The sequence below is a fragment of the Myotis brandtii genome, unplaced genomic scaffold, assembly GCF_000412655.1.
Source record: "Myotis brandtii unplaced genomic scaffold, ASM41265v1 scaffold1037, whole genome shotgun sequence".
Classification (NCBI taxonomy): Eukaryota; Metazoa; Chordata; class Mammalia; order Chiroptera; family Vespertilionidae; genus Myotis; species Myotis brandtii.
In genome coordinates this window covers 249,083-318,755 of record NW_005353483.1, presented here as the reverse complement: position 1 = coordinate 318,755, position 69,673 = coordinate 249,083, and the positions used below count along the sequence as shown (strand labels likewise).

Here is a 69,673-nt window from a genome sequence, read left to right as displayed (position 1 = left end):
AAAAAAAAAAAAAAAAAAAAAAAAAAAAAGATTTTAAGGAGACAAATTCTGTGATTTTTATTTTTTTGAGAGGGGGACTATAATTATCTAGTTCTAGTAGAACTTCAGAATAACTTACCTATTTGACTTTTTGTTTCATCAGCTGTGTAATGTGAGAACTCAGATGAACATAGACTATGTAACTCTTTCTAGCTTTCATATTGAATGGGATAGATTCATGAGCTCCAGAGAGAGAGAGAGAGAGAGAGAGAGAGAGAGAAAGAGAGAACAAACGTATACATCTTGGATTTGATCCTGAATTATTCCTTGGGTATAAATAAGATGACAAAAGGCACATTAACGTTTCCAGGTCACTAGGGTTTTCATTACAATGCTGGACTATAAATAGTTCCCTAGTGGTGGAGTGAAAACGATGTACCATTTCCCCCCATCATTGCCCTCACCCCCCACCCCACTTCCCGAACTGCAGGGTTAGCATATCAGAGAATGACATTGACTTGCAATTGTCTGGCTCATTGTGTGCTGGTATTGTTTATAAGGTCAAATTTTGGATCAACATTTTTTGATGAAAACAATTACCAAGGGTGTCTATGTGAGCATTTTATTTCTTAGGGAAAATTATTTTATATGGAGTTTTACTTAGTGCAACACATAAAAATTCTTAGCACAGAATATCCAGCACAGTGTAAGAATTTATTCCCCTCGAGTTTAAATGTCATGGTGTTTGGTAGAAAATAGGAAATAGATCATTTTGCAAATGATCTTGCCAGAGCTTCTCTGTTATGGTCTCATATATAATGGTGCCATCTACATAGAAAAGGATAATCGAGCGATTTCCAGATGAATACAAACAGCAGAGCCAGCACAAAAGATAACTCAGAAAACCTTTATTTTGTTCAATTACTTTTTAGAGTAAGATTATCTGCCCAAAGGATATAGAAAATTATCTCTCCTCTTTCCAACTGATTTTGTTGGAACTATTCTGTGAGATTTACTGAGCAGACCACGTTGGAATGAAGTAGATTTGTTAGAATAATAAAATCTGCCACATGGCTGATCTTATCAAATTTTTACTAGACTGTAAGCTGCTTGAGGGCACAAACTGTATTGTATTTATATTTGAATTTCTCTGGTGTCTTGAAGGTGGTAGCCATCCTCCAAATAGTTGTTGAATTTATTTAAATTCAGATTATTATCTAAATCATTTCTGGGCTTCCTAAGAATCAGACAATGTTTGAAAAACATATTTCTCAATGATGTTATTTTTTTTAATACACATAGCTTAGTTTCCCATGGGGACCCATGTTTGTTGTAGAAACATTGGGCATATATTTGTGATAGGAAATGAGGGATTGTGACAGGGAAAGCCGAAGCAAAAATTGCGTAACATTTGGTAAATATGAGTAAAATGAACGCAGAACTGTCTGACCTACCAGAATTAATAGAGTTTTTGAAAACTGTTTTCATGGCTATCATACATTATACAGTTTGTCTTACTTTTATCTTTTGACAGTTTTATTATTTAGTAAGCCTAAAACTCAGGTAATGAGACATTGTGTATGTGTGTGTGTGTGTGTGTGTAAACAAGAGATAAATGAAATTTCACCCCAATGAGTCCTGCTTAGAATAAGGATAATGGCTATTAATTGAAAGCTTAATATGTGTCAGACAATCTTTAAATGCAACAACATAGTTAACGTATACAACAATCGTATAAATTAACTGTTATTTCTATTTTTATAACATTAATAAGCTGATGTGCAGAAATGTTTAATAACTAGCTCAAGCTCACATAATAAGTGGCAGAGCTGAGAGTCAAACCCCAAAGTCTTTGATTAGTAAATTGGTATTCTTTCCACGTATGGGGTCTGACATCAGAGACACTTACGCATAGTGATTCTTAACAGTGTCAAAACATCTTTTTCTTTTGGGACATCGCTTGTTTGTAATTATTACCTGTAGAGCCTTTCTTTGAGCCTTAAGGACAGATGAAGGCTTTGTTCAGAGCAAGCAAATAGTCGAATCTCAGCTTCCAGTACTGGCGACATTTCCTGGGAAGTCAGTAACTGGACAAAAGGGAGTCATTTTGAATAAAAGAAAAAAAGTGAAGTGAGAGGGCACTTAATGCGTTGCCTTTTAAACATGCAACTAACTAAGCAATTTGGATTCTGAGTAGAAAGAAACAAATGAAAATGCTGTCTCACTTTTCCACCTGTGTTGAGTTCACATTCTAGAATCTTTACCGAAGGCAGTAAGAACAAGCACTGTGGGAGAGCTGCGGGTGGGAGGGGTTGAGAAGGACCCTGTGTTTTCTCAGTTGGCACGGGCACCAAGGTGGTATTTTGACTGCGGTGGAGAATGGTGACATCTGGGAAGCATTAGCTAGTTTCTAGTTAACCTTTTTCTCTATGCGCACAGGAAAATTATAAGATCAAATGTTAAAACTAAAACATAATTTACCTACCTGACTTTTTGTTTCCAGTGCTGTTACACTCAAAGCAGGCAAAAGAGCAGACGAGGAAATCTGGGTCCACAGAGATGGACATGTAAACGCCTATCTTGCTTTGTTGGATGTACCATGTGCTAGGGACAGTGGTGAACCAAAGCAGCATGGTCCTTGCCCTCATGGAGCTTATCGTCCAGACTTAAAAAGACATAGTACCGTTCTCTCATATAACCATGTGAGGACCTTTAAAAAAGACACATACAATCAAGGAAAACTCAGCAACTCAGAGAAAGAAAAATTGCCTCCAAAGGGCCCCTGAATGCAGCCCAAGGTTGGGTGTGTTCAGAGGGACTGTGGGAAGACAAGATCATGGGGAGGAACAATAAGGGCTCCAGTGTAGTTTTCAACGAAAAGTAATGACATCGGTGGGGGGGGTGGTTGGGGCTATACCAGTTATTAAACAATAAAGAATGCCTGGGCATTAAAAGCTCTGACTGGCATGGGCACCACAGTGGTTGAATGCAAACTGCCTTTGATTCATTGGTAACGTGAGGCAGGTGTTTATGAGCCCTAGCAGCCAATCACATCCCCTTTCTGTGGAGAGGTTTTCAGAATAATTAAAAAAAATTATTTTATTGAGGCAAAATTAACATAATATAAAATTAGCCATTTAAAAGTGAACATTTCAGTGGCATTTAGCATATTCACAATGTTGTACAATCGTCACCTATATTTAGTTCCATAACTTTCTCATCACCCCCAAAGGGAACCCCATACCTAATAAGTAAGTTTTTCTCATTCTCCCTCTCCCCTGCCTGTGGTAACTACAGAACAATCTTTGTTCTGTCTTTATGGATTTACCTGTTCTGGATATGTATTAAACATAGAATCATATAATATATAATCTTTTGTGTCTGGCTCTTTCCTTTAGAATGTTTCTGAGGTTCATCACGTAGTAGCACATATCAGTACTTCATTTGTGTTTATGGCTGAGTAATATTCCATTATATGTATTTACCACATTTTGTTTATCATTCATCCATTAATAGACATTTGGGTTGTTTTACCTTTTAACTATTATAATAGTGCTTTGATAAACATGTGTTGTCTTAGTCCATTTGAGCTGCTGTAAGAAAATACCACAGACTGAGTATCTTATAAACAACAGAAATTCATTGCTCTCAGTTTTGGCGGCTGGAAGTTTGAGGTCAGGGTGCCAGCACCATTGGGTGAAGGCCCTTTTTTGAGTCATAGACTGCTTGTATCCTCAAATAGTGGAAGGGGCTATGGAGCTCTGTGAAATCTCTGTTATAAAAACATTAAGACCACCCTCATGACCTAATCACCTCCTAAAGGCTCCACCTTCTAATATCATCACACTGGGTGTTAGGATTCCAACAGGTGATTTGGATGAACACAAGCATTCAGACCACACCATGATTGTACCTATACTTGTTTAAACACATGTTTTCAATTCTTTTGAGTATATATCTACAAGTAGAGTTACTGGGAATAGAATTATCATATGATAATTTTATGTTTAACTTTTTGAGGAATCACCAAACTGTTTTCTACAGCACGTTCCCACCAGCAGTGTGCTGGGATTCCAATTTCTCCTCATCCTTGCCAACATTTATTTTCCCTTTTTTTTTTATCATAGTCATCCTAATAGGTGTGAAATGGTACCTCATTGTGGTTTTGACTTACATTTCCCTAATAATAAGAATCTTTTCATGAGCTTGTTGGCCATTGGTATATTTTCTTTGGAGAAATGAGAAATGTATATTCATGTCTTTTGTCTATTTTTAAACTGGGTTGTTTGTATTTTTGTTGTTGCTGAGTTGGCATACTAATTTTTGAGCCGTGTAGTTCAGCTGTGTCATGACGCATATCTAACACCCACAGCAGTCCTCGGGGTGGGGTGTGGGCAGGCAGAGAACAAAGAGCAAGGAGAGGTGAAACTTGGGGTGTGACTGAAAGGGTGCTAAAACACAGCTCTATCTTCCTCAGTAACTTAGATATCGAGACTTATCTTCTGTAATAACTAAGAAGAGGAAGTGATAGCTTTGACATGGTACTTTGATGGAATGCATTTCTAGAAATCTGAGCTCAACTTCATTCGCACTGCCATTGTCTAGTGCAATAATAAAGAGCTATCATTTTTTAGTGCACTTCATACACATTATCTTACTTAAACTTAATAGCCATGTCAGGTTCTGGCTATTATCCTAATTTTAGATATCAGAAGAATTGAAGCTTGGAGAGATTGACTAACTGGTTGAAGATTGCAATGAGAAGGAGACTAAATGAGTGGGGAGGGATTCTATCCTGAGAGATTTATGCCCTTTTCCTATTATTCCATGGATGGTGCATCCCTTGTTTGTATCATTGTTCTAAGTTTTCTCCCTTTCTTCAGTATTACTTTCATACTGCTGACATTGGTGGTTTTGTAAAAGTAAATCTTACCATGCCGCACCCTTGCTTAAAGTCTTTTTGATGACTTGTCATCCTTCAAGATCGCCTGCCTTCCCTTTCAAGTTATCATCATTTGCTTTCCTCATCTGTACCCTACCTTACAGTCATGTCAAACTACTCACAATTTTTGGAATCTGTCAAGCTATTTCATAACCTTGTGCTCAAAACATAGAATTCTTTCTGCCTGGAATACATTAAAGACTCCCCTCCCCTTTCCCATCTCACATTATGAACTTTTCCTCATGGCATAAAGTGCACAAATATTGGCAAATGGGTAGCCCTGGGAAGAGAGGAACTTGTCGTTATTTACATATCTCACCTGGACTATCTGGAATATCCCAAGAAACTCAACTGAAAAGCTAGTAAGACAGCTTGGTAGCCAGATACAAGATTTAAAAAATCAATAGATCTCTAGCTGTAGTGGATTAGAAAATCTTATGGAAATATGAACCTAATTCACTCTAGCATAAAAAAACTATAAAATACCTTGAAACAAGCAATAAAAATATGTAAATCCATATTTTCAAAGATTTTTCTGTTATTGAAGGATAGAAAAACAATGCCTAAATCCATGAGAATATGCTCCATGTTTCTTGTACAGAAAATTTAAGGTGGTGGTATGAGGTCTGCCTTTCTGAGTGTGAATGCCATCTCTACCAGCTCCTTTCTGTGTCTTCTCAGGAAAGTTGCTTCATCACTCTAAGGCTTAACTTCTTTGTTAGTAAAATGATAGTAATTGTAGTGGTTGCCTTGTGTATCAATGATGAGAATTAAGCAAAATGATCTGTTTAGAACACAACCAAGTGTAGGCATAGAGTATATACTTATCTATTACACAAAAGATGACAATTATCTTTAAGATAATCTGTGCATTGAATGCAATTCTAATCGAGCATTCATTTCTGCATGTGATTTGTAATTTTATTAAGAGCTCATCTTTAGAAGGTATTGTGTTTTCGTTTTATGTTTTTGGAGTCATGTGTCTTCTGAGTTTTGGATATCTCCTAACAAGTGTTTTGCCTCTCTCTCCTCTCCTCTCCTCTCCTCTCCTCTCCTCTCCTCTCTGTTTTTCCTTTATTCCTTCTTTTTTTATTGCTTTTTTTCTTCCTTCTTTCCTGCCTCAGGGTCACAAAGATATTCTCCTATGTGTTGAATCTTAGAGGTTTTATTGCTTTACCTTTCACATTAGATCTATAGCTCCTTTGGAAATGATATTTGGGTATCATGAAGTTAGGTCAAGTTTTTTTTTTTATATTTTATTGATTTTTTACAGAGAGGAAGGGAAAGGGATAGAGAGTTAGAAACATCGATGAGAGAGAAACATCAATCAGCTGCCTCTTGCACACTCCCCACTGGGGATGTGCCCGCAACCAAGGCATATGCCCTTGACCGGAATCGAACCCGGGACCCTTGAGTCTGCAGGCCGATGCCCCATCCACTGAGCCAAACCAGTTAGGGCTAGGTCAAGTTTTATTTATTTATTTTCCATATAGATGTCCAACTGACCCAAAATCATTTATTGAAAAGACTGTTCTTTCTTTACTACTCTGCAGAGTTGCATCTTAATCATATACCCATGAATCTATTTCTGACTCTACTCTGTTCCATTGGTCAATTTGCTATTCTTATGCCAATACCATACTATCTTAACCCTAAATATTGATATCTGGTAGAATAAATTCATCTTCAAGAGTGTTTTAGCTATTTCTGTACTTCTTTTTTCTCATAGAATTCTAGAATTGGCTTATTAATTTCCACATTGCTGAGATTTTGAATTGGAACCTCAGAGTCTACATATTAGCTTGAGGAAATGCAACATCTTACAATATTGAGTTTTTAAGTCTTTGAACATGGTGTACTCCTCCATTTATTTAAATCTTCTTTATATTACTTTAGTAATGTTTTATAGTTTTTTTTATATATATATTTTTATTGCTTGACAATCCCCTGCCCTCCCTTACCCCCCAGTGTCTTATGTCCATTAGTTATGCTTATATGCATGCATACAAGTCCTTCGGTTGATCTCTTACTCCCCTCCCTTCTGCCCCCCAACCCTCTCTGGCCTTCCCACTGCAGTTTGACAATCAGTTTGAGGCAGCTCTGCCTCTGTATCTATTATTGTTCAAAAGTTTGTAATGGTCTTTATTATCCATGAATGAGTGAGATCATGTGGTATTTTTCCTTCATTGACTGGCTTGTTTCACTTAGCATAATGCTCTCCAGCTCCATCCATGCTGTTGCAAATGGTAAGAGTTCCTTCTTTTTTACAGCAGCATAGTATTCCATCGTGTAGATGTACCACAGTTTTCTAATCCATTCATCTACTGATGGGCACTTAGGCTGTTTCCAAATCGTAGCTTTTATAGTTTTTTTGAGTGGAGGTTTTTATGCTAATTTCTTGAGGTTCCCATACATGTACTATAGTTCAACCTTGAAGTTTCAGCTTCACAAGATGATAATTTCCTTTCAAGAATGGTCCTGGTTTATGGCACGCTTATTCATGACTCCTTTGAGTTGGTAGGCCATGTGTTTCTGGCCCTTTTTCATTGACAGCCATTTGACGATCCCAGCTTCTTGCAGGAGCTCAGTTCTTGCTCATGCTCTTCTATAGGACTGAGTTTTCATCTACTGCTCCTGCTCACATGAAAACCTCAGGCCTCAGACACCTTGACCTCTAACCAAGACTGATAACCCATTCTAGCTTTTATTCCCTTTGAGTTTCTGGCAACTGTGGGTTTTCCTCTCCATATTTTAAGTTTAGCTATGTATTTAAAACATTATTTTGATCATAGTTGGTAGAGAATTCCTATTGTTTAGAGTGGAAGATGGAGATTTCAATGCTGGCTTAGAATGCCATATTTCTGGAAGTCTTTTGCAAGATTGCTTACAACCTTGAAAAAAAAGTCTACTAATAGAAGAATAGTTAAATAAGAGAATGAAGAAAATATAAAACAATTTCTAAGCATATTACTAAATGAAAAGAAATGCAAGTACAAAGCAAAGCAGCTGTCCCTTTGAAATATTTATAACAATAGATTTGAAAATCCACACACAAAACTGTTCATACTGGTTACCCCTAACTTGACTAATGTGAGATTGGGGTGCAGGGTAGATGAAGAGAGGAGCCTCTCATGGAGTTTTTATATTATTTTGTATGATGGGATTTGTTTGATTTATTATTAGATTGTAAGTTATACAACTTACATGACTTGTAAAATGTAACAGTCAACCACTTCTCCTTCCCCTGTTGAGGTCCCAAACCCTTGACAGCCTTCACAGCTTTGCCCTCTTCTCACCTGCTCATCATCTCCTGCAGCCACCTGGCTGTTCTCAGTCCTTTGAGAGTGCCATTCTCCTTTTCACCCGAGGGCCTTTGCATTTCCTTACACTTAATAGTAACAGGTGCTTGATAAACACTCATTGACGGAACCAACAAGTAAGTGAATACGATTTTTTTGAATCTTCAGCATAGTTTCTGATTCCCCTAAATCCCTTCACAGAAACTTAGGATCTGAGACTCCGTGTTTGGAAATATTAATTCATTTTCTGTTCCTGTTTAGGACCACACAGATTGGTGCAATGCCGGCAACGTGGCTCTGCAATCCCTTATACTCAGAGTGCATTTTGAGAATACTGTCTGTAAAATGTCTTGTCTAGACTTCCCACAGCCTGTAAGGCCCTCTGCCTATGAACAAAGGAGTGACCGAATAGACCTCAAAGGATTTCGGTAGGAAAAGTAATGGTTTCCTGAGCTGAGTGCTGCCTGGGAGACTCCCTTCTATCCCCAGGAGCCATTTCCTCAACGCTTGTTTCAGGCTCCCACCACCCAACATCAACTTTAGATGCTGTCTCACTGGGATTGCGTAGTAGGACAATTTCCTGTCCATGGATCCTTATGAGATTATGCTGACATTTTATTCCCAGTGTCATCAGGAGTGAAACTAACTAAATTGAACTCGAGAGAATGTGCTTTAATACATAAGAGCACAACTAAGCAATTCCTGCATTAAGTAAAGGAAATCAGTCACTATAAAACGCATGCTGAACAAACCCGAACCAAAAACTCATGCTGTAGGACAACTCATTTCCAGGCAAGACCATAATGGGAATCATCTAAACAGAACTAAACTTTTATAATTTTTTTTTAAAAAAAGGACCCATTCATCCATTAGACTTAGAGAAACGTTTCATTTTACTTAACCAAAACTTCAGAGATTATTGATGCCCCAGTTACTTAGGCAACATATTAGGCACATGCTCCTCAGAACTTAATGGGTGACTTCAGTTATTAAAAAGTCCAACCTTCTTGGTACTCTACAACCAGATGTCACAGCTATTCACCCAATTCTTTCGAATGAGTTCTAAAAAGGAGAGGCCACTAGTTCAGAGGTGCCATTTATTGCCTACCAAAGAGCAGAACTCTTTCACTCTCAGAGAAAACTGATGATAATTGGATTTTACATGTTTCCCTTTTTGAGATCCAGACCACAGAATTTGTTTATGACTATCTTTAGCACGAACAGGAAACTTACAGTGAAACTCAAATGGAGGGGAATAGAGTTAAAATGTTATAAAACTCATGGGAAATAGGTTCCAAAGGATCCAGTGGTTTTAAAATGTCCATTTTTAAGGCATGAGGATGACACAACACAGTTGTTTTATTCAGTAGCAACGAGAGGCATTGATGTGCCAACCACACTTTCTGGCTCTGTGACCAGCTGCTTATTATTTGTCAGAATAGCTGGGTGGGACCAGGGCTGCAGTTTGCTGGCTCCTCAGCAACACCCTAACCCTAACCTTAACCTCAACACTAACTTTGGTTTTTAATTTTTAAAAATATTTATTGATGAGAGAGAGAGAGAGAGAGAGAGAGAGAGAGAGAGAGAGACATTGATATGTTGTTCCACTTATTTATGCATTCATTGGTTGATTTTTGTATGTGCCCTGACCAACAACCCACAACCTTAGTGTGTCCAGATGATGCTCTAACCAAATGAGCTACCTGAGCAGGGCCTAACGTTGGTTTTTAAACAGGTACTGAGATTACTCATATAAACTACTAAGGGCATTCACATCACCTCTTAAGAGGGCACCAAACCCTCTTCACTACTTTTACTTCCTGTCTAGGTCACATCTGTACCGGGGTGTACCCATTGGTCAGAATAGGCAGGTTATGCTGCTGCAATAAACAAAATCTAAACTTACCTTGGCATTGGGTTAGGGATTGCTGATGGATGGTGAGAAAACATTTTCTGAGGCAGGAAGAATGTTTCTCTTTTCCTCTGACCTGGAGACAGACAACAATCTGCGTGGAGTGAGGAGGTGAGAAGCACAGCCCCAGCCCACCAGAAAGGCAAATTAGCTTTTGTAATCATAAGCCACTAAGATTTAGCAGCATAACCTGGCGTATCCTGACTAATACCATATCTTCTGCAGTTTTATAGATGAACAAACCAACGCTCATATAGGTTAAATAGATTGCCCAAGACTCTAGTCAAGCACCAGGGAAACCACGTATGAGCTCTATTAACACGTCAGTCTGACTTTCATTTATCCTGGCAGAGCCATAAAAGATGATGGATTTTCCCATCAACTGCTGAGCCATCAATTCAGTCTGATCGTTCTGATCCCACTTACCCCTGAGAATGAACTTGATCTTTTGCAAAGAGAACAGAATACTCCTCCCCCCCGCCCCCTTTTTTAGGTTTAGCATCGCAGGTAAGATGACCAACCACTGCATGTTGCCTGGGACTGGGAGATTACCCAGGACATGGGAACGTCAGTGGCAAACCCAGGAAAGTCCCAGGCTAACTAGAATGAGTTGGTCACCCTAATTGCTGAGGTGACATCTCCTAGCTACACTTAGGAATTACGCAGCATAGATTCCCATCGCACCCTGTCATTCTTTCCATCATAATATATATTACACTGTGTTGTAAATGACTCAGACTGTTCAGTGTCCACCTGACCACAAAACCCTGGACTCCTGAGACCAAGGACTGTTTTCTTCTTCTTTTTTTTCATTTTATATTTCTAGTACCTTGTATGGTGCCTGCCACTTCAAAAGAGCATAATAAATATTTATTGAATGGATGAATGAATGCTGTTTCTCAGTTGTTTTTTCCTTCCAAAAACTGGTGTGGTGTGACTGGCTTTTCCTCCTTTGAGGGTCAGTTTTGCCTTGATACCAGTATAACTATAAAGAAGGGCAGGAATCTCCCTTGACGGCAGCTACAAGCTCCCATAAAGCCTTCAGCATGACCCACAATGTAACATTACACAAACCCAGCACCGAGTTCCAGCATAAACGGATTCCTTATTAGACTGACTGAATAATTGAATCTCCTTGTTTGGCATTTGTTTAAAGACAGAAGGTCATGGGACAAATGGTGGGTATTTATTTGAGGCTGTGGAAACATATGCTATAAATTTGGTTTAGCTGTTTCTGGTAACTGGGATTATTGTGACTGCAGGCCCAGGCTTCCCAACTCTGCCCTCCACCCTTGGGAATGCATAACAACATGCCCTCCAAAGCCAGAGGCAGGAAGGGAACCTCCCTGGGCATGCCTCACTGGTGGACTGCATTCATGCCCAGTTAAGGACAGCAAGCCATGGTCTGAGAAACTGGCTCTGGAGAATTAGATCCAGGTGCCATCCAGTTAAACAGTTTCATAACAGGCCTACGAGGTGTGCTGGGAGTTTGTTGGTTCTTGACTCCACTTACAGATGAAATCCTCTGACATCTTTGTTTTCATTGATTACCCATAGAGAGCCGCTCCTACGTGACTGAGCTTTTCTGGGGCGTGATTTAAATTCTATAAAGAGGCCCTGTGGAGTGGTGGGAAGGTCACTGAACTTGTATTAAGAGGACTTTTAAAAAATCCCTATCATCTGTTTCCTCATCTGTGGAATGGGTTTAATAATATCCACCTTTCTTAGCTCATAAGATAGCTTGCGAGGTCAAAAGAGATTAAGTCAGTGAAAATGGTCTGATGATTGTAAAGTGCAAGATATGTTTTTTACCTTTATCAATTCATCTAGTTCTTTCTATCTTATAACAAAACTTTCCTAAGGTTGCCTTCTGCTTTAGGGCTTGCTTTTATTTATCCCAATTATAGGGAGGGAATAAGCATTTGCTGTGTGCCTTGTATGTACATTGTCCTCATAATGGTACTTGTGACAGAGATGCTGTTGCGGGAGGAACACACTTTCCTTTACCCTCCAAGTTCTTCTGGCTGGTCTGATAATCAAATAGACACGAGACAGATCAGCAAAAGCCACAACAGGAGGGTGAGGGCATGAGTGGGGAGGGGGAAGGGTTGGGGGGAATGAGGGGATAAGGACACATATGTAATACCTTAATCAATAAAGAAATTTTAAAAAAAGCAAATAACCAAATTTAACTCATATATATGGGTGGGAACCCACATACATGAGAGTCAGAGACCCTACCTGCAGGTGAGGTTCAGAGAGAGAAAGGGAACCAAAGACATCCTGAGCTAGGCATGAGGTGTAAGGTGCCTTGGGGGCTTCAAAGGGCCATTGCAGGGTAAAAAGAACGGATCATTATTAGTAAAAAAGAAATTTGCCTTGCCCAACAGAAAGGTTAAAAAACAAAGTTATCTCTGATAATTTTTTATGGGCAAGTCTCTAATTCAAATTCTCCTAGGTGGTTAAGGGGTGGGGTGGGGAGGCAAAAGTTTCTTTTGAGTCTACAGCTGAAGTTGCCTTTAGCCCGAAACAATCTGCATACCATAGGGGCACATCTTAGGGTGACTCGTTTCCCCACAGTACTGTTATCTTAATTTATAGACAAGTACTAGTTCATAGTAGCTCATGTCCAAGATCATGCAGCTAGACCTTAGTTTTAAACTCAAGTGTGCCTATCTTATTGTCCATGTAAAATTTCCATCACATTGTACTACCTACCAAGTTTTAAAGAGTTTCCCTGTTTTGTTTTTTTTTATCTTCGATTTGGTGTGCAAGTTTACCTTTAGCTTGATCACATTACGGTTTTCTAGATTTTGATCATGTTTTCTCATCTTTCGTCACTTCAGATGGAAATGTCCAACTCCTTATTCTGGAGGTTCTCTCTAGTTCCTAGATCTTTGTGCTTGTCCATGTGGGAGAGGCTGCTGCCTTTGGCAGGCCTAGCAGGACCAGTTGGGCCACTTTTTGGATGTCTTCATATTTACCCTTTCATAGTTCTTCTTGGGGAGGCTTCTTGGTGCCTACAAATGTAGATTTAATATTGGCTTCCTGTCCAGCTGGTGTGGCTCAGTGGTTAAGTGTCATCCCACGCACCGAGAGGTTGCAGGTTCGATTGCTGTTCAGGGCAGATGCCCAGATTGCAGGCTTGATCCCGAGTAGGGGGCATGCATGAGGCAGCCAATTGCTGTTTCTCTTTTATCAGTGTTTCTATCTTTCCCTCTTCCTTCCTTCCTTCCTCTCTCTCTAAAAAAGTTCAAAGAAAACATATTTAAAAAAAAATATTGGCTTCTTTGTGCTCCAACACTACTATTATAGCAGCATTTACCTTTCTACATTATCTACTTGTCTGTCTCCCCTACTAGACTGAGAACCTACTGAGAATAAAGACCAAGTTACAATTATCTTTATATTCTCCAATGTCCAGGACAGTGCTGGGTCATGGTAGGCCAGCAATAATGATGTGCTACATTACACAGGAAAGCAAATGCAGTCACTGTCCATGCCATGCGTGTTCTGTTAATTGGTGTGAGTAGCTGGGGTAGGTAGAGGCGATTGACTTGACCTAAGCAATAAAACGCTTTCTGCTCAACAGATGTTAAGTAACAATAACTGCAACCACCTATAGTGTGTCTTCTCATCTTTACTTCCTTTCCTTCAAATAACAGATTGAGGCCTATTGCTCTGGAATGTCTCTGCTGATTATCCATCTTAAAATCTGCCAGCCAGGCTTCTTCTTCTTAAGACTTTTCCTGTTATCGCTTTGACTGCAGCCATAAATACATGTTCCTAGATTTTATAGTCAGCCTCCCCCCTGCCCCACCTTCTTTTTTTTTCCACATTGTGTTCTTAGAAATCACGTCTTTCATAAAATGAAACATTTTCTCCTCTAGGGACAAGGTTGTAATTAAGGGCTGACCAAGGACTCAGTAGCAAATAAAATGCAGTTACAATCAATAATGTGTCAAAAAGACAAAGTTACAACTGCAGACCTCTAAAATAATTTAACATAGTAAAATCATGCTCCAAGTCCTATAAAATAGGTCATAAGCATACCGATTAAAAAGGATGCCTGGAATTATGTAAAACATAAAAACTAAACCCCACTCTATCATAAATTTTTCCTAAAATTAACATATACATTAAAATGAATATTTTCAATATATTATGAACAACAATTTGTTCTTCTTTTTAATTAGAAATGGTGCATTGGAGTCTTATTTAGATAGTTTATACCGCTTTTTTAAAAAAGTCATTCTAAGCAAGTTAGAAGTTATGCCTCTTTTGCCCTTCATAGGTGTTCTCTCTAAAGTAGAGCTTTCCAAGTAATGCCATTGATCCTGTAGTGGCACCCAAATTAGTAGGCTCAAGAAATGTTTCCTGTAGTTTATGACGAAGGTGATGTTTCTTTCCTCTTTTGAAAAGCTGACCCAATATTTTAAATCTTCTCCCTCTCCTCTTTCTTTATTTAAAGCTAAAGGCATAGTTGCTCAGTAGAAGACTAAAGCAAAGCAGAGACACAAAATGGCCTTAAATCACTTAAGCTCCACTTCCTTCTGAGAATAATTCTTCCTTGGTTTAATTTTCATTGTACAAGCAATAAAACAATTGCTGATTGTGAGCAAACTTCCCCTCCCCCCCCCCAAAAAAAATTGGTGACATAATTTCTAAGAGTTCTGGCTGGCTATCCTTGTTTAAAATGTAGTAAACAGTTCAATCGACATTTATTGAAGGCCTACTATGCACGAGGCCTGATGTGGGGCTCCTGAGATGCTGAGAGAAGGTGTCACAGATTGGCCTTTAAGGAAACTAGGGAAGGTGTAGGTGTTACGAAGACAGAACATAAGCCTAGTCCTGGGATCTTCCTATAGAAGAATAGTGGACCTGAGTGACTCTCCCTAAGGGTATTTTAGTCATGTGACCAATGGGTCTGTGATTGATACTGATCTACAGTCATGTCTGGTAAGAGGAAGGGCAGGTAGAAACTGTGTGACAGGAAGGCTCTGTGTTTTCTAGTGAAATCTGAGTTTTGAAATTTGCTTCATGTTTAATTAAGAAAAATTTCATAATCCCATTAGAACTCAGAGAAGATGATCATAATGTTTGGTAAAGGCTGATATTATAGGCAATCGGGAATCCAACTAAGGAAATACCAGAGTGAGACAGTAATGTTGAGGAAATTATCCCTTCTCCCCTTAGCCTTGAAGTGTGGAACATACTGAGTAACCCTTCAAATAGGAACCAAATAGGATGGCCTAGGCTGGATTTATATGGCTTAGCTATTATTTCTCTCTGTATTTTTATGGTTTTTATCAGGAGACAGCAAGTTCCAAACTTCCGTGAATATAATACACGTCTGTGTGCATGGTAAGGTGAGGGAGAGGTGAGTATCATCAGGGATAAGATGACTTCCAAATAATCCATCGTAAGACAAGACCTGCAAGCAAAGAATTAGTGAGTGCAATTCAGATGTTGATGATTATATCTGATTCTGTTTGTCTGGAAAGTTGTTTTTTGTCTTATAAAATAATTCTCAAATGACTTTTCATAAGCATGAATCCAGTTGGAAACAAGACCCCAAAGGGTTTTCTTTTTCCTAGGGGCCACATAGTCCTGTGTTTGGATTACTCCAAGCTTGTTTAGATATATTTTGCATAGAATGTATCTCTAAAAATAAAATATGACCTCAGTGGAAAATTAGCATGCCTTGTCCCGTAAGCATTCTGCTCTGAAGTCAAGATACATGCAAATAATCAAGGAGGAAGCCTGAGAGCTGTCACTGCCTTGTCTCCATTGTCATCCTTTCCCACCAGCTCTACTGTCCTGTCTCTCCTCTCCCCCCTCCGATTCAGCTCTCATGCAACTTCTAGGTTATTTGAACTGCGCAGACCTCTCCCTTACCAGACCTCCTTCACTGGCTCCCTTTTGTACTCCAAGGAAGGCCAAATTCCCTGGCATGGCACAAGGGACCCCTAGAACCTGGTTTCTGAGGCTCATCTCTCACCCTGTCCAGCACACATCCTATGTTCTCACCCACACCACACCCTTCGCAGAGCACGCCTTACTTGTATCCTCACGCTTTTGCACGTCATATACCTTCTTCCCGGAAAGCAGTTCAAATATCGCCTCTTCTGTGAAGTCTTTCCTTATGAAGTGGGAAAGGAGTGGCCTTTCTCTGCATAAGGGATTTCTATTATATAGCACTTGTTAAATGCTTCACTGTCATTTATCAAAATGAAACTCTTTCTTTTTATGCCTCAATTGCTGCTAAGACCTCAAAGTTTGAGATAGAAAAAATAGGCGCCAAGTGTTACCACATTTCAAAGTGGGATGCGAGACCACATGTGCTGCGTTTGCAGAGGGGAAGCTCTAAACCTGAATTTGTGAGCTCATGAGCTCCTTTGGGATCCAAAAGAGTTGAAGGGTCTGAGGGGGAGAGATGATTTCTTCCAAGAGCATTGACAGGGTGTGCTGTGTTCTTCCCCCAGTCCATTAGGGAACGGAGAGAAGGACTTCCCTCTCCCTCAAGTCAAGCCGGGGGGGTTGTGATAGGACCATTCAAGAGAAAAACAGAAATCCCACGTGGGTTGAGGGCAAAGGGATAGTCATAGGCTCGGCACCTGAGAATTCTGAGGGCAAGAGATTGCTGGAGCCACCCGCCTGCCAGCAGAGCAAAGAGAAACAGGTCTCACCGGGGAATAAGCTCCACTTCCATTCACATGACTGATAAGAGTGTGTTCCTCATGGACCAGAGGCGAGACTCACAGTTTTGAATCCTGCCCCAGAAGACAGCCAGAAGAGGGCAGGAACTCTAGGAGAGTGGCCGGCTGGATGGCGCAGGCAGAGAGAGGAACCAGACGTCAGACACGCTGCCTGTGTCGTGGGGGCTGTTTAGAAGGCTTCGGTGGGGGTACATCTGAGGATCCCACAAAAGAACCCTGTCATCCGAACCGTCAGCTCTAAGACCCTCGAGGGCTGCCAGGTCACAGGAGGACTGATAGCCAAGAAACCTCCTACTTTTAAACTTTCCCTTCCCCCTGCCCACACTGATGGTGCCAGAGACAGTGTTGGAGGGGACAGAAGAGAAGAAGGTGCAAAAGGCATCTTTGGTAAATGAGGAAAAGCTCATCCTGCCTCCTCTGCCCCATTGCTTGTTCCCCAGCTGGAGGCAGCCTGGGGACCTGAGAACCTTGAACTGTGAATGAGGTTCAGATTATTGATCTAAAATCAGACGGTTCTTGGCACTAACAGAGACAGAGGGACTTTGCACTAAGAGTGTTCAAAGGAGTTTTCAAAATCTGCCCAAGATTTCATCCACTTCTCGTGTAAAGAAGATAGTCCGCAGAACAGAGGGAGAGTACTAGCTAGCCCCAGTTTGGAGACCTGCTTGTTCAATGTACCAATTACATTTGTTTATTGATTCGTTGCCCTCTTTATATGTTCTCTTTATAAGTCCCGATGAATCACATAGCAAGTGTCTGTTGAATGAATAAATGAACAAGTTATTTGATAAATGAGGTCCTATGGTGTGGTGTTCTCTTTATAAGTCCCGATGAATCACATAGCAAGTGTTATTTGATAAATGAGGTCCTATGGTGTGGTAATTCAGGATCTAAACTTGGGCTTTGTCAATTATTGTTTGTGAGTTTTTTAGCTAACTCCTTAACCATATACTGTAAACTTTGATTTTACTTCCCTTTTAAAGTATTTTAAAATACAAAATAGCGCTTACCTCACAGAACTTATTTGAGGATTAGGTTTGAGAGAATGCATGCGTAATGCTTAGCACAGAGGCAGGTACATAACGAATGTTCACAATTGCATGATTGTTACGCTGTTGTTAAAGTCAGAGTTACATGGATTAGTCGGTACTGACCACTCCCCCATCCCAGCTGGGCCTGCTGTCCTGGAACTTGACAGTATGTCCTTGATCCCAACCAGGCCTGGTGACTTTGATGCCTGGGCTCCTCTGCTTCACCTTCTCAAGGAGGAAGCTTGGTTTCTTGCTGGGTTGAGGAGGGGAAGCTGCCCTGTTCCTTTGCGTAGAGAAGAGTTCTGACTGGGGGACAAAGTGCTTTTATATGGACACTCAACTAAGCCTTCTGTTTTTAGTCCCTCTGACACCCCCCCCCCCTTTTCAGAGGTATCTGGAGCCTCTTATTCCTAAGTCTCTCTGGGTTCTGTTCTATAGCATGAACCCGCCTCCTTCTGAGCTTCTTTCAAAGAAAGCTTTCCCAGTTCCTTGATGTTGTAAGTCAGCTAGCTACCACTGACCTTCCAGCTTCCAGTGTTTTGTTGCTTTTTCTTCCCCTTTGTCCTTGTGTGTTGATGCCTTAAGTAAAATCCTTTAACCGTCACTTGGGTAGAGGGCACGGGAGACTGGGAGAAACCTACAATAAATATGAGTGCTCAATCTGTCATATATAATTTGAACTTTATAATAAGAAAAAATGATTGTGGTTGTAAAGGAGAATTGAGTTGGACATATAAACATATATGTCTATATTTTTACACATATAAAGTTAATAATACAAAGCAATGCACACTATCTTGCAATATAAACCTTGTAGATCACAAGTGCTTTGATGTTTTGACCAAGTCGTGATCACTAGGGGTGAGGTGATCAGACAAGGAAGGCTTCGTGACAGAGGGGCCCATTTTCCTGGAGTGTGAACAATGGGCAGAATTTGGATTTCTTAAGGGAGTAGGTCTCTAATTCATTTCTTCATTAACATCATGTGTAAACCAGGTATTATCTATTGTAGTAGCCACTGCTTTGGTCTTCTCAACATGTTTTTCCTTCATTTTGATAGAGACAAATTGTTACTTGGAGAGAGTGAAACCAGCATCACAGAGGGAAGCAGAGTCTGGAGGCAGAGGGAACTGATGACAGGACTTGAACCCAATCCAGCTACATCTGAAGCCAGAACACCCCTGGACTTCCAAGTTGCAAGAGCCAATAAATTCCTCCCCATTTTTTTTGGTAAGTTTGTTTTACTTGGGTTGCAGTAACTTGCATCAGAAAAAGTCCCAACTGCTATGACAGAGTAATGAGATGGTATTTCACTCTGAATTTTAGAACGCCACAGTGAGTAGAGCTAGACCTATTTACAATCTTACTTGAAATTACAACTTGCAGGTTGTTTCTCATTAAGCTTATTGGTGGTAGATAATTCTTACCCTTTGATTCAGGGAGTATGGGAACTGACTGGTGTGTGCATTTTCCCTTTGGAGCTTGTTATTTTTCTCATAACAGATGAATTATTTGTAAGCAAAAATTAAAGATAAAAATCAATTCCCATCATCTTTTAAAAAATGTGGTGAGCATGTCCCTAGAGTTATGAGAGCTGCAGAGTAATGCATCTATAGAGTGCTGCTGGGAGGCAGGGCTCTGCCTCTCCCCGCACCCAAGCCCCTAGAATTCAGGGTCAAGGGAACTGACAGCTTTATGCTTGTAGATTAGAAGTTTTTGCTGCAGCATCCAGGACACATGGGATGTAGGTACATTTTGGTATGTTTTAGAAGAACGTCGGTGGGATCTTCTAAAATCAAAATGCCTAAGGCCTACAAAGGCCTTTGACTATCTCTCTGAAGAGATGTTCAAGATGTTATGAAACATTAGAGGGCAGCTAACTCAGACTTGGAGGTTCAGAGACATCTTTTTTTTAAAAAAAATATATTTTATTGATTTTTTTACAGAGAGGAAGGGAGAGGGATAGAGAGTTAGATACATCGATGAGAGAGAAACATTGATCAGCTGCCTCCTGCACACTCCCTACTGGGGATGTGCCCGCAACCAAGGTACATGCCCTTGAACACTCCCTATTGGGGATGTGCCCGCAACCAAGGTACATGCCCTTGAGTGGAATCGAACCTGGGACCCTTGAGTCCGCAGGCTGACGCTCTATCCACTGAGCCAAACCGGTTAGGGCCAGAGACATCTTTTTAGAAGAGGTTACATTCAAGTTGAAACCTAAAAGATGAGTGGGACCTAGCCAGGTGAAAAAGAGAAGGGTGGGATGAAGAAATCCTAGACAGAGGCAATAACACAGGCAACTAATTTAAAACATATATTGAGTGTTTACTGTGCCTGGCACAGTGCTAATACTTAAACTCTGGTATTTAAAGTAGTATTTATGCTAACCCTATGAGTAAGTACTATTATTATTCAAGCTTATGAATGTAAAAACTGAGGATTAAAGAGGTTAAGTGGTGGAATCTAAGGTTCAAACCAATTTCGGAGCACACATTAAGGGTCAGACACTGTCCAAGATGCTTGCAGCAATGAACCAAACACACAATTCACGCCCCCCATGGAGCTAACATTCTGATGCTCTTTTATGGAAGTGAATCTGGAGCAGAGGCACCTGGAAGGAAGCTGACAGCTCCTCCATGTCCAAAGGAATCTTGGGAATTTGTTGCCTTATTGGGTGAAGATCATTCGGACGGTTGGAATGCCAAGGTTGGTTCTCTGAGATTGTCTTTGAACTTTGGGGACATTTGTATCGCACTTTTGAAAACTGATGAGAATCTATTTTTAAATGTCTCATAAGTATTTCATCTGTTGCAAGAGGAAAACAAGTTCCAAAAGGAAAAATGCACACATTTCTGTACTCCCTGTCTGAGAAAGCAAAGTGAATACTTATCTGCTGCCAATCTGCTTAATCAGGGTAGACAAGGGAGGAACCACTTAAAATGATGGCTTTGTAAGAAGTCACTGAAGGGAATGGACATGACATTGAGTGGTCACATATTTACGTACCAGGATTTTAAAAAATATCCTGGGTCTGTTTTATAAGAAAAGGAATTCAAAAAGATAGGAGTGGGAGTTAGTATTATTATAAAATATTCTGCAGATTTAATAATTTGGTTCTTTAAAAATTGTCATTCCTGCAAAGTGGAGGGGTAAGATTTTACGATGGTGGACACAATTTTTTTTAGTTCTTTAGAAATATTGTTTAAATTGTCTTCCCTTTTCTGGCTAAATGCTGAAGTAAAAATCTGTCAGAAGAGTAATGTAATTTTTTTAATATAAGAATTTCTTATACCTGCTGAGCTGATCACACTTCCATGATATTTCATTAAATCTTCTCAACCCCATGAGATATAAATTATAATCGATAGCACTTTAGGTATGAGGAAAGGGTTCAAGAAGATTATATGATCTTCCCAGGACCTGAACTTAGAAATTCTGACTACAGGTCTTCAGCTGGCTGAGTATTAAGACAAAGAAAATGGGTGTTGGTGTCAGTTGGACCTGGAATTGTTCACCAACTGTACCCTTACAAATTACTTAACCTTTCAATTCTGTCTCCCCTTCTATAAAATGGGAACAGTAATACCTACCTCATAGTTTTATGGTGAGGATTAAGTGAGATTATTATTCCACTAGAGGCCCGGTGAATGAAATTCATGCCTGGGGGCAGGGGGTTGTCCCTCAGCCCAGCCTGCACCCTCTCCAATCAGGGACCCCTCGGAGATGTCCCTGTGGGATTGAGCCTAAACCGGCAGTCAGACATCTCTCTTACAATCTGGGACTGCTGGCTCCTAACTGCTCACCTGCCTGCCTGCCTGATTGCCCCTTGCCACTCTGCCTGCCTGCCTGATCACCTCTAATGCTCCCCTGCTGGCCTGATCGCTCCTAACCACTCTCCCCTGCCTGCCTGATTGTCCCTAACCGCTCTCCCCTGCCGGCGTGATCACCCCTAATCACTCTGCCTGACTGCCTGATGGCCCCTAACTACCTCTGCTTTGGCCCTGCCACCATGGCTTTGTCCGGAAGGACGTCCGGAAGATGTCCGGTCTATTCGGTCTAATTAGCATATTACCCTTTTATTAGTATAGATGTGAAGTGCTTGCTTGGCATATAGTGAATGACTACATTACTGATAAAGAATTAAGGAGAAATAAGAATAATGACTTAATAATAACTTCTTATTTGGAAGGAACCAATATGTTAAAACAATGGTTCTCAATCGGAGGCAATTTTATTGCCCAGGAGACATTTGAAAATGTCTGAAGACATTTTTGCTTGTTACAACTGGGAGGTGTTACTGGTGTTGAGTTATTGGTGCTACGGGTTTAAAAGTCCATAGTGCTAGATGTGAAGTGCTTGCTTGGCATATAGTGAATGACTATCTATATTATTGATAAAGAATTAAGGAGAAATAAAAATAATGACTTATTAACTTCTTATTTGGAAGAAATCAATATGTTAAAACAATGGTTCTCAACCAGAGGCAATTTTGCTGCCCAGGAGACATTTGAAAATGTCTGGAGACATTTTTGCTTGTTACAACTGGGAAGTGTTACTGGTGTTGAGTTATTGGTGCTATGGGTTTAAAAGTCCGTAGTGCCCATGTTGAGATACCCTACATTAAAACCACAAGGATTCATTGAGTATACTTTTAATGAGTCATGTAGACATCACTGCTCCAAGCGCAGAAGAATTTGAAAATAGGAGATAATATATTATCTTGGCAAGTGCAGAACACAAAAATAATTGTAAGGAAGTGACATAGCTTATGTGTGACATATGAATAGAATGATTATGTGGAGTTTCTAACTAGAAAGAAAATTTATCAGTTTAAGAAAAGTTCTTCGTGGTTAAGAGGGGATAGTTTTCAAAATGGCCAACTTATGATATAATTACTGAAAAATTAAATTTTCATATGATGAGAGAGCTTAAATTCATCAGCAAAAGGCCTTAACTAACTTTCTATTATTCTTTCAATATTTTTCAACAGCTAGGGCTTTAGTAACATCAGAAGGCATGATTTAATGGGGGAAAAAAGGAATTTTTATTTAAGTGGAAAAAGAACATAATTTAGATTTAATATAAGAACAAAATGCAAAATGCAGTATCCTCCTACTTGGCAATCAAGAAAGTCAGTACATTTCATGATGATCTTTGTTTCCTCAACTTGAATATTTCAAAACTAATTATATTATGAAAGTTGAATCCCACATACCAATTCACTTAGATTGTATTGACCATGATGAACTAATTTCTTTAGACTTATGATCTGAATAATTTATTATTGTGCAACCGGCCCCACATTAGTGGCTTTTGCAAAGTAGCACAGAAAAGCAACCGTTGCCAACTTCCACTCATGTTCGAAGGATGTCCTGTATGTTTGTCAAAGTCTGTCACCATAGGGTCCAGAGACGTCAGGTTATCTAATGCACTGGCATAGAGATGTAGAGAGCACTTATAAAGAGAGGTGGAAAATATTAATGACAGATGCATTGTTGTAGTCAAACCAAAGTCTTACCACCATGACTGTTCCCTGAATGCTGTGCCAGGAAGAACCTCAAAGATGTTGTCCACAAATCAACCAGAGGCAGGGCCTATACTTCTGTCATTCTACCAGGGTCAACTTGCCATCATAATTGGAGGTGAGAGCTAGGTGTGGCATTGAAAGAAGAGTGGGGACAAGAGAAGAAAGAAAGTATCATTCATTTATATTTAAGGCCCTGGCCGAGTAGCTCAGTTGGTTGGAGTGTCATCCCCATACACCAAGGTTGTGGGTTAGATCCCTGGTCAGGGCACATACAAGAATTAACCAGTGAATGCATAAATAAGTGGAACAACAAATCAATTTGTGTATTTTTTCTCTCTCTCAAATCAATTTAAAAAATTTAAAGTATCTATATTTAAGGTGTACAACTTGCTGATTTAATATGTAAACATTGTGAACTATCTACCACAATTAAGCTAAATAACATATCTATCACCTCCCACAGTTCCTATTTTTTTCTTTCTGAAAAAATTACTGAAAAATTTGTAGTACATTCAATATGTATATATTGATCATCCCATATATGTCAAGCCCTGTGTTTGTGCTGGCACCCAAAATGAGGAAGGCAGAATAGAAAGAAAAGAGAACAGCTTGAGAAGGAACTACCTGGCTTTTTTCCTGGTCTCATAATGTTTATAGGTTTCTGGGGGGAAACTATTAAACAAATAATAAGACAATTTTTTACACTGGTCATAATTTACAACAACAAAAAAACCAGAGGTTATTATGATAAAGAATGACTATAGGAAGTAATTTAACCTAGGAAGTCAGGGGAGATAGCTGGTATGGGCAATCTTGCTCAGTGTAAAAAAACCCTCAAACAAACAAAACCAAAAAATAAGGGCATGGCTTGTAGTTGATAAATAGCACAATTCAGATATAAAATCTTCCTAATTAAATGCGAGGTTCTAGGCCTTTAGATGTGCCCTGGCCAATGTGGCTCAGTTGGTTGAGCATCATCCCATGCACCGAGGTGGCCTGTTCCGTACCCAATCAGGGCACACGCCTAGGTTTCAGGCTTGTTCCCCAGTAGGGGATATGCAGGAGGTGGCTCAGTTGGTTGAGCATCATCCCATGCACTGAGGTTGCCTGCTCCGTACCCAATCAGGGCACATGCCTAGGTTTCAGGCTTGATCCCCAGTAGGGGATATGCAGGAAGAAGCCGATAGATGTTTCTCTCTCTCCCCACTTCTCTTTTCCTCTCTTTCTAAAATAAATACAAACATATTTGTAAAAAGGACATAGAACTCTGCAGATTGTGGTGATTTTCACTATTAAAGTCAACAGGGTATTAAAAATTCCAATTGGCCTTGGCTCCTGCATGACTTCTGTGAATGAAAAGCGTGGTTTAAGGAAGGGTGAGGCTGGTGAGTGAGCAAAAACCCAAGAGGGAATGCCAGGTCTAGGAAATAAGGTCAGGAGTAAAGAGTAAGCAAGAGATAAGGAGTACACGAACCTATGGGAGAAAACTGGTACTAAGGTCACAGGAAATGAATTCTCTAGAGCAGCAGGAAGTAGAGCCCTGGGTAGACGTTCAGCTCAGGAACCTGACTCAGACAGGAAGTTAAGGGTCTCATCTGAGGAGTGAGAAGGGAAGATTATATTTTTGTGTTGGTCATAATGAGCAAAAAAGTATCAATTACATAAACCCTCTTAAAGCTTTGATCTTGCTTGGGGTTTTAGGCAGCCTGGGGCTCCGCTAACAAAATCATCTGGCCTTCTGGGAGGCATTTGTGAGGGACAAGATCTGAGTGAAGGAAGACTGGAGTGTGGGGAATTGCTATGGGGCTCTGTCTTGCCTTGGCAACCTTTTGGGTGTCGTAAGATATCTGTCTTGGATCCAATCAGAAGAAAATAAGTCCCCTTACCTCCCCTTGCACAATGAAATGATCTATGTGTGACTTTTGGTTGAGATAAACCTACCTTTGTGTTTTCATAAGACCTAAGGATGAGTAGTGAGAAATAGTTAATAAATTGTTTTTTGGAGATTATATTGATAATCCATCCTATTTAGACTGAAGAAGGAAAATGATTAAATAAGCCTCCCCAACCCCCCAAAACAACAACCCCCACCCTACTAGGATAAATGGGGGAGAGAGCCACACTGAGAAGTTAAAATGAAAAGAGAGTACATGTGAATATAAACATTTTAAAAAGATCAGTTTTAACAATGTGGTATGAGGGAAGAAAATGGGAAGAGATGTAAAAATAAACAGCAGTAAGTTAAAAGGGATAATTAGAGGAGCCAAAATAAGAGGTGCATGTTGCAAGGGACCCATCTAACCTTAGAGACTAGAGGTCTCTTCAATCATTTCCTTTCGGGAGACTGTGGGGCTTTAAATCTTTCAGGATTTAACAAGATCTTAGCTGTATATCTTAAACATACACACACAAACATCTTTTTTGGTTTGTTTGTTTCTTTTTCATCTGAAGGGAGGAGAAAGAGATGTGTTCTCGGCTATCATTTGGAGAATAGCTTCTACTACATTATATTTTCTATTAAAAGCTTGGGGGAACAGTTGGCAAATAGAAATTGGTCCACAGAAATAACATGGCTTCCTGGAACTTAGGGGGAAGGAAATGGGTGGTTTCTTTAATTACTGTCGTGTGTGTGTGTGTGTGTGTGTGTGTGTGTGTGTGTGTGTGTGTGAGATAACTAAAGATAGCATTCTGGCTAATGTCCTCAGGAGGGAAGGTGAACGTGGAAATTAATTCAGAATTCGGAAGTGTGTACAGTTGGGTTGAATTTACTAGGTTAAGTAAGACAATAATGCTCTTTGTTTTCAATATCCTGGCTAGATCGGAAAGAGTGGATTGAAATGTCCTCTCTGATATTTAATCAGTTTAAATTCAAGGGCATTATCATTTACTTATGGAGAGCTAATGACTTTTATGTAGGCAAGAAAGCTTATTTACAACAAAGATGTGATTAGGGGTGGCAACAGGAGTGTTGATAGGGCCTTAATGAATTGATTTGCTAATTATTCTTTTCTGTTGGGTGTTGTAGTACTTTTACAAATGAACCAACAGACAAGAAAGCTGAAGCAAACTATTTTAACTCAGTAGTAGTAGCAACAGCTTCTTGGCCATTTTAATATATTTTGGAATCCCTTTTTAAAATACTTTTTAATGCTAAAATTGTAGACTTTATAATATTGGAGAACTAAATATATAGTATTCCTGTATGTACATTTAGTTATCAGCTATGTGATTTAGCCCAGGTCAGGACTTAAAAGGCATTGTGTCCAGCTGGAAATAAATTACATGGCACATTTGAATTTAAATAAAAATTAAAATATGTCCCAGAGCAGTGCAATTTCTTCAGCTTCTTAAAGACATTGATTGGGATAGATATATCTATGCTCGTTGGTAGGAAGTTCAACTTCTGTGGGGGCTTACTTTTCCCCCCTCATATCTTTGAAAGTCATGATATTGAAGAAATTAAAAAAAAAAAACATTCCCAGGAGATTCTGTGCAAATGCAGACTCATTTTTACTTTGACCTGTTCACCTCCTTTAACTGCAGTTTGCGAGTCCTGTACAGTTTCTTCCACCGGCATGCTCACTCCCAACACCAAGCTTTTGCTTAGTGTAGCTCTCCCTAGAATGCTATCTTCCCTCATGCACATCCTTTCTACATCTCATTTTTGTCCTATTTCTTCCCTGATTTGGAGGAGGTAATAGTTGACAGGGGTGGCTAACACTCATTAAGAATTTATCATTTTTTAGGCACTGTGTTGTCAACTTAAATGCACTGTTTAACAATACTTGTATTTTACAGTTCAGGGAACAAAGGCATGGAAAATGACAGTGGGCTCTCAAGGAATAAGTGGCATAAAGTCAGAAAATAATCTATGTCCTTTTTTCCCCCTTCATTTCTAAACTTAATCTTAGAGTGTCTTGAACTGCTAAGGGCTTATTTCCCTAACCAGATTGTCAACTGCTAGACGGCAGGGGTCTTATTTTTATTTTATTTTTTATTGATTTCAGAGAGGAAGGGAGTGGGAGAGAGAGATAGAAACATCAATGATGAGAGGGAATCGTTGATTGGCTGCCTCTTGCACGCTCCCCACTGGGGATTGAGCCTGCAACCCGGGCATGTGTCCTTTATTGGAATCAAACCCGGGACCTTTTAGTCCGCAGACCGACACACTATCCACTGAGCCAAACCGGCTTGTGGCAGGGACCTTATTTTTAAGTCTGCATAGACTAGGCATTCCATAGTTACAGCCTTCTGTAAAAATAAAAAAGAAAATGTAAAATCTCAAAGAATTTTATAAATATTTAAACATTGGAAGATAGAAACGAATCCCAGGAAATTAGTTTCTCAAAATCACTATCTGAACACCCCAAACATTGGTTTTTGTGACCCAGGGCACAACCCACGGGTATGTGGAAATGCATAGGGGTGTTCTTAGGTTGTCAGGATGCTGGAAGCATCCTGGGTGGCAGACAGGGACAGCAACGTCCTGCACAGTGTGGTCCAGTCCCACCAAATTGCCAGACCTCCAGTCCCAGGAGTGCACCTGCTGAGAAGCAGCCCTGGCTTCGCAGTCTAGTGACAGAAAATGTGGGCCTCGAAGTCAGACTGCGTTCTGACCTAGATCCACCCTTTTCTCGCTGTGTGACTCTCATCACGTTTACTATGTGCTCTCTGCTCCTGGCACACAGCTAGTGCCCAAAACGTCAGCTTTTACCCGCTGGCCTCCAGAAAAGTGTCCCCCATGGCAAGGTATCATCTTTGAGGAGTGATAGGAACTACTAGACTAATAGTAACAGTGTAAGAACCAGAGTGTATTATGAAAGTGTTCCTCTGACTTCAATGTGCTTTAAATCTCCTGGAGATCTTAATAAAGGACAGGTTCTGATTTAGGACGGCTGGGGTGGGGCCTGAGAGTCTGCATTTCTGACAGGATCAAGATGCTGTGTCTGTGGGCCACGCGTGAGTGGTAAGATTCAGAAGTAACTTGGAGAAGCTCACTTAATAAACTAGACAAGCGAGCATTTATTGCGTGTTTGTTGAGACCTTAAATTATAGAGATGGAGGTAATGGAGGTTGAGGTTGGACATAAAGAGTATATAATTTGGTTTCTTCACAGAAGGAATTTCCATCTGCTTTAGAGAGAGAGAGAGAGAGAGAGAGAGAGAGAGAGAGAGAGAGAATTTTCCATGGATAACGATATTTTTCAGGGGGAAAATGCAGAGTAATATTTTCTATGTGTTTTTTTCTCAGTAAGAAGAAAAGGTCATTTTGAGTCCCCAAATAATTTTAGTGGATATATGGTAACTGAATAAAGGAAAAACTTGGCCACCATTCTTGGATGCAGGATGTAAGCCTTGCATATCTCAGAACTAGTGGGAGCCGTGTGTGTTTGAGTGTTTCTGTGTATGTGAGTGTGTGTGTTTGTGTTGTTGTATATGTGTATGTGTGGGCTGGGAAGTCTTTGCTTTTTTAAATATAGCTGGAGAAGGGGGATCTAATATTCCCCTCTCCCCAGCCACCTTCCCCCACTCCCCCTCGCCCGACCCCAGCTCTCAAGAAGATTAAAGCTCTAAGTTAAGGGGCAGGGGTTCCTAAGACTGGCTGACTGGGAACTTTGCATATTTTAGGCAGTGGAAGTTATTTGAATGTAGTCATTGAGAGAAGAGACTACTCATTATCCACTTAAAATACTTCCCGGCTGCAGAATGGTGTTGTAAGGAAGCCAAAGCAATTGGCTCTGATTTGGCCAGCTGATTTAGCAAGAAATTTTGCAAATGATGCAGTCCTTACAGATGGTGCTGTTGAGTTTGTTAGAATGTTTTAAAACACCGACACCCTTGACCGAGAACTTTCTAGCCTCTCAGAGCTACCTCCTGCTAATCCTAGACTATTTCCACTGGCAGTTGGAGACCAGGAACAGACCTTTCCTGGAACCTTATGATAATGACTTCCTTTAAAAAGCTCTTGCATCATAAAATAACTTGGTAGTGAACTTGGCCAAGGGGAACTCCTGGAACTTTCTGGGTGCCTTTCCTTATCTGTAAGTTGCCTGCATTATATTTAAAAATGGTTCTTAATTGGCTTTCTGGTCTTCTGCCTGGAGGTCAAGCAGGAGCCAGCACCTCCAGGAGGAATGATGAGTGTGCTCTGCCAGCGTGCAGTGTAATCCTGAGAGACTGTGCTGAGCGTCTATGCCCGAATGTGCAGAGAGAACAGCTGGAGGCGACGGCTTTCTCGGGAAAGTGGTTTCTAAATTTGCCTCTTAGAAGCTATCAGAAAGTTCAACATAATGTAGCATCTTCATGGGCCCAATTCTTGCTTAGATCTTTGCACAGGGACTAGTCTTGATCTTGGCTGTTGACCGCTCGCTGGTTTTGTTGGCTTCTATTTGACCTTGTATCCTTCTTCCTCAGTGCCCTTTGGGTTGAGCTTGTGCTTATTTTGGCTTTATGAAAGCAGCATCTCTGGATGCATGAATGAGGCAGATAAAATTCCCCAGGGTTACTGAACTGCCCTTCGTCTATTTTTAGCACTGCAGTGAATTTACCATAGCCCACAGCATAACTCAATCACTCTACGCCTGTGAGCAAATTCTGAGGTTTGTTTTTATATTTTAACCTTTTTCTGAGGCATTTGATATAGGCTAAGCATAAAGGCACATGATTCCATCATTGATTATTCAAGATATGCCATATTTAGATGTAAAGTACAGCATAGGGAATATAGTCAATAGTAGTCTAATAACTATGGATGGTGTCAGATGGGTACGAGATTTATCGGCATAATCACTTTGTAAGTTATGCTATGTCTAATCACTGGGGTGTACACCTGAAAATAATATAATAATGTGTGCCAACTATAATTAAAAACTAAAATAATGATAATTTTTTGATATAAAAACGATATACCATACTTAGAGTTCTGTAATCACCAAATTGTTGCTGTCAAATATACATTCAACTTTGGCTCTTAATTTTGTGCTGGAAGCTGCACAAAGCCTATTGTGTCCTGTGTGTGGCAACAAGGAAGTATCTAGTACTCACTAAGGGACTGCTGTCAACCAGTTTGTTCTGCCAGTCAATGGATCTTTCGTAAGAGAGCCCTTGGCTTGTAGCCTGAGCTGTTTGACCCTTGTATATTTTCCGTCTCTTCCATCCTTAGGGATTTTCCAGATGATGAGGATGTATCTTATTTACCACGATACCTCCCAGAATTTAGCATAGGTCCCTAAGCCTTTCTTTTTTTCCATTTATTTTATTTTTATTGTTGTCAGGGTTACAGATGTTTCCCATCCCCTCTTTACCCCCCTCAGCCCAACCTCTACTCCCCTCACCCAGTTCTTCACCACCCTATTGTCCATATTCTTTTTTATTTCTATTTTAAGTTTTTAATAAAAATTGTATATAAGATTACTTTACTCCTGCATCTTCTCAATTGGTTTTTCCTTGTATTTGCCCTTTTCCTTTCCTATTTGGAAAGATTTGGCTTTACGTTCAAGGCTTTTTTGGGGGGTCATTGTCCAGTCAGTCTAGTGATAGCACCTTGCTGGGGCAAGCCCATGTGAGCAGTTGTACCTTTAGCTTTCTCCCTCTGCACCTGTTCAGTGTAGATGCCATATTTCCTTCTGTGAACCCGACCACTTTGCTGCCTTCTGTAGTGTCCTCGCACAACCTGACCTTCATCATCCTGTAGGACGGGCATGGATCGAACACCGAGCTTCTGTCTCAGCTCTTTGGAAAGAGGAGGAGGCACATTGAAAGGTCTTTTATGGGTCTTGCTCTAGTCAGAAGTCACAAAGGGATTGAACTTCATTTTGGTCGCTGGTGCTTCTATGATGGCAGCAAAGGGGAAGAGCCTGAGTTAGAGGGAGGCATTCATTCATTCATTTGTTGATTGACTGATTCATTCAATAAACATTCATCAAGAAACACCTATAGTCCAGCTGGGAAGCCTAGAATGGGGTTCCCCCAGCGTTTGATTGGAACATATGCTTATCATCCACCATCTTTTACCCTGGGAACATGCTTCTCCGAGGTTGTCAGCTCTGTGCTCCTATCATATGTACCCCTTTCCTTTGCTCATGCAGTGACCTGCCTATGCAGCTGACCCCACCACTTCTACTAGTAAGTGGCCCCTCCCCGTTCTGAATACAACTAATTTCTGTTACTAATTTATTTCATTCAGGGTCAAACTGGAGATTTAGGAGATAGTTGTCCTATGATGTGACCTGTGATGGCTTTGTGATGTGTCCAATGGCTAGGCTGAACTACACACCCATGTATTCCCTTTCTAGTGTGTTACTAGAAAGTGGCCATGGTAGGCTACAAGAGTGATTCTCTTGCAAAAATTGGAGGATGGAAGGAAGGCAGCAGGCATTTTGTAGCACCTGCACACAAACACCCTTTCTTCCAATTGTTTAGCCAAGCACTATCCTAGGTGCTTCTGTGAAGGGATTTTGCAGATGTAATTAAAGTCCCTAATCAGTTGACTTTAAAGTAATCAAAAGGGAGATCATTCTAGGAGACTTAATCAGTGCAAAGCTCTTAAAAAGAGGGCTTAGACCCTTCACTCGTGTTGTTAATCTGCTGATTTGCCTCGTTGGTGTGAAGCAGCAGTTGTTCCTATAATTGTTTTCCTCTCCAACAGGATCTTCCTTCTATTTTACTGATTCTTGGGCCAAGTATGTGTATTCAGCTCCAGGACCGAGAGCCCAGGCTCCTGCAGCATACCCTTACCACCAAATTCATCCTTGTGGGGTCCTAGCTGCTTGTGATCTCCCTTTCCTGACTGCCTGCCCTGTGGATATCAGCCCTGCTTAGCCAGCTCCTGTAAGTGTGTAAGACAATTCCTTGTAATAAATAACCAGATAGATAAAAAACCTCCCACTGGTTCTGCTTCTCTGGTTGATCCCTGAGCAATGCATAAACTAGAGAAGCAATTGTTTGCTTTACATGTCATAAAGCAGCTTGAAATCTAGATGGCCACCAACATTCATTCATTTATTCATAACTGTGTGAGGGTTGGCAATACAGCAATAAACAAAGTAGACATGGACCCTGCCCTTAGACAGCTGATCTTCTAGCAGAAAAACAGATGTTAAACAATATTTACAAAGATAATAAGGTTAGCACAGAATTGGTCAAGGTGTAAGTGGGAGACCCTACCCAGTCTGAGGTGTGAGAGATGGGAAATAAGGGCCTGGGAGAAAGCATGGGAGAACATGAGAACAAAGGAAATAAGGTCAAACAGTTTTTAGAGAGTTGTTCTTCATGGTGGCAGAGGGAAGAGGCTGGAGAGGTAAGCCATAGAGGGCCCAAGATGATAATGCCTGACAAACATTTTTATTTAAAAATCTTCATACTTTGGAATCCTATATTTCTTTGTTATTTTATGATATGGCATGTGGTTCCATCTTGAGCCTTTTTTTAAAAAATATATTTTATTGATTTTTTACAGAGAGGAAGGGAGAGAGATAGAGAGTTAGAAACATCGATGAGAGAGAAACATTGACCAGCTGCCTCCTGCACATCTCCCACTGGGGATGTGCCCACAACCCAGGTACATGCCCTTGACCGGAATCGAACCTGGGACCTTTCAGTCCGAAGGCCGACGCTCTATCCACTGAGCCAAACCAGTTTCGGCTCATCTTGAGCCTTTAAAAATCCCATGGTGTTAGTGTGTTTGCTCCTACCACCGCTCTTATTTCTTTTCAGCTTCTTTCTACATCCTCTTGTATAACCCACAATGCTCTTTTAATTATGCAAGCATCAACTAGCTATTATCACACTATTTTTAACCCATTCTCCTGCCATATGCTTTGAATTCTCACAGCACACCTGTTGAGGGGAAAAGGAAACAAATCCTGAACTCCTCACATTAATTTGCCTGACAATTCCCTTGTGGCTTCTTGGAGGGTGGGCAGTTCACCTGGCCTCATTACTCCTGGCCTCCTGTCACCACCTGAGGTGCAGGGGAACTCAGTGCTTCCTTGGGCTATTAACCCTTCCTGCCTGCTAAGCACCCAATGCCCTAAGGATTTTCTTAATTAAGCAATTGAGCCACATGCTAGCCTTAAAAAGCGGGCTAGAGAGAATGTGGCAAAAACCAACCACAAATCTGCATTAGGGTGAACAGTGGGAACTTAAATTAAATTTTTGTCTTCCTTTGGTTTCTTTTATTTTTCAAAACGCACTGTTCAGGTCTCCCTGTAGCTGTCTTTGGGAAAGCAGCTAAGTACAGAGGAGTGAGATGAATTTTAGAACAGACTGATTTGGGTTGAAAGTCTGGTTCCAACCGTAGCCTAATTTTTTACTTGAAAAATAGGAATAGTAGTATCCACCCATCAAATGGCGTGTGCAAAGCAATTCGCTTAGTGTGAGGCACATATATGGGGCTCAGTGAATTTTGGGTATTAAGCATTATGATCTTGAAAAGGGTAACTTTTCTGGAGGGAGAGGGAGAAGGAGGAGATTTAGCTACATAACAATTTACTCAACAGTTTATTTTTACTCGTTGTGCCTGTTTTTATACTCGAGTAAGAAGCATCATTTGCTTTAAGAGCAGTTCCTGGTCTCTCAAGGCCCAAGTCAGGAGACATGATAGACTGGTTCATGGGTTGTGAGGATATTTGTACAACTTGTCCAGACCCGTTTAAAAGTGAATATATATACACACACATATATGAAATCATTATTTTGTACACCTTTAACATGTCAACTTTATCTCAATAAACTAGAAAAAAAAAACTAGCCTCACTGTGAAAAAAACAGTGAATTGGAGTGAAAAAAGTTTGGAAATAGTGGTGATGACTGCAAAACATTGTGAATGTAATTAATGCCACTGAATCGGACACTTAAAAGTGGTCCAAATGGTAAATTGTGTGTTATATACTAGTATGTTGTTCCCCCATAACAAAACACAAGTGAACTGGAGAACAGCCTAGTGGCTGTGTCTGAATAACCCCTCCTCCCACTCCCAAATGTAGGCTAGCTCAGTAATAACGTGACCCACTTATGAACCGAACTATACACGGAGTATTGATGCTAAGTGATTTCAGAACATGAGTTAGGAGGGTCCATATCTAAATCCCTCATTTTACAGAGGGGGTGTTGGAGACCCTGAAAGTGTGACTTACCCAGGAATACGCCGCATCCCCTGGGGACCGGGCCACAGCTATGGTGCTATGCCATGCTGACTCAGGGCGGCCTCTAGAGCAATCAAGGCCTCTGGGTGCTCACATGTGGCCTTTTCCTCCCATCTTTTCTCTGGAAGCCTAATCCTTGTCTCTAATAATCCAGATGCTCAGAGTTCTCAAATTGTTCAACCGAGGACTAGGGCATTGGGTTCCAGTCCTATCATCGTCCTCTCACAGCTGAGCCAGTGCAGATAGTCAGTGATACCGGACAATCCCAAGCTTCCGTCCTGCTGTCTGAACTTCAATCTCCAATCCTCATACAGGCCACACTTTTTTTGTTAGGGCCGTTGCATGTGCGGTTCTCTCTGCCACGAATATCCTTCTTCACGTTGATAATTCCTATTCACCCTTCAGGTCCAGGTGAAACATCCCTTTATCTAGAAAGCTTTCCACGCTCCCAGTCTATATTAGCTCAGCCTGTATGTTTTCTATACTTCTTTGTACCTCATTCCACTTGTAATTTACTTGTATTATGTCTGAGTTCCATGAATGAGGCTAGGGTCTTAGCCTGTCCTGTCCACCATTGTTTCCCAAGAACTTAGCATAGGGTCTGGCACATTTGTGTTCAATAAAGAAATAAAAAAAAATTAAAATCAACCCTGTCTTCTCATGAGGGGGAGAATGAAGGTAACGATATACCTTTATGTGTGTTAACAAGCAGGAGTGGCCAGCGGAAGTAGGGCAGACACTGCCTTTAATCCAAAGAGACTGACCCAGGCACTAGCTGATGTTCTAAGGAAATGTACGGGCAGAGTGGAGGGACCGAGCTTGATGTCCGCACCTGCAGTGCACACAGGTGAGAATGAAGCCTACATCAATCAGCAGAGGGGTATAGGTTTGACACAAGGGAATGCTTTCTGTTTTGATACTGAGGATTGTTAAAAATGGGTCGGAGTACCGAGGACGCCTTCCTTAGAGGCATCAGAAATCAGGCCAGAGTTCCATTTCAGCCGGTTATTTTAGGCTTACCACAGGTAGCGGGGTGGACTAGACAGCCTCTGGGGTCCAGTCGCTCCACTCCTCTGACCCATAATAAAACTCTAGACACTGTTGTGGCCAATAAACACACAAGCACACACGCAAATGGGAAATGCATGTAGCCGGTCCTGTGGCTGTAAATGCTGCCTAGTTCCTTTCCTACTGAACATTCTGAATCACCTTTTGTTTAGAAAAATGACCCCGGTCTTTAAATACCGCAAAGCTCTCTCTATAAAGAACTGATTCCATATTTCAAAGTGAGAACCGCAGTGCATACCAATTTAACTCTTATATTGACGTTCACCTAAAGAAAGTGGGGAATGCAAGCTAGGCAAGAGGGTTAGAAAAATAACCTGCTCCTCTGACTAATTCCCAGCATAAAAAGAAAGCGATCTGGACGCTGCTGTGTGTCTTATCCAGCAAAGAAGGACACTTTTCTCTTTCTCTGGTTTTAAAGTGAGGGAAGGGAATGGACTTGAATATGCAAATGGTTCTAATTTAATTAACTTTTATGACCACAGCTCCTTCGAGATAACCATGGGAGCCAATTAGATTCCATTAAAATTCAGTCATTTCCATGAAGCCTCAATGAGACACCCTTGTCTTCTCCAAGAAAACAAAACAGAAAAACATGCAAAGATCTAATCAGAACAACACAAAAGCATAAGTCATCGTCGTCGGTAGCAGCTCTGCTGTGTGGTCTCACCAGAAGTTGCTTCCTCAGTCCAGCTTGTCGCCTGAGCCAGGCGAGCAGTGTGAAATCATCCCAGGTCAGTCATGTCACTGCTAGCCCAGAGTGTATCAAAACTGAAGCTATGAAGAGGAAAGGCAATGATATTTCACACTTTGGGGCAAAAACTCAAGCCTCGGGTGGGTGAGTGAAGAATTGCCTTGACCTCAGGCCAGACATGCAGAGGAACTTATGCCACTTACTCCTTTGCTGCCCAGTTTTGTAATATTCTGTCCTTTTTCTTCTCCCCGATTACAAAGGTAATATATATTTATTATTAAAAAAAATGGAAACATACAGCACGGCTAAGAAGATGTTGCCCACATCAAGAAATAACTTGGAAGCTCTCTTCGATTTTGTTCCCTTCTTTCTCTTTTTCTAACACATTTTAGAGGCCTTTGTGTGTTTGGGGAGGGACAGAAATTGGTGGGGTAGGGAGGGTGCTATGAGTGTTAGGAATGGGGATATCATATTCTAGTTCCCTTTTTTTTTTAAAATCTATATACTATGCCACTCACTTCTTATCTCTAATGATATACAATTACATAGCTGCCAATGATTTCTAAATCCTGGCCCCTACATCATTGTCCATGGGCAGAAAACTGTATGGTGGGTCCACCCTGAAAGTGCCCCAAGATGGGTTTAAAAAAGAGAGCAATTGAGTTTCTGGGAGCTGTATTGCCTGCCAGTTCTAAAACATTTTTTAAAATTTTTATTCATTTTATTTTCAAATACTTATTTACCCTTTATTCTTAAAAATTTTTTTTTAAATTTATTTCAGAGAGGAAGAGACAGAGATAGAAACATCAATGATGAGAGAAAATCATCAATTGGCTGCCTCCTGCATGCCCCCTACTGGAACTGAACCTGGGACCCCTCAGTCCCCAGGGTGACGCTTTATCCACTGAGCCAAACCAGCCAGGGCAGTTCTAGAACATTTTAACCCTCCTATCAATATTCTGAAGTCAATTGTCCCAGTTGGGGCAGTTAAATATCTAATATTCATTTTTCCCTTCTCTCATTTGCTAACAGAACCCAATTTTGCTTGGGTTGTCAGTTTATCCAACTAAACACTCACTTTTCCAGCCTCCATCACTGCTTCGGTGGCTTTGTGATCCAGTTCTAGCTAACGGGATGTAAACAGAAGTCTTCTGGGGGCTTCTGAGAAGAATTTTTTCTTTCTTGATGAAATGGACACAGATAGCTGTAGTGAAGCTGTCAGCCTGCCTCCACTCCTTTCTGCCTTAGGTTTACATGTGATGATGAAGCTGCCTTGGCATAAAGATGATGGAGCTGCAGCAGTCACCTTGGAAACACAAAGCAAGGAACAAATGTGCTAAGAAAGGCAGAGCTGAAAGGTAGAAAGAGCCTGGGATCTCAATGGCGCTATTGAACAGCTAAACCATCCCCAGCAGCTGCCTACTCTGTTCTTCCAGGTATCTGAGAAAAAGAAACAATTTTTAAAGCTATTGTTAGGTGGGATTCAGTTACTTGCAGCTGTAAGACTAAGTCATATGCCACATTTATAGGATCTTTCTGTGGTGATATGGGGGTTTGAACTCACATATTCTGAATCTAATTTAGTAATCTGTATGGATGAAGGTGGGGAAAGTGATGACATGGCCTTAGATTCATATACATTGCTATATAATTTATTGCCCAAACTATAATAATTACACTAATACAGTGGGGCCTTGACTTGCGAGTGTCCCGACTAACGAGTTTTTCGAGATACGAGCCATCTCTCGGCCGATTTTTTTGCTTTGAGTTGCGAGCTAAAATTCGGGTTACGAGCCAGCTTCAGATACCCCACCGCTAGTTGGCGCAGCGAACGTCACAGTGAACGCCACAACATCAGCCCAGCATCACGTGTCTCACTCGTTCACTGTTGATTTGACATACGAGTAATTTGAGTTACGAGCTCCGTCACGGAATGAATTAAGCTTGTAAGTAAAGGCCCCACTGTATAGGAACCATAAATTGGGACAGACTCAGGCAAACCAGGATATATATTTGCCACCCACATAGCCCTTCATGAAATCACCCAGTGTCATCCCTCACTATTCATTTCTATTCATTAGGGCCACACCAGAGCACTCCCTATTCTCAGAGCACATGCATACCTCTGAACCGACTGCCTCCACTCCTGCTATCCCCTGTTCATCCTGTTTTCTCCTCATTCCTACTCCAGTTCTAGCGGAACTGTCATTTCCTCTCCCTACTCCTGTTGCTTTCACCTGCTCTCTTTCCAGGTTAATTGCTTTTTCACCAGGGTTTTGTAGCATTTTATACATATCTTTAATGCAGAGTTTATCACAGCAACCCACATAGAATCCATATATTATTCATTTAGGACTCTCTTACCTATATACGTGTCTGGCACATAGTAGGTGCTTAATAATCATTTAGTAAAATTTTATTTTGAATCTCACATCCACTCTTTCGTTAACACTCTCTGTAGGAGATGATAATAAATGGTGAAGATGTCAAGTAGGCTAAAAGAGGGAGGTAGTGTAGGAACACAGAAAATCCATAAACTGCATAATTGCTTTTTGAATTATACTGATTATTAGCTTAAATAGTACTTGCAGTAATTTCAAATTCTTCTCTTTCTTTTCACTTCTGAGTGACCAGAAGCTGCATTCATTGAGAATGAGTACTATCACCCATGGGATAGAGACTAAGAGTACTCAATGTTTGCATGTATTTTATAAAAGCTATTTCCCTGAGAAGTTCATAACTAAGTAATGAAAGTCAATCCCAGGCTACACTGAATATGCAGGGGGATTTTTCTCTCTCATGTACACACCTAACATTTACTAATATTCATGTGTGTTATCTATAAACCTTGCTAGGGGTTGGGGGGACAGAAACTGATGAAGGGCAATGTTCTCCATAAACTCTCATGAATGAAATTAAACTACAAGATATTAAAAGGAGCCCGGCCGGCATGGCTCAGTGGTTGAGCATCAACCTATGATGAACCAGGAGGTCATGTTTGATTCCCAGTCAGGGCACATGTCCAGGTTGTGACCTCAATCCCCAGTGTAGGGCATGCAGGAGGCAGCTGATCAATGATTCTCTCTCATCATTGATGTTTCTACCTCTCTCTCCCTCTCCCTTCCTCTCAGCAATTAATAAAAATATATTTTATAAAAAGATATTGAAGGGATAGTCTATGGGACTGAGATATATTTTTGTTGGAGGTCTATAGAGTTAATGGTAGGACACCATTAAACCCAGTAAATTATTATTAATTTTAATCCTGAAGTCTGAGATAGGGTAGAGAAAATGATAATGGCATGGGGTCTTTTCTATGGTGAGCCTTTAATTTGTCTCCTTCTAAATTAGAAGTCCCAGGAAACTTGGATCCAGTTCTGACTCTGGTCCTTCTTGGCAGTATGATTTGAAGTAGGTCATAACTTTCCTCTGGACTGTCTTCCTATTTAAGATGGGGCTGTAATAATGCTTATTTCACAAGGTTAAATGGCATAAGATATGTGAAAGGACTTTGTAGACTGGGTTGAAGTCTACCAATGGAAGTTAGGACTATTTTAGGCTGATTTGCAGGCAGTGGTGATGAGGAGAGTGGGAGAGAGGAACAGAATTGAGAACCATACTTAAGCCGCCCCCAGGCCTCCTCTGACTGAAACCCTGGTCTATTCTACAATAGCAAGTTAATAATACTACCCAATAAAGCAGTAGCATTTAAAAATTAGTCTGGGATGAGGCTGTGTTTGCCAGGGAGGGTTGGTTCTGTCATGGCATGCTTTAAACCTGTGGTTGGCAGTCAGTTTGTTGCTCGATTATTGCCTACATTGGAAAGGGTGAGCCTAAATTGGAACTCTCTTTCCTCTGTTTAAGCCGTTTCTGCTGAGTCCCATAGCGTTGATTATAGTTCTTGCACTCTGCCACTGGCTGTTTTATTCTTGACTCACCTCCAGACTCATAAATATCCCACAGAAAACACAGAGGTTTTAAATGTTGTCTATCTCTTAACCTTGTGCCTTCATGTGTCCCATGTAATAGCCAGGGCACAGACTCTTTCCTGCCTTATTGTCTCCAACCTATGCAGGAGCAAAACCCTGACAGACTTCCTTCAGATCTTTCAAAAGAAGCAGACAAGGTCCAATTGTGTGACCTTGGGCGGTTTCTTCTACTACAGAAAGAGGGATGATAATATCTAATGTGGAGACTGTTGTGAGCATGACCTATAATGTAAGAAAGAGCACCTGGTAATTGCAAATATCTCATAAATATAAGAGCTCTTTTTATTATTAGTAATAATAACATTAAAAATATTTATAATAAAGCAACATTTGAAATGAGCCCTGGGAAGATTAATTCATACTTAATAGGCAAGAGGCTATCCATTAATTAATATTCTCCATGTGCCCAGATAGAAGGAAGTCCCTGCCCTAGAATGAGAGACAAATGACAGCACACAAAAGTCTAAACAACAATGCAATATATGGAGGACATTTCAGTACATTGAAATGCTGTCAAAAAAGATTATCCAAGATGGAATGAGTGTTTTTTGTTTGTTTGTTTTTAGCTGAGTAGCTGCCTAGGTGTCACCTTATAATATACTGAAAGCAGTGTTACTTTCTATTATGTCATGACCATGTAGTATGACAATGAGATTGCATTGGAAGCAACCAGTGCCCTTAGGGAAGCTGGGTGGAAAGCTGCCACAACAGGGGAGGAAACAGAGCTATATGGAGGCTGGGGAGGGTAGGGGCAGCTGTTCCAAGACTGTTCTCTCTAGAGCAGTTGGTTGGGTCATCTTGTATACTTCATGCAGCTGTTTATCTTCTGTGTCCCTTGTCCTATACCCTGGCACTGGCTAGACTTATAGAAATGGAAACCTGATTTCCCCCTTATTCTTTTATTTATTTTTTTTAGGAACCAGAAAGAAAAGGTGTTAATCTAATAGCAAGGAAAGGAGGCCTCATGAGTGGTGAGAAACTGCGCTCTTCTGGCTTATTCGTAAGGCCTTTTTTTTTTTAAATTCTTATTGTTGAGAGTATCACAGATATCTCCCTTTTTTATTCCTATTGCTCTCCCCTACCCCAGGCCTTTGCAACCTTATTGTCTGTGTCCATAAGTAATGCATATATACATCTAAGATCTTTGGTTAATCTCTTACCACCCTGCCTCCCTCTTAGATTCATCAGTCTGTTCCATGTTCCCATGCCTCTGGTTCTATTTTATTCATCAGTTTATTCTGTTCATTAGATTATTTGCACATTTATTTTGATTTTTAGATTCAATTGTTGATAGCTATGTATTTATTGCCATTTTATTGTTCATATTTTTTTTATTTCTCCTTCTCCTTCTCTTTCCCCTTCTCCTCTTTCTCATTCTCATTCTTATTCTTATTCTTATTCTTATTCTTATTCTTATTCTTATTCTTATTCTAGAATACCCTTCAGCATTTCAGGTAATACTGGTTTGGTGGTGATGAACTCCTTTAGCCTTTTCTTGTCTGTGAAGCTCTTTATCTGACCTTCAATTTTAAATGATAGCTTTGTTGGGTAGAGTAATCTTGGTTGAAGGTTCTTGCTTTTCATCACTTTAAATACTTCTTGCCACTCCCTTCTGGCCTGCATAGTTTCTGTTGAGAAATCAGCTGACAGTCGAATGGGCACTCCCGTGTAGGTAACTAACTGCTTTTGTCTTGCTGCTTTTAAGATTCTCTCTTTGTCTTTTATCCTTGGCATTTTAACTATGATGTGTCTTGGGACTCTTTGGGTTCCTCTTATTTGGGACTCGCAGCACTTCCTGGACTTGTAAGTCTATTTTTTTCATCAGGTAGGAGTTTTCTGTCATTATTTCTTCAAATAGGTTTTCAATATCTTGCTCTCTCTCTTCTTCTTCTGGCACCCCTGCAATGTAAATGTTGGGACACTTGAAGTTGTCCCAGAGCCTCCTTACACTGTCTTCATATTTTTGAATTGTTTTTTCTTTTTGCTCTTCTGATTGGGTGTTTTTTGCTTCCTCATATTCCAAATCATTGATTTGATTCTAGGAATCCTCTACTCTACTGTTGAATCCCTGTAAATTATTCTTTATTTCAGTTAGTGTATGCTTAATTTCTGACTGGTCCTTTTTCATGTCTGAAATTCTCACTAAGATTCTTGTCTCACTAAGTCCCTTGAAGCTCTCATTAAGATCCTTGAGCAACCTTATAACCATTGGTTTGAATTCTGTATCTAGTAGTTTGCTTGCTTCCATTTCATTTAGTTCTTTTTCTGGAGATTTCTTCTGTTCTTTCTTTTGTGACATGTTTCTTTGTCTCTGCATTTTGGCTGCTTCCCTGTGTTTGTTTCTATGTATTATGGAGAGCTGCTATGTCTCCTGGAATTGGTAGAGTGGATTTGTGTAGTAGGTATCCTGTAGGGCCCAGTCACCTGTGCTAGGCACTCTAGGTGTGCCCCTATGTGGGCTGTGTGCATAGTCTGGTTGTAGTTGAGCCTTGATTTCTGTTGGCATCACTGGGAGGAATTGACCTCCAGGCCAATTGGCTGTGAGGACCAGCTGTGACTACAGTGAGAGAGCTGGCTTTGGTGCTCGCTGAGTCTGAATCTTGAGTGTGGTGCTTGTGGATATGTGGAGTTGTAATCTGGTATGATCTGAAGCTGTCCACTGGGTGCACTGGCTCTAGGGCCTCCAGGGAGGTGCAAAGTCAGCCATTGCCTGGGGCCACCTGGTAGGAGCTACAGAGGGATCTGCAGATGGTTATTTTCTATTTGTATTGGGCTTGGAAGTGCCCAGGCAAAGCCAAGTTGTGAAGCAAGGCATGCTGCTGCTAGGTCTTAGGCCTCTTATCAAGAGGTACAGGGCATGCTGACACCAGCTCCTGCTTATTTGAGAGATTTTAGGAATGTCTGAAGCCTGAGCCAGGACAGGCCATTCATATGGAAAAGTAGCTGCAAACAGCTTGGGCAGGTCTGAAAATGGATGGACCAGGTCTCAGGGAATCACTGGGGCTGAGCAAACAGTGTGAGCTAGGCTCATGGAAACTCAGATAAGGATGCCAGTCAGTTCTGTGGCAGGGGAGGTCCCAGCACAGGGAACGATGAACCCTGCAATCCTCTTTCCTCCTCCCCCTCTTTGATTCCTCCCCATATGTCCCTGGTTCCCCCAAAGCCAGCACCCCAGCACTGGAGCTCAGAGGGAGCAGGACTGTGTAAGTTCATGTGCCAGTTCTTTAAGAAGAACTGCCTGGGTCTCCAGCAGCCTCTGTATATCTCAACCACAATCCCTACTGGTTTTTACAGCCTGAAGTTATGGGGACTTTTCTTCCCAGCTCTGAAACCCTGAACTATGGGGCTGGTGTGGGACTGGGACCCCTTACACCTCATGGGAGGCCTCTGCATTGGAGATACTCCTCTCAATTAAAAAAATGCCACACTTGGATGTCAGACCAACCTGTTACGTGTCTCTGCCCCTCCCACCAGTCTTGATGTATTTCTTCTTTACTTCTACTGTTGTAGAATTTCCATTTAGCCAGATTTCATGTGGTTCTGAATGATGGTCGTTCTATATTTTAGTTGTAATTTTTATGTGGTTTTGGAAGGTGGCAAGTACCGATGTTTACCTACGCTGCCATCTTGGTTCTCCCTTTCCCCCCACCTCTTCTGAGGATATGTTTATTGATTTGAGAGAGAGAAACATCAATTGGCTGCCTCCCCAACCACGGATCAAACCTGAAATCTAGGTATGTGCCCTGACTGGGGATCCAACTTGCAACCTTTTATTGTACAGGATGATGCTCCAACCAACTGATCCATCTGGCTAGGGCAGGACTTGCATTTTGATGTTGCAAATTGTCTCCAGGGCTTTAAAAATATTAAAACAATGAAAAAGTAATAAAGTATTTTTAATAGTTTAAGATGGATAATATAGTTCCTCTGGTTAAAAAAAAATGTGATGTAATGGCAAATCGTTTTTCTTCATGAAGATTTTTTAAATGAAGCATGAACTAACAAAGACTGAATTGAGAACAAAAGTTGTTGTTGGATAATACATATTGAGATTTCATAGGCCATTGTAAATGGCTCAAAGAGCTATGAAGTGATATGAAAAATGAAAGCAAATTTACTATTAATTTTTATTAATCATAGTCTGAAATTATTTTATTTGTTTACTTGTTTATTGTCATTCTTCTCACTAGAATGGACACCAATGAGGGAGGGCAAGCACCATTTCTCTGTTTTCCATTATGTATCCTACCAGCTGTACAGCGATGGGCATATATTTGTGGAATGACAAATTCATAATCTAGCCCCGTCAACTGCTCAAAATTACTCTTGTCCTAAATTCAAGTACTATTATAAGTACTATTAAGTACTAATTATAAGTAGTAAAATGAGTTATCTAATGATTATTTGAAAAATGAACAAATCAAAACTCAGTCCTGACCTGAAATTGTATATATGATCATCACAAATATGTTCTTCATTAGATATAGATTAGGATAGCTCTATAATTTCAACATCTGTCATTTTAAAATAAATTATTCAACATGTTAGATTACTTGTAAATGACATCAATCAATTAGCACTGTAAGACTGAGTCTTGAAGGAATTTTTTAGAGACCAATTGGTAAAGCTTTAACTGTTCATATTCCCCAGAAAAGACTAAAGCGATTTGGGCTCTCACTAAGCTCCCTCCCTTCCCCCTCTATTGAAGAGTTAATTAGTGTGCACATTATTGGGGCTGCCAGACTTACGCAGAGGTAAGAGTTTGAACAAGAAGCATGGGACTGACGCAGCCCTTCCCCCGCCATTAGAGGAGTGAAGTCTGGCACATCCTGTTTTTTTTAATGGCACCAAATCAAAGACTACTTACTGCACGGACTGCTAAAGACTCATTTTTTTTATTCTTATAGAGAAGTCTCTGATGGGCCTTTACATATTAAACCAAATCATTGTCACTTATATCAGTTTTGCTCTTCATTTGCTTGATGTATTTCATCTGCATTGGGAGGAATTAAGAATTACTGTTTGATCTATTGTATTTATTGTCATACATTTATACTTTAGGTTTTACTGTTTAAAGACATTAAAGAACAATTAACATCCTGAATTGCCAAGGTGGTTAGTTCTACAGATATCTCTTAAAGTTTAGTAAAACAACAATTTAAAAAAAATCTCTGGATTAGGGTGCCAAGTTTGTCCTGGTTTGCCAGGGACTTTCCTGGTTTTAAAATGGAATATCTTGAATTTCTAGTTGTGTTGCTGAGAGAACCTTATCAGGATTTCTTGCAACCAGAGAATGCAATTGATTTGGAGTCCCAACACTGGATTTTTAAAAATATTATTTTCATTTGAGTACAATTGGTACATGATCTTATTTTGGTTATATTAGTTTCAGGTGAACAATATAGTGAGTCAACATTTTTATACTTTACACTGTGATCACCCCACTAATTCTAGTATTCATCTGTCACCATGTAAACTTATCACAATATTATTGACTATATTTCTCTTCTGCTTTTCAATCATCTCTCCACCCTCCCTTATAGTAACCATCTCTTTAATCCAGCGGTTCTCAGCCTGTGGGTCGCGACCCCTTTGGGGGTCGAACGACCCTTTCACAGGGGTCACCTAAGACCATCGGAAAACACATATATAATTACATATTGTTTTTGTGATTAATCACTATGCTTTAATTATGTTCAATTTGTAACAATGAAATTGGGGGTCACCACAACATGAGAAACTGTATTAAAGGGTCGTGGCATTAGGAAGGTTGAGAACCACTGCTTTAATCTCTGTTTTTATGAGCCTGTTTTTGTTTTCATTTGTTTTATTTAGTTTTAGGATTCCACATAGAAGTGGAATTTGTCTTTCTCTGCCTGACTTATTTAACTTAGCATAACCTCCAGATCCATACCTATTGTCGCAAATGGCAAAATTTTATTCATTTTTATTGCTGTGTAATTAATATTCCATTATATATATATGTAAAAGTAGTGAATATGAGAAACAGAATTTATTCTTGTATTATTTATCATATTTATTTGTATAAAAAAGTCAACAAACAACATATGTTAGTGAGATGTGAAGAAAAAGGAACCCTTGTGCACTGTTGGTGGGAATGCAAACTTGTGCAGTCCCTATGGAAAACTATATGGAGAGTCCCCAAAAAACCAGCATTGTATTTTAAAGGATAATAAATCCCCACCATAGCAAATAAACATGTCAATAGCAGCGAAAGCACACTTGTTTTAAGGAATTGCCTTGTGCATAGTTCTTTGAAGTACTACCCTTTGGAATCAGACCGGAATTAGACATTTGTGCCTTGCTCTTTTTTGGTTCCAGGAACACAGGGTCAAGTTATTCAGAAGCATTTGAAGTTGTTTAGAGAACTGTGAAGAATTTCACCAGACTAAACAAATTATACCTGACTTCAAGATTGATTCCCAAGGGGCTGCTGATGATAGTGTCCATATCAAAGGTAGCAGTGATGCTTTTGATAGAATGAATCATTGCTGCAAAGCAATCTTATATGAGAACCAGCTTCCCCTCCATGCAAATGGGAGTGATCTGTGCATTGGAAAAATGCTTCTATTGTTCTGCTGTGCTGGAGACATGAATGTTGAGGGAGGAGAGTGCTGGAAGCCACGATTGTCAGGGATTAAGGACATTGTGTCCATGGTTTGAGCACCCTACTCCTCTATTGTACTTGTTAATTCCTTGAACCTTTGACCTTGTCAGTTTGCTTTTCCAATCCTTTTTTTTTATGATTGACACCTAACTTATTCCTGGGGAGCGGAGGCAGCATGACATAGCAGAAAGAGCAAGGGTTCAGAGTCAGAATGATTGGGTTTAAATCCTGGCTCTGCCCAGCACTAACTATAAATGTAGGCAAGTCTCTTGACGTCTTTAAATCTCTGTTTATTATCTACTACATAGATTTAATGATTCTTTTTATGATTATTTTGAGAACTAAATAGAATGATATACATTCAAGTCCTTAGTAGGTAATGAAATCATACTAAAAAGGACAAACAAATCCACATGTTGTGATGATGTGTACACTACCCTTGGGTGCTCATATGCAACAGGTGGTCTTAAAAGGTTGCTGGTTTGGTAAATGTTGGGCTTGAAGTAAAGAAAATACTTTAAATTAAAAGTCGGAGGATATGGATTCTGCCCTGTGCTCCACCCTTAACTACTCTTGTCCTTTGGTTTCCAATGAGCTGAAGTGTGAAAATAGTGTCAAATGATTCCTAGAATCCCTTACACTTCTAAAATCCCATGAGTCTGTGAAGCTTGAAATATGTGAATCTGAGGTGTGTCTGTGTTCTAGATAAATCATGGTGCCATGTATGTCATTATATTTTACAGAAGACACCGTCCCACATCTTTGAGTTCGGCCTCAGGAAGAAGAGTGGTCTCTTGCAGCCTTACATACGATTCAATATGGCCTTGTACATTCTTTCCCCATTCCATAGCCATGGCTGTTTTGATTAGGAGTGGGAACCTATTACATGGTGGGCCTGTTAGATTCTCTTGCTGGACTCTTGGGAATAGAATATGGAAAGTCTAGATAATAGACAGTGATGCTGGACCTGGAAGATCACCTTATAGGTGTTTAGAGGCTCAGGGTAAATTTGTGGAAGCCATGATGGGGAATGTGAAAGCAGAGTGAAGGAAGACAATCTGGAGGTCGGTTTGATGGAAAGGGAGAGGCGGGGGAAGGGAACAGGAAGAGGGAAAGATGGAGGAAGTAACTTCTTTGGTCATTTTTCATTGCAATCACTCACAGGCCTTGCTATTCTTTTTTACAGTTGAGTTCTGTGAAATATCTCTGTATAGTTGACCATGGAACAATATGGGGGGTTAGGGGTCCCCAACCCCCTGCACAGTAGAAAAGCTGGGTATAACTACAGTCGGCCCTCTGCATCTGCAGATTCCCAACCGCAGACAGAAATATTGTATTCTCTTTCACTTAAAGCAGACTTGAATGGCTTTTCTGTTCCTTATGTCGTAAGACATATGGTGACACAGACTAGGAACTGGTAACATGGACTGGGAATTCCCCAACAGCAGGGATTTTGTCTTGTTCCCTTTTGGAACAAGCATTTGGCCCAGCATTCTGCACAAAGTAGGTGCTCAATGAATTTATACTGAAATGACATGAAAATCATATATTTGTGTATAAATAGCGTCCTTGATGGCATTTATATAAGAAGCATTAATTTTAATAGATGATTATGTTTCAGGAAGCATTCCCTGAATCCTCCTAATTGGGCAAGAAACATTTTTGAACGCCGTCTTCACTGTGTCTTAGGACCAATTCAGCTGTAAGCTCACTGTAGCTTTATTTTAAAATGGTGAAGACCTGGAGTGAGGTGGGGGTGGCTGGGAGGAGGAGGGTAAAGGGAGGGGGAATGGGAGACATCTATAATACTATCAACAATAAAAAATATATATTAAATTAAAAAATATCTGAAGCAAATAAAGCTAAGAATAAAGATTTTTATAAAGTGGGGAGGGGGTTGGTGGTGGCGAGGGGTTGTCTGTTGAACTTAATAGCCTAGGATTGCTTTACATACTGTGGAGATAAAAATTTATAGTTGTTCCACATAAGCAACTTGCAGTATAGTTGGGAAAAGACAAAAAAGAAAGAAAGAAAAAAGGAAGGAAGGAATAAATAAACAAAATATGGTGATTTGCAATGGATTTCAAATGGCTGGGAGAATAGAGGGTCAGCAAGGTCTACTTTATTTAGAGAAGGTGTTTGGAGTAACAGCAAGGTCGAGTTACTCCTTGGAGATTTGGCAAGGCAGAGAGGTGGGGAGGAGGAGGACCAAAGGCTAAGCAACGGCCTGGAGGCAGTAATGAGAGTTGTGCAGTGCACACCACTAACAACTTAACAATTTGCATTGAGAAATTTGAGACAGAATGGCCGAATATGGGAGGCAATAAAGGATTATGGTTAAGAAGGCTGAATCTGGAATTGGACTTTCTGGACTCAAATCCCAGTTCCACACCTACCTCACCTCTTATTGGCTTTGTGACATTGGGGAATTTATTTAATCTCCTTGTTCCTCAGTTTCCTCACCTGTAAAATGGGGGTAAAAATTGTATCCACCTCACAGGGGTGCTGCAAGGATTAAAGAGGATACTGTTTGTAAAGTTCTTAGATTAGTGTCTGGCACATAGCACAATCAATGTTAGCCGGCACTATCTGTAGTAATAGATATCTACTCAGATAATAGGCTCCTGGGTTATGGTTGTGTTTTCCTGAGCAGGGAAGTGATATGATTAAAGAAGGAGAGACAGGGATAGGAGGTCCAACAAGGACCACTGAGGGGAGTATTGCAATAATTCAGGTGTGAGGCGGCAAAGGCCACAGACAGGGCTGTGGCTGAGAGACAGCAACATGGTGGAAAATCCGAGAATCTTTAAAGGAATAGTGTCCACTGCTGTCACCCTGGTCCAGGACACCATCATTTCTTGCTTGGATTACTGCAACCTCCCCTTAACCTCTCCTGCTCTGGCCCTGTCTCCTGCAGTCTTATCTCAGCACAGCTACTCAGTGCATACTGTGCTATCGCTCCCACCTCACTCAGAGCACAAGCTGAACTCCTCACTGGGATCTGTGAGGGCTGCACTGCTGGGCTCCCGTTACCGCTGGCTTCATCCCGCGCTGTGTGCCTACTTGTTCTCTGCACTCCACAAAGCTGCCATCCCTGCTCTTCCTCAGACACATCAGACCTGTTCCTGCCTCAGGGGACTTGCCTGAGCCTGGTCTTCTCCTAAATATCTCCAGAGCTAATTCCTCCACCTCCTTTAGGTCTCTGCTCAAATGTCCCCTTATTAGTGACATCTTTCTTGACCCCCTTCTGAAAATAGTAACCTTTCTCTACCTCGGTACTTTCTGTCTCCCCTACCATGATTGGCTTTTCCTTACCTTATCACCATCTGACATGATTTCTTTATTTGTTCATTATCTAATTTCTCCACTAAAATGTTAGCTCTAGGACAGCAGATATCTTTGACTGTCTTGCTTGCTGATGTATCCACAGGACCAAAAGAGTGCCTGGCATGTAGTAAGCACTCAATAAATAAATATGTTGAAAGAATGTGAGAATAAGCAATTGGACTTGTTGTATCAGGTACCCTACTAGATGCCTCCTCAGAAGTTGCCTCGTTTGCTTCTTGCAATGACCCTGTCAGAATGTAATGTTCTCATTGTCTTTCAAATGATTTTGAGGCACAGAGCCAGGACGTAACCAAGAGCACAGAGCTGGTAAATAAAACAATCAAGAATTGTGTCCATTCTTCTGACCTTGGTGGTGTCATTAACATGAGATGGGGAGGCAGGGCTCAACCAAGCACCAAGGCTTCTAGCCGCTGAACAGTGGAAGAGCAGAGGAACCACCCACAGAAATGGGAATGCTGCGAAAGAAGCCAGTGTTTTAGAAAGAGAAGTAATGAGGAGAGAACGTCAAGGCCAGTTTCAAGACAACCCCGCCTCCCCCACAAGAGTAGGAGGAGAAAGAGGAGTCTGTGAAGGACTGAGAAGAACCAGAAAAGAGAAGAAGCACAGAGGTCAGGAGGAGCCATGGACAGGAAGGAGGGGAAGTACAGAGGCCACATTTTGCAAGGCAACTAAAAGTAGGTCGGCTGGAACTTGGCAACAAAAACGACATTGGAGAATCACTTGCTTTTTGATTTTATAACAAAATAACTATCTCAACAAAGTGCTAAAAGGCATTTAATTAAAGTGGATTAAAATTAATTTTCATTTGAGGACTTTTTTTCTCCTGCTGCCCTCATTACATTTTGAGATGCTTTGGGGTGCTTTCAAAGAGTGGATCAGGAAGGAGGGTTTGGTGCTCCAGCCTGAAGTTTTCTTGTGCCTTTGCATGGCCTGAGTCACTGAAAGGTCCTATATTTAGAGTGTCATTGACACAGATAAGATCTGGGCCCCAGTTGGAAAATACAAAAGCAAAAGGGGATACTTTAGTGATTTCTTTGGTGGCAGGAAGATTGAAAATCAAGTTTCTACGCTAGTATAAGTAATATTGCCTGAAATCTGTTTTTTTTTCTTGTAAACTAGAAATTCTGATAACTTCATTATGATTCAAACAAATATTCCCTACCCTAGCTTCTTACTTCAATGGGGGAAGTGTGTGTGTGTGTGTGTGTGTTTAGGGGTATCAGCAAACAAGCAAAGCTCTAGTTTAAAACATATTGAAATGATAGCATTGGCAAAAATTCTGGTGAAGTACACCTAACAATAAAGTAATTTATCAACTGGTGGTCTGTCATGTACAGGTAAGACATGGAAGCTAGACAGACAAAAATGATTTTGAGGCACAGAGGCAGGAAGTAACCAAGAGCACAGAGCTGGTAAATGAAACAATCAAGAATTGTGTCCATTCCTCTGATCTCTGTTGTGTTGTTAACATGAGATGGGAGGCAGGGCTCAACCAAGCACCAAGGCTTCTATGTAGACATGGTTAGTCCACCTGGCTCTAGCCAGAAAGGGCCTTTTCAAGGTAGAGTGTGTGTTGTGAATAGCACATGGTTTAAAGTTCTCAGTTTATTAGACAGTAAAGTCACATGACCAGGGGCCTGGAAACAGAATCTATTCCTTGTATTCTCTGAAAGCAAGTATTAATAGCTGTGTTGAGTAGCTGCATCAGACGGAAGATATGCAGCATAGTTTCTTTTTTATCACAACAAAAGTGTTACTGGGTTGAGATCATCATGACACATAGCTTCTGGAAACTGAAAGGAATAAAATCTTGCAGGATTTCAAAAGGAGCAAAATCATTAACACTGAACCAAAGCCCACTGGCATGCATCATAGAAATCAAATAGATATAGAGGGCTCCTCTGAGGCGAAAAATGCATGACTACCCCTAGAGGCTACCCCTTCACAAGATGCTAATATCAATACCTCAATACTAGTTTCCAAAGAAGCAGTTCATCTGTAGCTGGTTTTCATGCCATATCTGATAAATGTGTGTAGCCAAGGCCGACCTTGAGCAGAATGAGGGAGCAGGAGTGTGTTTTGGCTCACCACACCCCTCTGCCCTTTTCATCCCCACCCTGAAGACCGAGCCTCTTAAGGAATGGAAGGTTTGGCATTCTAAACAATAATTTGAGGCATGTGGTATGACATTAACCATGTTCAATACTCCCGCCCTTTTCCCTTTTATCACTTTCCTCCATCCTTCTTTCCTTTTGTTCCATGTTTTATTTCCTTGACTTTTCTTTTTCTTTTATGCTGATCTGACAAAAATAAGTATAATTTTGATTGATTTACAAAATAATAATAATAATAATTACATAACCTTTTTGCTCCAAAGTGACTTTTATTTAAAAAAATTTTTTAGCCCTGGCCGGTTTGGCTCAGTGGATAGAGCGTTGGCCTGCGGACTGAAGGGTCCCGGGTTCAATTCAGGTCAAGGGCACATGCCCAGGTTGTGGGCTCAAACCCCAGTAGGGGGCATGCAGGAGGCAGCTGATATTACTCTTTCTTTCTCTATCTCCCCCTCTCCCTTCCTCTTTCTCTAAAATCAATTTAAAAAAATTTTTTTAAATTGATTTTAGAGAAAGAGGAAGGGAGAGGGGGAGATAGAGAAAGAAAGAGTAATATCAGCTGCCTCCTGCATGCCTCCTACTGGGGATCAAGCCTGCAATCTGGGCACATGCCCTGACCAGGAATCAAACTGGCGACTTTCTGGTGCCTGGGACAATTCTCAACCAACTGAGCCACACCAGCCCAAAGTAACTTTTTAAAAAGTCAAGTGCCTATCCTATATAATAAAAGAGTAATATGCAAATTGACCGTCACTCCAACACACAAGATGGCCTGTAGGGGAGGGCAGTTGGGGGGGACCAGGCCTGCAGGGGAGGACAGTTAGGGGTGACCAGGCTGGCAGGAGAGCAGTTAGGCATTGATCAGGCTGGCAGGGGGGTGGTTAGGGAGTTATCAGGCAGGCAGGCAGGCAGGCAAGCGAGTGGTTGGGAGCCAGCAGTCCTGGATTGTGAAAGGGATCCCAGATTGGAGAGGGTGCAGGCTGGGCTGAGGGACACCACTCCCACATGCACGAATTTTGTGCACCAGGCCTCTAGTACTTGTATATAAGGATTTCTGGTACGAAGAATCAACCAATCAGACACAACCTTATTATGTGATGTGACTAATAAGATGCAACTCTATTATATGACCTATATATTCATGGTTCAAGTCAGGGCATTCACATTGGATGGTTATTGTTTTGTTGGCTATTGTAATTTTTTTTTTTTTTTACAATCTAAGAAAAGAGATAATTGCTCCTGACTAAATAGTCAGGTATTGCATGTTTTAAAAATTATTGTGGTCTGCCCTGACTGGTTTGACGTGGATAGAGGAGCATCGGCCTGAGGACTGAAAGGTCCCGGGTTCGATTCCAGTCAAGGGCATGTACCTTGGTTGTGGGCACATTCCCAAGAGGGGGTTGTGCAGGAGGCAGCTGATCGATGCATCGACGTTTCTAACTCTCTATCCCTCTCCCTTCCTCTCTGTAAAAAATCAATAAAATATATTTTAAAAAAGTTATTGTGGCACAGTGGTTGAAAATCACTGATCTAGGGCAATCCATCTGGGTGGGGGTTTCTTCAATTCTATTGAAAAGTTTATTTTTTTATGAGATTCTTTCAGAGTAATTATAGGTATATGGGTGTGCATGCAACAGTGATAGCTAATACTCATTTCATGCCTGCTTAGTACCAGGCACCCATGTAAGTGCTTTACAAATTTTAACTAATGTAATACTCCTAGCCACCCCATGTACTGGATATATCTTATAATTACTCTCAAGTAAGCATTAGCTCCTCTTTTTTCCCACATCAAATCATAAAGGCCTGTGGTCATCATGCCATAACGGTGGAACAACCAAACCACCAGTCATCAGGAAGTGCTGGAGCACCTTTTGGGCCCTCCCCCTCCCAACCCTCTCCTAGGGCGCCGGCAGCATCGGTGGAGCTTTGTCAGTGTCCCCAGAGTGTAACGGGGTGCTGGCAGCGTTCGTGGAGTGTGCGAGGCATTGCGGGGTGGGGAGCTGGTAGCATCTGCGGAGCATCATGGGGCATCGGCAGCATCCATGGAATGTCGTGGGGTGCCAGCAGCATCCACGGAGCATGCGAGGCATTGCGGGGCGGCAGACATGGCCCTGATGGCAGGCTAGGCCTAGGGGACCCTACACATGCACGATTTAATTGTGCGCTGGGCCTCTAGTTTAGTCATAATCAGGAAGACTCCATATTATAGAATATGGGCTAAATACTTAATTAAATAGAAAGAGATGATAATATTATAGAATATTTTGCTTTCATAAATCCTGATATGGAAACAATAGCTAAAGATAATGATCACAAACCTAGAATTAATATACCTGAGGCTTAGTGTGTTGTGGCTGAAATTATTTGAATTTAATTTTTTTTTACTTTTCCGTATGACAAAATTTTATTCATTTTCAGGGAAAAATTTTAAATTACATTTAAAATTTTAATTATCAAAGTACAAACTACTAAGAATATTTGATACATTTTATTATAATCTTTCTCACAGAAAACACACCTGTACTTCATTTTTTTGGCTTTGCTCTGGAAGCACCCTGTAGATCAGTTTTCATTAAAATTATGTAATAGAGGCTTTTTAGGTATTAATTTTGAAATAGTTACTTCTTCATTATGTAATAACATTAAATACTACAGACTGATAAACTAAACAAGTAGTTCAAGGTGTTTTTGCTAAACTGAGGGTAAAATCATTGCTGTTCATTTGCTTGGGTTGTCATGGCACTGGATCTAGTGAACCCCCTACCCAAATTATGTTTTAACTATTTTCTAAGTGAAAGAACAAGCCTTGTGGGAAAGGCATACTGGACCTGCAGCCAAACAGACTACATCATGAAATTATTCTTGATTGCAAACTTTAGAAGAGAAATATCATAAAAATTTAGTATCATGTAAACATGTGCCCAGAAAAAAATCCTGTAGCATTTGTTGTTTGATTGTTATTTTAATGCTCTTTTTGTAATTAACTTTTAAAAATTTACCATGTAATAATTTTTCTCTGATTAAAAAAGTAATATCATGTTCACTGTTAAAATTCTGGAACATGCAGTCAAATGTAAGAATGAAAATAAAAATGATCCCAAATCTCCCCAAAACAGCAGCTATTCATTCACATTTTGGTACAGTGTGAGCATGTTTAGCCTACATATTGTTTTAAAATGTTTTTCAGCCCAGCCAGCATGGCTCAGTGGTTGTCAACCTATAAACCCAGAGGTCAAGGTTCAATTCCTGGTCAGGGCACATGCCTAGGTTGCAGGCTTGATCCCCAGTGTGGGATGTGCAGGAAGCAGCTGATCAATGAGTCTCTCTCATCATTGATGTTTCCATTTCTCACTCCCTCTCCCTTCCTCTCTGAAATCAATAACAATATATTAAAAAATGCTTTTCATATGAAAATATACACTTCTAGCCTCTCTTGAAAAATGATCAATAACTGCCAACACTGGGCTCACATTCTTGCAGGGCAACAGCTGATGGGAGCTGAGAAGCAGCAGCCCCTCTCAGGCATTTCATCTGTCCCAGCCTCCACCACTCCATTATTTAAAACACTTGGTCAGCTTCATTTACTTGTTATTCTCAGGCTCAGGGCATAAAATTTTACATTTTGATTGAGTTTTCTCTCTTTTAGTTTAAAAACAATTCTAATTCAGGTCCAAAGCTATACTTTGTGGGTGGCGGTGGTGGTAACAAAGAGTGGGGGGGTCTCTCTGGCCTCTTGTGGGAGAAGGTGGGAGAGCAGAGATCTTTCACTTCTGGCTTCTGCTCTTTGTCTCCAGGTGTGTCTGAAATTTAAAAAGCTCTACATTCTAGGGGATTAATTTCCTTAAACACCTTCTAAATCTATTCTGCATGTTATTTATACAACTTCAGCCATCCTATATAATAAAAGCCCAGCGACTGAAATGGCAGAATGACCAGAACAGCCAGAGACCAGAATGACCACAGCCCCATGCCCAGGCCTGCTCTGCCCCCCAGTAGGGACCCTCACCCTGAAAGAGGGCATAGCCAGCCTACAAACCACCCCCAGCCCCTTGCCCCAGCTGGCCCTGCCCCCCAGTGGGGACCCCCACCCTGATCAGGGGTGTAGCAGCCTGAAAACTGCCTGCCACCCCCAGTAGGGACTCCTACTCCAATCAGGTGCGTGGTCTGCCTGCAAACTGCTTTCAGGGCCAGCCCTGACCCCCAGCGAGGACCCCCACCCCTATCCAGGGCCCCCATCAGGGTAAGCCATCCGGCCCCCACCTGTGCACCAGGCCTCTATCCTATATAATGAAAGGGTAATATGCAAATTGACTCTAATGGCAGAACGACCAGAATGACTGCTGGACCAGTCATTATGAGGCAAACTGACCACCTCTGGGTCTCTTTCACCGGCAGGCTCCAATAGCTTAATGGCGAACAGGGAACCGGCAGTGGGTGGCAGGGAATGTGGGCAGTGCCAGGCCAAGACCCCCACCCGGCTCGTAGCCCCACACACAGAGGGTGACCCACGATGGGGGTGGGGCCAATGAGTGGGTGGGAACAGCAGACCTCTAGGTCCCTTTCCCTGGTCGTAAGGCAATGATCACCTGATGGCGAAAGGGAAACCAGGGGTGGGTGGCAGCGGGGGCCAGGGCCAGCTGCAGGCAGCCAGGAAAGATGGCCCCGATTGCAGGCCAGGCCTAGAGACTATACTCGCACACGAATTTCATGTGCCAGGCCTCTAGTATTCTTATCTATACAAATAAAAGGGTAATATGCTAATTAGACTGGATAGACCGGACATCTTTCTGGACAAAGCCATGTGGCAAGGGCCAAGGCAGAGGTGGTTAGGGGCAATCAGGCTGGCAGGGGAGAGCGGTTAGGGGCAATCAGGCAGGCTGGCAGAGGGGTTAGGGGTGATCAGGCAGGCAAGCAGGTAAGTGGCTAAGAGCCAGCAGTCCCAGATTGTGAGAGGGATGTCTGAGGGGGTCCCAGATTGGAGAGGCTGCAGGCCAGGCTGAGGGACCCCCTTTTCCCCCCACCCCCTCGCCAGTGCATGAATTTCATGTGCCAGGCCTCTAGCAAACTAATAAAACTGACTTTATTAAGCTAAGAAATTACTTCTTCCATTTTTACTTTCTCATGTTACCTAACAGTGATGAGAGCCTTGTAAGACCCAAATCACTTTAATCCCTGGTTTCATTTTAGGCCTAGGTCTTTCCATTTGATCCAACCACAATGACATTATAAACACATCCCCATGTTATTAAAAATACTTATAAAAATAAATTTTAGTGGCTGGACAATGTTCCATTATATGAGAGAGTCTCCATAAGGTCATTTTCCTGACCTTTCCTAGTGGGTGAGAGCTTAGTGAGAGTCAGGTCCAGTGGGAAGACATGCCCATTGATGGGGAAGAGAGGAGACAGGAGGCAGTGGGAATAGGCTACCAATAAAGAGATTTTAGAATTGGTTGCATTCAGAGGCAGAAGTCTAAGATTAGCAGAGAGTTCACAAACTAGAGTTCCAAAATCAACAGGTTAGATTACAAGTGGGGGCCAAGACGCACTGTCATAAACCTGCAAGGAGGTCAGGGAGCAGACGACCAAGAGTGAGGAAGCCAGTGGATGGGAAAGCAAGTCCATTGTAACCCTTGGTGCAGTCATAATTTGCATTTTTCTTTTTTAATGAGATTCCCATTCCTGCTAGGTAAATACTAGTATAAGAGAGCTGATGCAAGGTATACAATAACTTATCCATTCACCTAAAGTTGAACATTTAGGTATTTCCAACTTTCCACTTAAGAAATAATATTGTGATGAAAATCTCAGTGCATAAAATTGTATATTTTGGGTATCACACTTCAGGATAGATTTGTGAAAATGGAAGAAGTACTTATTCTTTTGTTTGTTTGTTTGTTTTGTTAATCCTCACCAGAGGATATTTTTTCCATTGTTTTTTTTAGAGAGAGAGTGGAGGTGGGGGAGGAGAGAGAGAAAGAGAGAGAGAGAGAGAGAGAGAGAGAGAGAGAGAGAGAGAGACACCTATGTGAGAGAGAAACATTGATTGATCGCCTCCCGCATGGGATCAAGCATGCAGCCAAAGTATGTGCCCTGGACTGAAATCAAATCTGAGACCCTTCAGTCCTTGGGCCGACGCTCTAACCACAGGGAAAAACCGGCTAGGGCCATCCACATAAATCTTTGCATGAAAAGCTGCCACTGGCATCATACTTCATATCTAGAATTTTTCTAGGCTATTGGCTTTCACATTCCTTGATCACATGATCACAGAAGTAAATTCACGAAGTGATTCAATACATGTATATATATGAAACAAACTAGTGGCCTGGTGCACGAAATTTGTGCACATTAAAAGAGAATTAATGAGAAGAAATATTTTAATATTGCTATTTGCCCTTTCTCTATAATAGAAGTGTCAGAGATTAAAGAAAATTAGTAAAATGTATATAAAACCTCCATCCTGTCAGAGTCTGGAGCGTGCCGTGGGACCTAGAGTCAAATCCCCGCCCAACATCCTCACATGCTTCAAAAATGCAGAAGACCCAGACCTGGCCAGCCCCACCCCCATTGGGTGAGACCTAGACCGGCCGGCCCCACCCCCATTCAGCCCCTACCGGTGGGGGCACAGCTGGGGCAGGGGGTGCAGCTTGAGGTCCCCTGTCAAGCCCCACTGGGTAGGGGGTGCGGCCTTAGGTCCCCTGTCAAGCCCAGCCCTCCCCCTACCCTACAGCGTCAAACCAGTGCTGAAGGGGATGCATGCAGGAAGAGTGACATTAGCGCTGGGGGTGGAAGCCCCCACCCCTGGCCCTGCCCACAGACTGGTCATGACTGGGACACCGTCATGGACAAATTAGCATATTCCCTCTTTATTGTATAGATGCTTTGCAAATCAATCGCTGCCCTTCCTCTATGTGATGTATTCTGGCAAGTCCATTCTCTTCTAATTTAATTTTTGAAATAAGCTAATCATGACCCATTAAATTGATGTGATAACTCTCCAATGGGTCATCACTCTCAGTTTGAAAAACATCATTCTGGGATAATTTCTGTTTTACAACTTGACTTGTTGGGACTTCAGCTCCTCTATTTTCTCCACTCATTTAATCTCCAGAGTTCCATTGTTCAACAATCCCTTTAAATTGATGACCTGTTGTGGACTTGTTCACTGGGACTTGACCATCACTCCCCGCTAGGCACGACTTTCATGCCGCACCCTCAGTCTTGGGCACCTCGTCTCTGTTGTGCCCCATCCAGCTCCATTGGGGCCTGTCTTGGCCTGGCATGACCTCTTCATGGTTTCCTCCGGACACGGATCAGAAATTTGATAGGGAATGAAAGTTCTTGTCGCATGACAGACAGCACTGAGCATTAAAAAAGAAAGATCCTGCCTGGACCCCTCTCACGTGACCCAACTATCCATATGTTGACGATCTCATTTCCTTTAATCTTTGCAAATGTCAGCTTCCCAGAGAGGTCTTTCCGGACCACGGCATCTTTAATGGAACCTTGGTCACTCTCTGTCCCCTCACCCTGCTCTTCTTTTCTTTGTAGCTCTTATTGCGGGTCTGGCTCCACCTTGTTTGTCTTCATTGCATGTAAAAGCAGGGAGGAAATGCAAGCTCAGAGAGGTAAGTAAGTATTCCAGGGCAACCTAGCTTGTTTGTGGCAAAGCTGAACTAGAAAACAGATCCCTGGATATTTGTCAGTTCCTCACTGGTTTATGGTACTGTCCTGGTCCATGCTGTGGCCTTTATGATGAGGTTTGGGGGGTAATTTTTGTCTCATAATAAGGTTTGGGATGCATTGTGTTGGACCGTCTTAGACTCAGTAGTAAATAGCAGTGTGAAGATGTTCTGATGTTTCTCACTGGATGCATCAAGTGCTTAGTCAAAAGGGCTTTGTCCTCCTCACATTTTTAGCCTCCCTACTCTTTGTTCATCTGCTCCCAATTTCCTTTCAGGTTTCATTTCACACAGAAGTGAACTGAGGCATAGAGAGGTAAATAATATAGATATCACCTCAATTAAACTAAATGACAATATCAAAGGGAAAGTGTTAAGTACAAAAGTCTAGAAAACTGACTGAGGTTGGTAGCTAGAAATTCTATACAGGCAAATATTTCAGTTTAAGGTTAACAAGGTACAGGGTTTAATGGAAAGTGGAATCGGGAAAAGGAGATGAAGGCTTGTGTCACAGGATTGGATAAATGAGATAAAGGGGCCACATAGCAGCACAACTGGGGTACAACTGTCAGGTCTGGGCAGACCCTTCCAGACTAGGGGCTAAGGTTGGCTGGATTTCCAATTCCCTTATAACTTTTGTACCTGTAGCAGCAAGGTCTTTTGGGAAGCTCTAGAAGTACTTTCATGTAGTGCTTTCCCATCCCAAACACCTCCTACGTTCCCCGAATGCAAAAGTGTTGGTGGTTAGTGGAAATTTTAATTTTGTCAGACCTGTTATCTATCTATTCACTGCCTCTGGGCAATGACGTGAGTGTTTTCCTTTTGGGGAGTGGCTTCTCTCTCATTGGCTGCATTCTGGTGGGACTGTTAACTAAGATGCCCTGATGACCCCTAGATAAGGGGAAGAGGTAAGATTCAGGGGAAGCTACTGGTAAATGGGCCCTCTTCCTGGGACCTGAGTTTTGATCAGTGTGACAATAGGAGACTGAAAATAGTTGGAGCTCACTTAGTCCAGTGGCAACACTTTGGACAATTGCAATAGTCCTGCTACATAGACCCTGAAGTGACCTTGCTTTTTGTCCTTTGCTGGGCCTGGATCTCTAGCCTTCTCTTAGATTTTGTGAACTCTTCCAAATCCTTCTAGTACATATCTTTTAAAAATGTTTATATATGTTTTTGTCTATCAGATTTCTGATGCTGACAACGAGAACCTGAATGAGCACCGTGGGCAGTCTGACCTGGGAATTCCAATTACCTCTTTCCACCAAAACTATACTAATGGGCCTGTGAAAAAATGTTTGTTCATCATCCACAGGGTGCCAGGTGCTATGGCAGGAGCTTTCATCTATGTTATCTGATTTGACTCTCATAACAATACCACACATAGAAATTATTTAAATTTTTCTCCAACTTTTAAAATTGTAGTAAAATATGCGTAATGTAGATTTTACTATTGTAATAATTTTTAAGTTTAGTGGTAAAAAGTATATTCATATTGTGCAACCATTGCCACTATCTATCTCCAGAACTCTTTTCATCTTACCAAACTGAAATTCTATACCCATTAAAGAATAACTCCCTATTCCCCCCAATCCTCAGCCCCAGTAACCTTTATTCTACTTTCTGTCTCTATGAATTTGCTTATTCTAAGCATACCTCATACAATATTTGTCCTCTGTGTCCAACTTCTTTCATTTAGCATAATGTCTTCAAGGTTCATACATATTGTAACATTATGTCAGAATTTCTTTTCTTTTTAAGGCTGAATAATATTCACACACACACATATCACATTTTATTTACACATTCACTTATCAATGGACACTTGGGTTGCTTCCATGTTTTAGGTATTTGTAAATAATGCTGCTATGAACATGGGTGTACAAATGGAGAGATTCTGTTTTCAATTCTTTCCCGTATGTATCTAGAAATAGAAAAATAGTAATTACATTTTTAATTTTTTTGAGAAATGGTCATACTTTTCCACAGTGGTTGTACCATTTTATATTCCCACCAATAGTGCACAAGGGTTCGATTTTTTCCCATATCCTCACCAACACTTGTTCTTTTCTGTTTTTGTGATAGTAGCCATCCTAATGGATGTGAAGTGGTAGCTGTTTTTTAATTTTAGATGCAAGTACTGAAGGTAAGTAAATTTCCCAAAGTCATAGCTTGTAAGTAAAAAAGTTGGGATTCAAATCCATGTCCTGTGGTCTTTCCATATGTCTGTCTGTTCCTTATCCTTTTCCCCAAATACGTACTTCTGTTAGAAATTTAAAGGTATTCGATAAAGTTAAATTTGTCTTTTAGAAAAATACATCAGCTATTAGGAAGATTTAGGAGCCAAAAAATAATTCTCAGTCAATATCATAGAAAGCATGTAGCTGACCTATAACAGACTCCCAAAAGATTTATGGAGTTATAGTGCTTCATGATCATAGAGATCAATTCAACTTTTTCATCTTATAGATAAGAAAATGGAGGCCAACAAATTTCTCTGTTGTCAAGTATTACTGAAATTACTATTTGCTGATAATGAGGTTTTAGATCTAAACCAATTTAGTTTAGTCATGAGACAGGTGGGAGTGTGTAAATTTATAAAGCTCAATTAAAGTCACAGAGCTCAAAGGGACCTTCAGGTCTCTTATAATAATGTGTCCATCTGCCTCTATCATGACGAGTTTACACAATAACAACAGGTTGTCTCTTTCTTTACAGCCGAATAAGAAGGCAATTCAGTCACTTTGTGCTGCCTTAAGGAGTCGCACACACCTCTCAATCTAATGACATTTTAACATGTACATGTGAAGCACTATATATGTCTGTTTAAAAACTAGTACATTCTATTTAAAGGCATTTTAAACTGTTATTTTAAAATTAGAAGCAGTATTTAAAGTAAATTGAAGTATTACTAGGGAACTGAAGGGTTGTAATAAGTAACCTTGAGTAACACTTTCATAATTAGAAACATCGGCCCTAGGTTTCAAACGTAAATAAGCAGGGTGAAAGATAATCATGTGGAGGGAATGCTTTGCCCAACCTGGGGACAGAACAGTTACAGAAGGTCTGCATAACACAGTGCAAACGTGTTAGATTCATCCTAGGATGCTCCACAACCCAGTTCAATGCAGCCAATGCTTACTGAAAGCCTCTCGTGAAGCTACTGGGCAAAGGCCTTTGAGAAGAGAGACCACCAGATATAATTCCTGAGGTCCTTGAAAATTCGTTAGGGAGATAACATAGGTACACAAATGCCTCTAAAAGATATCAAGTAAAAAGTGGCATCAGGTCCACAAAAAATGCACCTGGCTGGGGGAGTCAGGGAAAGCGAGTGAGCTGCATTTTTAAGGATGAATATGATTTTGACAGACAAGAATAGGGGAAGAGTTATGCACCCAGAGAATCGAGGCCTAAAGAGGAGCGATGTCCCCATATACATTTCTGTTTCAAGATCTACACATACTTTAGAACCTTTGAAATTCCCACTCCTCTCCCCACATGTGGCCCTTTATCACTCTATTAAAATTCTTAACCACCAGGACTTAGATAAAGCTATTTAAAATGGTGTGTTAAAAGGGTATGTTTATTGGTAAATCTCTTTTCTTTTTTTAAAAAAAATATTGATTTTAGAGAGAGAGTTCTGGGAGGGAGGAAGGAAGGACAAGATAGGGACTGGGGGGAGAGAGACAGAGAGAGATTGATTTGTTGGAGCGATGTCCCCATATACATTTCTGTTTCAAGATCTACACATACTTTAGAACCTTTGAAATTCCCACTCCTCTCCCCACATGTGGCCCTTTATCACTCTATTAAAATTCTTAACCACCAGGACTTAGATAAAGCTATTTAAAATGGTGTGTTAAAAGGGTATGTTTATTGGAAATCTCTTTTCTTTTTTTTAAAAAAATATTGATTTTAGAGAGAGAGTTCTGGGAGGGAGGAAGGAAGGACAAGATAGGGACTGGGGGGAGAGAGACAGAGAGAGATTGATTTGTTGTTCCACTTATTTATGCATTCATCAGGTGCTTCTTGTATGTGCCCTGACTGGAGATTGAATCTGCAATCTTGGCATATTGACACTTTCACCAACTGAGCTACCCGGCCAATTTCTTTTCTTATTTTTTATTTTGTTTTTCTTTGGAAATGTGATTATATTACAGAAAAATTATTTTTTAAAAAAGGTGTGGTGAGGTGGGCGGGCGTAGCTCAGTGGTTGAGCATTGACCCAAGGATCAGGAGGTCATGGTTCAATTCCCAGTCAGGCCATATGCCTGGGTTGTGGGCTTGATCCCCAGTGTGGGGTGTGCAGGAGGCAGCTGATCAATGATTCTCTCTCATCATTGATGTTTCTACCTCTCTCTCCCTCTCCTTCCTCTCTGAAATCAATAAAAATATATTTTTTTTAAAAAAGGAGTGGTGAATAGCTCCCAAGGCCACCTCAAATCCTTGTTCCTCATAACTATTCCTGACTACCCCATAATGTTAAATTTGAATTGTAAATGTGAATATAAACTCCTGGTTTAAAGAATGTTTGTGTGTAGCAATGAGCACACCTAGTGCATAGATGTTGCACTAAATATCATTTTCCACTAAATTGAGCCAGGTCTTTTTGACAAAGATCTGGGGCAAGGGAACATAATTTAGCCTAAGTGAGCCTAGGAAATCCCATAGTTCCAGAAAAAATGGAAATCCTCCAAGACTAACAGGGACCTATTAAGGAGTCAGTTTGAAGGAGCTCCCCCTGGCTAAATTTAGCATTAAAAAGAAGAAGTGAGGAGAGAAGAAGAAGAAGAAGAAGAAGAAGAACAACAACAACAACAACAACAACAAGGGAGGAAGAGGAGGAGAGGAAGAAGTAAAAGGAGTAGCAACAGCTCTTACTCATTTGGTGTTACTTTTACTTTGACAATTGTTATATAAAGGAAAACATGTAAGCATTTACCTCATCTTTTTTTTTTTTTTTTTTAAAGGGACTCAACCAGCTGAGGTCAAGCCGCCTGTGTCACTGGCCACCCATATGAAACAATGGGTGTTTCATAGCCAGCTTTTCTTTTTTTTTTAATATTTATTTTATTGATTTTTTTACAGAGAGGAAGGGAGAAGGATAGAGAGTTAGAAACATCAATGAGAGAGAAACATTGATCAGCTGCCTCCTGCACACCCCCTACTGGGGATGTGCCCGCAACCAAGGTACATGTCCTTGACTGGGACCCTTCAGTCCACGGGCCAATGCTTTATCCACTGAGCCAAACCGGTCAGGGCTTACCTCATCTTTTAAGGAGAAATTGTTTTTCCATAGTTGAGGAGAGATGTGCTTTGTCCCCAAAGAATGTTTTCATTAGAAACCTATGCAATTATTGATATTCAACTATTTTTAGTCTACAAAATTTCACTGGATTCAACCAAAAATGAAGGAAAGAATTAGAGAAATTAACACTTTGCAACCCCCATGAAATAGTTGACTCAGATTGGAATCATTAATGAATGCTGAACTGATCACGTGAAAAGTGGCCGATTGTGAAAGTGAAAACATACCTTTACTTCTCAGTGGTGAGGTCTTGCTGTCATCACTTTAACCAAGCGGTAAAACTTAGCTTGTTAATGGTGAGACCACCTAACATGTTTCTCCTGATGTGATTCAATCTGAAATTCACAGCATGACCTATGAAGCATTCTAGCCAAAAATGTTTAAGCTGTGTGTTGGTTATTCTCCATTTGCCCTTATAAGTCTACTTGATGCCTTTCTCCATTTTGCTTTATGCCCCTGGAGACATCCCTCTGCAGAATGTATCACCCAGGATCCCTTGCATTTTAGCTTCAGATTCAATTTGGCTAATGGAGAGTCTCTGGCAGAAATTTGGAGGATGAAGAAAAAAGATTTGGGGTATTTATTCCCTACCACCTCACTCCCCACCTGGGTACATTTGGGGCAGTAACTGTGTCCTTTTACATCTATGGCTCCTATTAGGGCTCTTTTTCCAAAGCTCTGTTGACAGGTCCCAAGTGGTACTGTGAGCACTTCACCACTCCTTGTTGTTCTCTATGCCTGCACACATGCCTGCAAATAGTCCATTGACTTAACTCCCTTCATTTAATCCTTTGAGTGCACCACCTACTTTGCATCAGGAGTGACCGATTCAGCCTGGCTAGAAAAACAATATCCTGAGATAACAATCAGACAAATCCAGAATTTGGGATTGTTTGCAAGACAACTGGTCTGGAGTCTTCAAAGGTCAGTGTCATTAAAAAAAAAAAAAAATGAGTAGGAGCTCTAGCCAGTTTGGCTCAGTTGATAGAGTGTTGACATGTGGACTGAAAGGTCCGGGTTCGATTCTGGTCAAGGGCACATGCCCGGGTTGTGGGCTCGATCCCCAGTAGGGGGGTGTGCAGGAGGCAGTTAGTCAATGATTCTCTCTCATCATTGGTGTTTTTATCTCTCTCTCCCTCTCCCTTCCTCTCTGAAATCATTAAAAATATATTTAAAAAATGAGTGAGTAGGAAAACTCTTCTAGCTTAAAATAAGTAAAGAGCCATAGCTACCAAGTGCAATGGATGAATTTGGTTTGACAAACTCTGCTGATGTCTACCCACAGGCTATCTCCTACCTTATTTCCAGCTAAGAGAACCCTGGTTTTCAGGTATCGGGTATCCAATGTGCTTCAGGGGAGTCCTCGGAACCTTGTCCACTGGCCAATTTTTGGTTGAAATGGGCACATGACACAATCAGGCCAAGGAGGTGGGAGTGGGGGGAATCTTCTGTAAGCCTTCCAGACGTTTCTTTGCTCTTCAAAAAAGATGCATTTGAGAAATAGACTCTGCCTGTCTCTAGATACTATTGTGTGAGGATATGATGCAGTGTTAACCCCTTGGTAACCCCCTCTCCAAAAACAAAAAGCCCTTGTTTGCAGTGTTTACCTATTTCCATTTCTGTGCTGCAAATTCTCTCATGATGGCTGACTTTAAGCGACCAATAGCTGGACAATTGGCTGGCGAATTTAGCAACTGGCTCTTGGGAGCCCATGGGAGCCGATCTTGGCCCCACTGCTCATTGCTTAGAGCGACTCTGCCCATCTTGTGAAAGGAGTTGGTAATATAGTAGGGATGGCAGAGAAGAAAGACGAGCGACTAGGTCCTTAAGGAGACCTGGAGCCCCAGAATCAGCCAAGTCTAGAATCTTCCCGTCTCTGGACTTCTCGTGACATAAGCGAAAAAACGTACTTATTGTTTAAAGCGGATGAGTTGGTGTCTGTGTGCAATGAATCTGGGCTTGATCTAGCTGGTACAGATGTCCATGGGGTCCCACCTAGTGGAGGGAGGGAAGCACAGCAGGGGCAAACCTGTGCACTGGATAATGGAAACACTGGTGGTCAGGAGGAGGGGGCGGGGTGCTTCGTGGAGGGGTACCATCCGGTGGAAAGAGGACTCTGGCCAGTTTCTGAGAGGAACAGGATGGTGGCTGGGGGCCAGCCATGCTGTCAATGCCCTTGCCAAGGAGGCTGAAGTTCAGGGCAATGCCCCAGGGAGAGCAGGCGCCAGAGCATGGGTCAGGAAGCCAGGCAGAAGCCAGGCCTGGGAAGGGCTGCCTGCTCTGTGCTGCCCAGCACAGTGCCTCAGGGCGGAGAGAAAGGGCCCGGGAGGAGGGAGCTCAGAGAAAGGCCGCAGCGTGATTCTAGAGTTCCAGACACGCACTCATCAGCGGGCCAGGGACATGTCCAGCAAGGCAATCATTCGCTCAGATGCTGACCAGCTGAGATGGAGAGTTGAGGGTATAAGTAACTACCGCAGATCAGGCTGAGAAATGCAGAAGGAACCAGAATCTTCTCCAAAGCTGCCTCAGCACATTTTCTTGGTGACATTAGAGAAATATTGCTTACATTTTTACTAGATCTTGAAAAGGGGCTCCCTCCCCCACTTCACCCCGAATTGTCACAATCTCTGGGGTCCTGAAATCTACCACTGAGACTGACCTTTGGCCTTCTAAGAAGTGACACATCCCCTGTGTGGGGAAATGTGTTTGCCTGCCTATGGCAGGCGCAGTTTCGTTCCTGTTATGAAATGCCCTCACTTAACAGTGTGATGTTGCCTGTTGTTCATTTACCCCTTTTCTTTATTGTCTTTTCCCATCCCTCTAATAACCTAACCACAGGCCCCTTCATGTTCACCTCAGTCCCATTCATTGAATGACTATCTAGCAAGGACTTTTATAATGGAATTGTATGTAGGAAGTAGGCTCAGAGAGAATGAAAGCTGATGTGTCAACAACATTCTCTAGGGATTTTCAGAACATTAGTTTTTTTTCTCTGATTTAGCTGGTGTCAACTGATGGTCTTTGGCACCAATTCAATGCCAATAGGAATCGCCCACTTGGGGTGTGGTGAAGAGGAATGTGAAGAGGAAAACTTTATTCAGTGCAAAGAGCTCCAGGATAACACAGGGCTGCTGTGGCGGAGGCCAGGACCAGGCCCCTCTTCAGCTGGGCAGCCACGCTCAGCACAGGTCCGCCCTGGCAAGTGGTCTTCAGTGTCTCAGCTCCTGCACTCTTCAGCCTTTGGTGGGAAATGCGTTCCCAGAACTCAGAGTGGAACAGGCTTATGTAGACAGAAATCCCTGCCCCTGGTCCCTGATTGGTCTTTCCTCAGGCAAATGAGGATACTGAATTCCCACAGTTTGATGGTCCAAAGGCACTGTCCTGATTGGTCAGAATAGAGTCGTTCTGATTGGTCAGAACTACACAGCACAGATTGGATGGGGGAGAGCCTCAGGCTGATTGGTTGAGAAGGACTTCAGGAAACCTTTATAAGGTCTGGCTCAGTTGGCAGAAATACAGTGCAGGCAGGCAGTTTAGTGGTGCAGAGGTGGTCAGTTTAGCGGCACCCAGGGCATCCAGGAAGTGCAGTTTGCCTGAGAGGTCCCTGTGCAAAAATGGCTGATAGGGTCTTTTTAAAAAAAATTTTTAGTTCAGTTAGCCACCAGGAGCCCTTCTTAACAGGTCTCTCTCTCTCTCTCTCTCTCTCTCTCTCTCTCTCTCTCTCCCTTTCTCCTCTTCTTTTCCCTACTCCTTTCTCCTCCTCCTCCTCCTCCTCTTCCTCCTCCTCTTCCTCCTCTTCCTCAGGCTTCATACTGGGAAGCCAAAGGGCAGAAAATGGCTTCTTTTGCATTGTGTTACTGTTGTAGTAAGTCATGGTTAGTAATTTCAATTTTATTCACTGGGTTAAGTTCTGTGACAATATCATTATTCAGGAGCAATTAAGGATAGGCTCAGACAGGAGAGAAAATCTTTAAGAGTGAAGTGTTCCCAAATTCAGGCTCCTTTCCTACCTGTCCAGTAAAGTCTGGCTCCTTCCAATTAAGAGAGATGCTTCAAAGAATAAATAAATGGAATATTTTTCTGAAATGCAAACCCATTATAAGCAAAGTCAACTGCAATTATAAAAAGGGGAAATATTTGCAACTCATTTAGTAGACAAGGGTTAATTTTCTTTATATGCAAAAACTACAATAAAAAAAGACCAACAGCCATACCTAAAAATAGGAAGTCCATAGAAAAGGGAATACAGTACAAACATGTCTTTTTAAAAAAATATATTTTTTTATTG

At 41.2% G+C, this 69,673-nt stretch overlaps 1 long non-coding RNA gene across 1 annotated transcript; it reads left to right on the top strand.

Moving 5' to 3' along the window:
* The first annotated feature begins 31,194 nt into the window (after positions 1 to 31,194).
* Positions 31,195 to 48,903, top strand: LOC106725675. The gene is made up of 3 exons (XR_001361605.1): positions 31,195 to 31,228; positions 37,819 to 37,823; positions 48,893 to 48,903. It is a non-coding gene; the product is annotated as an uncharacterized LOC106725675 (long non-coding RNA).
* The last annotated feature ends 20,770 nt before the right edge of the window (positions 48,904 to 69,673 follow it).